Here is a 70,306-nt window from a genome sequence, read left to right as displayed (position 1 = left end):
GACGATCCTTAGCTTAAGTCAGGAATCAAACCCAGCCCATTTCGAAGACACGGTTTAGCAAACTTAGTGAATTTAGTTAGAATCGAATTCTCGTTCATATAAGATAAGAGATATTTAGCTAAAATTCTTATCTTTTAATCATTGCCAAGACACCTGTGTACCGTAGATCGTTTTCGCGTTGAATTGATCTTCACCGTTCGGGTCTCTTATAAGAAGGAAGCTAGGCAATGGGTTTTCTTAGACAACCACCCGAGAGCTACCCTTTTGCTGCTGAAACTCTCCTAAACGCCCTCTCTTCTTCAATGGTGCAACAACCAGAAGACCACCCTCTTCTCTTCTGCATCTCTACGGACCAAAACCAGAAAAGCCATCATTTTCTCCTCAATTATCGTTGAACCAGAAAAACAGAGCATCACGATCTCTCCCCATTCGGACTCGGTGTAGCTGAAGAGAAAACATCTTCTTCTTCCTCTCACGGGTTGCACTCCCTTAGCTTAGAGAAAAACTCTCGATCAGGCCTCTAACTCCCGGACAATTGCCTTCATCAAAGAGGAGAACATCCTCTGTTTTGCGCACCACGGTTCTAGACCAGTAAGTGTTTTACAAAAATAAATAGTGAACATGTGTGTGCTGTGGGACAGTGAACGTGTGTGTAAAACAAGTTGTGTGTGTGTGTGTGTGTGTTTAAACATGACGTGCGTGTGTGTTTTGCTAGACATGTGGGTGTGTGTTTTTAAAAAGAGTGCATGATGTGTGTGTGTTTTGGTTAGACAAGTGTGTTGGTTAAAAAAGATTCAAGACTTTGTGTGTTTTGTGTAACATGTATGTTATACGGGTTTGTGTGCTTGTTTTAACATATATATATATATATATATATATATATATATATATATATATATATATATATATATATATATATATATATATATATGTCTAAAAAGTACGTTAAAGGAAAATATATTTAATGGAAAAAATAATATTTTTGTAGCGCCATTATGCTGTTCAAATATTTTAAATACTATAGGCACTTGATATTATTGAAAATAAAATGTGACTTTAAATTTACCAAGTGTGTGATAGTGTGCAACAAAATATTTCAATTACGGAATTTAAAAGAGACAAATATTTTGTTGACGAAGTGAAAACTTTGTGAAGGAAAAAACCACTTTGGGGCAACCAAACTCAGGATATCCACTATTCAGAAGACAAAGTTAGTACATAAATTAACATTCACATACCACGATGCAGCTACCGTTCCTATGACTCTGACACGAAACTCATCGTGAACACTTTTTAACCAAGTCTCCTACTTAAAGGGGTTTTCAATGGAATTTTTTACCTTAGGGCCAACCCTTAAGATAAACTTCACACGTACAAATCACCACACACCAGCAACAGCTAGAGAGCTAGCAGATCTTTAATATCTCCCTAAACACCCTCTCTATGCTACAAGAAATTCACTACAGAATTCTGTACATAATACATGCCTAGAGCCTTCTTTATATAGGCTTTACAAATCCTATTTCAACTCAAATAAGGAGTCCTACACCAACACAGATTCAGACTTTGGGTGCACATCCGGACGTTTCTATTGGCCGTCTGGGTGGTCAAGTTGTATCATTTTTCGTTAGCTTTCCAATGACACCAATTTCATCCCAATTCGATATTTGAGCCGAAAGTTATGATCAAAATATTGGAAGGCGTCCAGACGGTCAACTGCAACTGCCTTTCTAAAATAGAGCTAAAAGCTTCCATAATAAGGCTACATCTGGACGGCTTGACCTAGCGTCTGAAATTGGGAGTTGGATTGTTGGTGCTCGTAATGTTTGAATCTTGAAGGGGTTAGTTTGTCTTTTAATTGTGGCCGAGTGAGTTGAAATGCTAGATTTGTGGAATGTTGTTAAAAGTGTTGGCTTGATGGTGTAGAGCTTGAAGTTTGAGTTTGTGGGGATTGTGGAAGAGTTCCTAAGTGGATGGTCGTATGATATTGTGTTAGATTGTTGATGGTTGTTTGTGTGTGGCTAATTAGAGATGCTTATGTGAGAATGATGTGGTTTTGGAATTGAATCTTTCGGTTCTTTTGCTAGAGGTTCATGGTCATTTAAAGAGAGTCAATTGGCTAGTTTTGATATGGAAGTACTTAAAATATTTAGATCCTTTCTGTAAATAGCAAATACAGTTAAAATAAAGAATAGATTATCATCGTGTCTAATAGAATAAAATGAATATGTAATAGTTAAAGAAAGAATGAGTAAAAGTAAAGTGTTAAACGTTAGGTTTTATAAGTTAGTTATAGAAATATTTACCTAACTATAAATAAATTAAGGGAATGAGTAAATAAAATAAATGTAAGAGTATAGCAAATAAATGGAAAGCATGAAGGTTATAATATGGAAATCATAGCTCAATATTTAGGAAATTACTAAACCAATATTTTCGTGTGCAAATCGTTAGGGTTCTATAAACTAAATACCTGGATGTTTAGTTAACTAAAAGATAAAGTATTAAATATAATGGTAAATATATTTAAAGGTCAAGAAACGAAATAAACACGAACCTAAAGTTAAGGTTAATCTAATAGTAGCCAATGGTGTCTAGTTGGCTTTAGAAGCAGGTAATGCGACGTGTGAGCACGCGGGTAATATTTGTGTCATAGAGTGCAGAGTTCAATAGCATAGTCTAACGTCGTAAATGTTTGTAGGCCCGTGTCCGAATTAGAGACTTTAATTGGTTCTCCAATGTAGAGTTCGAGTAACTAGAACACGGAAAAAATATTCAAGTTATGAGTTCAATGCAGCCAAGGTGAGTATTCTACTCACTGAGAAAACTATACTTTTATGTATTTAGTAGATTTACAAATGATATATGATTTTATTACCGAACCGACAATATGTTTTGGATGTTTTAAGTAGTTTCAATTATATTGAAATATCGATGATGTTTATGAAATGATGCATGAATGAAAGTGTGATTTGAATTGATTTGAAGAGTTTGATTGCCTGCTGTTGTTGGGATTTAAACTACGCAAATATTGATTGATGAATTGATGTGTTTAATTGTTTATGGATTTATATCAAAAACATGAGTTAAAGATATGATCCATGAAATGAAATGTATTGTTTAGGCATGAGGCATAAGCATATGAATACTAAACGTGCATCGAAATGAGGTTTACAGCCTATGGAAAACTATACGTGGGGTTAGTCCAATGATGTTCTTGGGGCAATTCCCATGAGGAAAAAAAATGAGCATGTATAGTGATGAGTACTAAATATTGTATATTTGAACCCCTTGAGTTACATTAGTTAGACCTTTAGCCTTGCTATTTTCTGATTTTTTGTTAGTTTTCTGTTTTTGTGATTTGTAGGTCAATAAGAGAGGAATGACAAAATTTCATGTGGAAATGCTTGGAAATTCAGAAGTCCCGGGAAGTTGATCGATCGAATTTTGACCGATGTCGATCGATCGAATTAAATTCGATCGATCGATTTTTCTCAGAACTGACTGATGTAGAAGTGCGCCAGAACGCCCAATCAGGAGCTTCTCCATGACAAAAAGCAGTTCTTCCTCTGATTTTCGCAGTAGAACACGCTGGTTTCATGACCTTGGTTGTCTCTAGCAAGAGAGGAACCATAGAGAGGGTAGATGAGTCATTTTACATGGGTTTTTAACCCTAATTTCTTTCTATAAAGCCATAGCCATGCCTCCTTGTTGAAGAGAGTTCTCAGAACAGTAGCTAGGTTTAATTTCGTGCATATTGTAGTTTATTTCAGTAGCTCTTTTCTTTAGGCATTTGTCTTTGTAAAGCTCTTCTTTTATTTTCATGTTTGTTCTTCAAGTTTTTGTGGTGTTCTTAGTCATGGGAGGCTAGAACTCTCAACTAAGGTTGAGAATGAAACCTCTTCATTGATGACACTCACACTCTTGTAGTACTACTTGAACATTTAATGTTATATCATTATGTTGTTCAAGTTCCATTCATTTAATGCTTTATCTTTTGCAATGAATGTTGTTGGTGGTAGAAATAGGACATTTAATGTGTTTCAACCGATGGATACATTGTTTTATCGGTTTGAAAGATGATATCCATTGTGATTTATTCTTTAAATGGATACAATGGATGATTTGATTTCAAATGGGTACTCTTTGTGATTTATCTTTGAGTTGGATTCATTTAATGGTTCTAAGGTTTATGGTTGAGAAACTTGAATGACACCCTAAGCTTAATGTTCTTTGGGTGTTCAAGTGGAAACCAAGAGTGTGAGTTGTTGAATTTGGTTTGGTGAATTCCTTAGCCTTAGTCCCTTTTTACATATTTCATTTCTTCCTCTTTAACTTAGCATTTTTGGTGCATGTTTAACCCTTAAACTCTTGGAACTAGGGTAGAATGAGGTTAATCAAGCAAAACACTAACTTTAGACCATTTCCCTATGAATTCGACCTCGCACTTGCACACACTATATTACAAATGATTCGTGTCACACTCCCGTTTTGGGATATAAGGGGAAATGCGAACTTGAGCCTAAAAAAAATACATTTACATAAAGCACGCCCCTAATAGATATAGATCTTAACCATCTATTTTATTTATATGTACATAAGAGTTGCTCTTCACAAAGCTATAAATTCCAAAAGGGAAACATACTATACAATATAAAGATTACATCAGTCCCCTAACGTTCTATTACCCTTAGCGAGGTCTATGCCATTACCAAAAAGTGACTCCAGCTTATTGTATCCTGAAAAGGTTGTAGGGGTAAGGGTGAGTTTGAAAACTCAGTAAGTAACACAACAGAACATATGGGTGTATAAAAATCACAGTTTGGTATTTTAGAATTTTCAAGAGTCCACATATAGAAATATCAGCATCAATAAGAAATGTGCATATGTAATCATCATTCATAATGTGTAAGTTTTGTCTATCATTGGCCCACTTCCGCATTTTTACCATGAGCGGTGCACGTTAGGCTCGTCCAAAGGACCGATCCCGAAGGACCCATAGGCTCATCTTGTCGTCACAGGGGAGAGCTGCCTGGTTAGGAAGCTCCCTAGGTGAGAACCCCCCGGCCGATAGCCCCACACTTTTGGTGTGGTTGCCCCGCTACCCATCATCATCATAAGATTCGAATCACAGCATTATGGTACCGTGGGACAAAACTTTGTGTGATGCATATAAAATATATATTCAACATAATTTCATCATCTTGTTCATATAGTGCACATGTAACATATATATATATTTTGAGAGTCATAATCTCATCATCATCCTCATTCATATGGTGCACATGTAACACATACATATTTTGAGAATCATAATCACATCATTATCTTCAGTCATATGGTGCACATGTAACATATAATCATCAGCTTCATACAACCATGTGATCCACAGGTAACATATTCATTATTTCCTACTTAAGATAATAGAACAAATAATATTTAAGTGAAAGAGTCTTTTGAAAATTCCCGACGTTTTTCTTTTGAAAAGGTTTTATTTAAAAATTTTGCCGGGGTTTAAAGTTGTGTTCCCTTACCTGATGCTTTTTGATTGCACTAGTACCTCCTTCGTAGATTGGATCACAAAAATAAAATAGGTTTTAGAGGATATCTTTAAGAAATGATCAAATTGGGTGCATATGACATTAAAGATTTAAGGTAGAGACATATACCCAAAAGTCTACTCATTCAGTTCTCAAAACACCCAAAATCAACATCCATTCGGTCTACAACAGAAAATCCAAAAGAAAATACCCAACCGGCTTCATCTCCAACAAACCCAGAAATTAACACAGAAAAAAATCAACCCGACAAACACGAAATCTCCAAATTGCCCAGTGCCCATTCGGTTTTTCCCTAAAAATTTCGGTACCCTCTAGGTGTTTTCTACCAAAATCCATAAAAAGGCCAACTAAGAATCAAAACTCAACTAGTGGGGAAGAAAAATTTACCTCGAAGGAGCCCGTTTGCTCATCAATCGGTCTCCTCTACTCCTTCTCGCCCGGATCGGCTCTCACTCTCTCTTGGTCTCCTCTTTTTTCGGTCTCTTCCGGGTTCTCTCAAGTCTCTTTATCTCTCTAAATTTCTCGGTGTGAGGACGGAAGAAAGGGAAAGAATAAGAAAAGGGAAGAGATAGAACAAAGAAGGAAGGAGGGTGCGTTCTTTCATATTTGGAGTGAGATTTTATAGAAGGGGAGAGATGGTTGCATTGCTGCCACATGTTGTAGGAGGGCTGAAACTTGGCAAGACGATCAGCAAGGTGGCAAGAAAACTTTTTGTGTCTTAGACACGTTTGAGAAGGAGCCCAATTATAAAGAGAGATCTGCCACTTTTTTTTTTTTAACCTAATATTATACAAAGAAAAATTCTGTACAAAAGTTATACAAAAAGTTCTATAAAATAAAAATTTTAATCTCTTTTAATAATACTCTATATTATAAAAGTTTTAATTCCTTTTAATCTACTATACAAAACTTTTCTTTGGGTTCTCTTTTAAAAAAAAAAAATGCTAAATTTTTCTGGGGTATTATAATTCGTGCGCTTGCGAGTACTCTTTTAAACTCACATCATATAGCATGGTTTTGATGAGTGATGTTTTTATGCTATGAGTATTTTTGTTAGACGTATTAGTATGCATAAGATTCTCAATGGGAAATAGCTTATGTATATTTCTATCGGATGGTTGCATGATTTAAATGTCATTGTTTCCAGCTTAAGGTCTTCGTGCATGCGAACATCCTCGTGTGTATGTAAGCCTAAGCCACCGAATCAAAAGTATTATAGTAGGTGAGAATGTATGTAGTTGTTCCCAACAACGGAGCTCCTATGTATAATCTCAGCTGCATAGTATGCTTTAAGTGTTTTCTATTAGTCGATGATCACTATACCACTTATGGAATTTTTCAAACAAAAGTTTACAAAGTTGGTAGCTGATATAGTGCTCACAAGACTAAAAATGAAAAGTTGGTTCTTTGCGAAAACTCAGTCAGTTTAATATCACTAAGGTTTCGGTATTATGTACTGAGACGGTGAACTCATCCTTTCACCTATACGGATCTAACAAACCCCCACAAACGTATAAATGATGTTCCTTTGGCTGCAGGTACTCCGGTATAGTTGATGGTTTGGTAGCAGTGTACTTGAGATGCCATAATTGGAGCACATCGCGACAGTGATAAGTCACAGACTCATGGGTAGTCCGCATTTTGAGTATTTTAATGTGGCTCGTATCTTGTTGACACATGTATTGTTGAGCCTGTATTTTGGTATGTAATTATTATTTTAATAAGCCTTAAACAGATAGACATTATAGCTCTTTTGTGTAATTATCAGTTGATGTTTATAGATGTGACTTCTGCTGTTTAGATTATGTTTTACGCTGTATAGATGTTATTAGATGTGTTACTCTAATTATCAAGTACATATTATGAGGTATGTACCATATGTTGGCTAAGTGACAAATAGTTTTGTCACTGTGATGACTTGTTTCATGTTTGTATAAAAAAATAAAAACCTGGATTGTCACAATGAGTGTTCGGACAAAACGTTGGCGTAGATCGATTGGTGAAGGACGTAGGGGCACCGGTCGTGGTGGCACAAGCTTCAGAGGATATGAGTGCGGTGGAGCTGGCCATATGGGTAATGTCTATGAAGGCGCTGGCTATCGAGATGCTTATGGAGAGTAACCCAGACGTCAGGATCACGGTATGAAGGAAACCCACGAATACCAAATGAAAATTGATCTCCCATCATTCAATGGACATCTTCAAATTGAAGATTTCTTAGATTGGGTGATGATGGTTGAGAGGTTCTTTGATTATAGGAGTATTCGCGAAGATCGCAAGGTAAAATTAGTGGCATACAAGTTTAAGGGAGTTTCTACCTAGTGGAAGAAATTACAAATTTCTCAAGCCCGACAAGGGAAGGGACCTGTAACTTCGTGGTTGAAGATGAAGCAGCTACTCAAAGCACGATTTTTACCACCAGAATTTGAGCAACGACCATTCCAGCAATATCAAGAGTGTCGACAAGGAGGTCGGACCATCCAGGTGTATGTTGATGATTTCTATAGTCTATCTACCCGGAATGATCTCATGGAGACAAAAGACCAACAAATTGCAAGGTTTATAGGTGGACTGCGTGTGGCAATACAAGATATGGTTTCTATGCATCCTAGCTTCATTACAAAAAAACATGGAAATACTAACCTGTAGAATTTTACACGTGAGTGATTACAGTAACGTGATAATTATTTGACGCATTACTGAAATCTATAGTAACGTGTAAAATTTACTTTGTAACTCCTTTGTAACGTGAACATTTTATGGATTACTGGACAGTAGCGTAAATATATACGCGCTAATATATATATATATCACGTTACAATTATAGTAACATGTAGTTTTATCACGTTACTGTCCATGTGTTAAAATTGAATATTTATATGCATATAAACCTCCATAATTAACTATATATACCCTATGTTTTGTAATAGAGATATCTTTAAGCAAGTTGTTTGTTGACACTTTATTACCTATTGCAAATGCAACAGTCTATCTCTTTTAAATAACATGTAATGTAGATATCTTGCGTTGACATATCTTCACAAAGACGCTAAATTATACAATGATTTCATCACACAATATGATACTGCAAGAAGGGGTACCAAAAAGCACTTCATGATTGAGCTACCAACAAGAACTTCATGATCAGCTATTCAATTAATAAAAGGGTAAATATATATTACATCTTCCACAAAATGGGAGTACCAAAATATATATACACTGTCAAGGGGTTTGTAGACCAAAACACAAAAAGTAACTAGCTACCATTGTAACATATTACACCGGCAATACATACAGTACGTAAACCTCTCATCATTTTCTTCTATATAGTCGCCAGAATTTCATTCGGACTGCCTTGCCACCAAAGAATTTGGTGTTTTTCTATTGCGGCATGTTTCTACATGGCAGTAGGGTTCTTAACCCCTAGCTATGCGATTGTTGATTTACCTGCTCTTTCAAATCGCATGTAAGATTGTGTTTTTTTAAAACGTAGAATTTTAAAGGATTTTGGGCCAGGAGGGGTCAAGATTTTTTTTTTTTTTTTTATGAATAAAAAAAATTAAAGTTGAAAAAAATTAATTAAAAAAAATAAAAAATATAACTAACGCAATAAATAAATAATTCAACAAAATTTAATTATTTTTTAAAACGTATAAATGTAACTTACAATTTATTTTCTCACTCCTTGCATTAATTAATTCAGTTGTCCTAAACCAGTCTTCATACCTTGAGATCGTTGCATGGTCCTTTCATTGCTGATAGTCTTGAATATATCATTATCAAATAATTACTATTATATATTTTATACAATTAAAATATTAAACAAAAATTATATATATTCACAAATAATTAAATATGAAAACAATTATAAAAAACAAAAGCAATCCAATTTTTGTTAAATAATAATAATAATAATAATAATAATAATAATAATAATAATAATTTAAAAGAGCAAATGAGAGAATTGAAGAACGAATTTTTTTTTTTTTTTTTTGGAATTCGGTGCCTTCACTGCCTTGTCACTTCTTTGTTAAAAAACAAAGAGTTAAACGGACGTGGCTCACCTAAGTTATACAGTGCGTTTTGAAAAGAAAAAAAAAATGATGGATCGTCTTCAACCTTGGTCTATCGTTCAACTTCTGTAATTTTTCTAACCTAATTACAGAAATGCATTGAAGGCTTGAGCTCTGAAAATAAAAGAAAATCATAGCAGATGGTGGGCAAATTTGCCCTTTAATAAGTTTTTGAGGGTGGGCAACCGGAGCATAGGTAGAAATTTTACCATGGGTAAGAAAACGAAAATTGGAGTTGAGGGAGGGCAAGTGACCCCCCTCGACCCCCTTCCCTCCGCCCCTGATGGGCAACTCCTTATTGGTGATATTTGAGATGACGTTTCGTTTCTTAAGGCTGTTGGATTCGAGACGTTGTTGAAATGATTGTGCCACTTATTAGTTGTGTGTGATCTTTGGTGCATTGATGGGCATTGCTTGGACTCTCGAATGGATGTAGCGTGTGGGCACATTCACTTGTCTTCTGAATTGACGATGTATTGATGTTATATCTTCTGTAAATACTTTCACCTTTTGGAAATCTTTCAAAGATGTGAGGTTTTCTTCAGATCTTCTGTTTTCGTTCAATTTCAACTTTCTGGTTTTCCTTGTTTTTGACCTCTGCAACAAATGAGATGGAATCTTTATTGTGATGGCCTTTTCATTTGTTGTATAGGTCTAAAACAAAGAATTCCGAAATATGCTGTGTTTAGGGTTGGCAATTTTTGACACGACCCGCGAACCCGACACGAACACGACACGGTAAAATAGGGTTAGGGTTTTCTGTAATCGGGTTCGGGTCATAATCGGGTCAACCCGATTATGACCCGCGGGTTGACCCGCCAGACACGAATGTGACCCGATTAGGATTATGAAAAAAAAAAAAAAAAACCGTAAGACTCTAAGTGTCTAACGCTAACCCGACTAACCCGGCTAACCCGACTAACCCGGCTAACCCGACTAACCCGAAAGTGAGAAAATCTTGGAAATCAAAAATTCAAAATCAGGTGATATTCTATTATTCTGATTTCTGAAATTAGACAATTAGTGAAATACTGAAATCTGAACTCTGAAGACTGAACTCGAAAGTTGAAACCCAAACCGACGAAGTCACGAAACGGAGGAACTGGAAGTCTGGAACCCTAGCCGGCCCGCACTCCGCCCGTCCGCCCACCGGCCACCGCACTCCGCACGCCCGACCGGCGCGACTGCCAAGTGCCAACCATCCGGGCCATCCGATTCCGGCCAGACCGGCCTTCTACGCCATCCCCACGGACCCCACCATCTCCGCCAACTGCCAAGTGCCAAGGTCTGGTTTCGGTTGCTTATATTGTGAATTTGTGGATCACTTAGGGTTTCGGTTGCTTATATTTTGACCATGGGTTTGTTGGGTTGCCTTGAGTCTTGATGACCACTGAAATTAATAGAACAAATAATGTCAAATATCCACATTTCCTTGATAAATATTACGGTTATTACCTCATGTAGAGCTGCTGATGCTTCGACCAGTTTGGGGTCAATGCTAATCGATTTGGTAATTTTGGTGGTACTCCGGGCGGCCAATGCCTTTCCTTCACTATCCCGAGCAATTGTCCCAAGCCCAATTCAGCCCAATTTCTTGTCTATCGCTACATCCTAATTCACTACAACAACTACAATTTTCATTTTCTGTCTGCAAAATTCAAGAATGGCCCCATTAAAATATAGAGCAATTCCTTTCAAAATAAATGGGCTATTATTATATTATATATGTCAATTGTATTATCTTCTCCTTTTAATATATCATTTTAAATATTTAGACATAATTAGACCAATGGGTGTTGGAGTTTAAATTTAATGGTGCTGCATTGATTTCCCAATGCTTATGATGGATTGTAATATACACTGTGCCTATTAAAAGACAGAGCAATTGCTGTCAAAGTAAATGGTTTTTAGTTTTTTACGTCAATGTCAGTATCTTATCTTTTCCTTTCAATTCATTTTCTGAGTATAAATTTCATTTTCAATTCAACATTGCTGAAAATGATTAGAAAGCAAGAAAAATGGGTTGAAAATGATCTAATGGAAAATGTCAACATTGCTGCTAAAGAACTTGTAGAAGGAGGAATTTGTATACTTTTATATATAAAACTCCAAGGTTTGTAGTTTCTGAAAGTAAATGCCGTTCGTTGATTGCCTTTGAATTTCTGGTCTTAAAATATTGTTTACTACAACAACTACAATTTTCAGTCTCTAGTACTGTTTGCTTTATGATTTTTTTTCTCTATGGTGCTGTTTTCTTCTAATTTATTTAAAACATCTCGCAGGACCTGTGTTCAATCATGAATCAAGATCAAGAGCAGCCTGAGCAGGTAAAATTATTAGTCTTTTAAGTTTCAAGTTGTCTTTGTGAGCTAGATTTTATATATTATCTAATTTGGATTGAAGAACTAATTTATTAATAATGATATTTGCAGATGAGTAATGAAGTATTTGGAGATGATGATATTGTTGGAGACTTTGAAGATGATGTGATTGAATTGACTACGAGAGAAGAAGAAAACGACTCTGTTTGTGTGGAGAAGGAGAAAGGGAAAAATTTGAAAAAAGGCCATAAGCGTAGAAAGACTTCAGCCGTTTGGGATCATTTTGATGCCATTCATGGTAAGGAGGGTGAGAAATTAAAGGCAAAATGCAAGTTGTGTGGTGCTGTGTACTTGGCTCCAAGTACTTATGGAACTGGAAATTTGAAGCGCCACATAGAAAATTGTCCGAGGAGAAGCACTCGTGATGTTGGGCAAATGCTCTTATCTAAAAGTCAGGGATCTCTGTCTGTAAGTAACTCTAAATTTTGTCCCAAAAAATTTAGAGAACTGTTGGTTGCTTTGGTTATTAAGCATGATTTGCCTTTTCGATTTGTTGAGTATGATGGTTGGAGAGAAATGATAAAATACTTGCATCCTGATGCACCTCTTATCTCTAGGAATACCCTTAAGGCTGATTTGAAAAGTTTGCATATGAGGGAGAAGCAAAAAGTTAAAGTTATGTTGAATGGTTGTCCTGGTAGGATTTGTTTAACATCTGATTTGTGGACTTCTTTGACTACTGATGGATATATGTGTCTCACAGCACATTTTATTGACAATAATTGGGTTTTAACTAAAAGGGTGTTAAACTTTTCATTCATGCCCCCACCACATAATGGAATATCTTTGTGTGAAAAGACGTATAATTTGCTAGAAGAGTGGGGGATTGAGACCAAGGTTTTCAGCATAACATTGGATAATGCTTCTTCTAATGATGTTTGTGTTGGTTTATTAAGAAATCAATTGAACATAAAGAAAGCCCTTGTTTGTGAAGGCGGGTTTTTTCACATTCGTTGTTGTGCACACATTCTTAATTTGATAGTTCAAGATGGTTTGAAAGAGATTAATAGTGCACTTCAAAAGATCCGTGACAGTGTGAAGTATGTTAGAGGATCACAAATTAGAAAACAAAATTTCCTTTTGGCTGTGAATAAAATGTCATTGGATAGTAGAAAGGGGCTAAAACAAGATGTGCCAACCAGATGGAATTCTACATATCTTATGCTTGAGACTGCTATTCATTATCGGAGTGCTTTTAGTTATTTAGAGATGATTGATTCAAACTATCAGCATTGCCCTACTGCACCTGAGTAGGAACAAGCTACTCATATATGTAGTTTTTTGGCTCCTTTTTATCATGCTACATGTGAGTTTTCTGGTACCAAGTATCCCACAGCCAACCTCTACTTTCCTGTGATCTTTGATATTTATGTAACCTTGAAGGAAGAAGTTGAGAGCGAAGATGAATATAAGAGATTAATGTCAGCACAAATGCTCTCTAAATTTGAGAAATATTGGTCAGAATTCAGTGTAGTATTGGCTATTGCAGTTGCGTTGGATCCTCGTTACAAGCTTGAACTTGTAAATTTCTGTTATACGAGGCTTTATGGAGCTAATAATAGTAGAGAGTATTGTCATGTTCGTGACAAAATGATCTATCTTTTTTTGGAGTACGGTGGTTCCTCATCTACATCTTCAAGCGCCATATCTTTTGATACAAGAAATGTTAATTCCCAAGCATCCCAACCACAAGTCAAGGCTGTCAAGCGGACTTCCGCAACGATGAAGGTAAAATTATATGTTTATGTTGTGATTTATGTGTTATTGTTAGTAACTTAGTATATAATATATAACTTATGTTCACGTTATCTTTTTTATTGTAGGCGTTTATTAATTCTGGCGGGAATGCTCATGCAAATAAGAGTCAATTAGAAGTTTATTTCGATGAACCCAGACTGATAATTGCTGAGGGTGGAGATTTTGACATTCTTTCCTATTGGAAAGGAAATGAATGTCGTTATCCTATTGTAGCTGCAATGGCTCGTGATATTTTGAGCATTCCTATTTCCACGGTTGCTTCAGAATCTACATTTAGTGTTGGTGGACGTGTAATTGATCAATATAGGAGTTTGCTCAAACCTGATATTGTTGAGGCACTGATATGCACTCGGGATTGGTTATTTGAAGAGGAAGGTAATATTTGTTATTTGTATATTTATTTTTTTCATTAACTTATATTATTATTTTTTATTACACTAATTCCTCTTATCTTTTGATGTAGAATTGACAAAAATGAATGTTGAAGAGCTTGAAGAAGATATTTTGACTTTGAATCTCAATTCCAATGATGTTTTGGTTCCAAGTTCATCAGGAACAGCTTCTATTAATATTCCTTGACATTGGCTTATATGTGGATGCGTTTTCTTTAATTATGGGTTTTGTTTTGCCCTTACGAACTGAAACTGAATTATGTAACTTATGTCTTGCCCTTAGTAGTTAATAGTTGTAAAAATTTTAGTTATGTTTAGTTAACTTAAGTTTAACTTGAGAGGAATGGCTTAGCATTTTTCTTTTTGTATTCCTCTTAAATTTTAACAGAATATAGATAATTAAATATTAAATATTTGATAAAGAAGCTTAAATATGGTTGATGAACTTGATGGGGATATAACCGATTATTAACTCAGAATTGGCCCCCCTAGTTGGTAGATTCACTACCTAATATTAGTAAAAGAAAATGCAATTAAGTAGAGTAGGTTTCAAATTTTTTTCATTTTTTGGTAGTTGGTCACTTTCACAAGGCATGCAGAAATTTGGTAAGATAAATAAGTATGACAACTTATGCGTTATATTTTGTATAAACCATATACTACAATTCTCGTAATATTCTAACACTATGGGTTGCTTAAAAAAATTGATTAATTTGTTGGACAATTGAAGTAATGGAAATAATGTTGATTTAATTTGCACTTACCAAGAGCCAATGTAATTGTCAAAAATTACTGCAATTTAACCAACAAGATGAATTTACTGCAATTAAATATGCTAACTATTTAATATTGTTATATTGTTATATACTAACTATTAATAACTTAATATGTTAATTTAACATACTAAATATTGTTATCAAAGTATTATAATTAATATGTAATACTATATATATTATACTATGTTTACTATTTACTAATATATTATACTATGTTTCAATGAGTGATCACAGCAGAATTCAAGCCCAAGTTTATGAACAACCTCTATGCGTTTATTAATAACATAAATATATAATATGTAAGTATATAAGGCATATTATAAAATATATTACATAACTATAGTTTATAAGTAACAAATTAATAATATGTTATTATATATAACTACAAAGTATAAACAATGGTATATGTATAATGTGAACAAATAGTAAGTCTAATATATTCTATATAACTAAGTAACTATAATATAAGTATAATATATAACTATTGTTAACCATGTGTGATGTGATATATGTGTTTATATATATATGCTAACTATTGAATTTAATATTGTTATATTGTTATATACTAACTATTAATAACTTAATATGTTAATTTAACATACTAAATATTGTTATTAAAGTATTATAATTAATATGTAATACTATATATATTATACTATGTTTACTATTTACTAATATATTATACTATGTTTCAATGAGTGATCACAGCAGAATTCAAGCCCAAGTTTATGAACAACCTCTATGCGTTTATTAATAACATAAATATATAATATGTAAGTATATAAGACATATTATAAAATATATTACATAACTATAGTTTATAAGTAACAAATTAATAATATGTTATTATATATAACTACAAAGTATAAACAATGGTATATGTATAATGTGAACAAATAGTAAGTCTAATATATTCTATATAACTAAGTAACTATAATATAAGTATAATATATACTAACTATTAATAACTTAATATGTTAATTTAACATACTAAATATTGTTATCAAAGTATTATAATTAATATGTAATACTATATATATTATACTATGTTTACTATTTACAAATTTACTAACATCCTCTCATATTTGTAGAATATAATCAATATATAGATAAACCGAAATAGATAAAATATTTGTAGAATTACTATAATATATATTATATAGGACCCTAAGTAACAAAGTATAAAATTGTAAATAATAAAAACATATTATTAGGAATTCAAGTGGTTTTTCATTTTTCTTAAATTTTCGATACATTAGTTAATTTAGTTCTAATCTATTCGGTTTAATACTTTAATTTTGCTTAAGTTAAATATTAGGAATTCTCGTGTCGGGTCGTGTCGGGTCATTTCGGGTCGTGTCGGGTAAACGGGTGACACGGTTAATAGTCGGGTTAGTCGGGTCGTGTTCGGGTCGCGTGTCACAACCCGATTAATAATCGGGTCGGGTTCGGTTGACACAGTAAAATAATCGGGTCAGTCGGGTTGACCCGAACCCGACCCGATTGCACGAATTGCCCACCCTAACTGTGTTGGAGGAATATGCTGGATCTACTTGGAGTTTTGCCCCAAAAGGATAAAATAACATTCTTTTTTTTTTTTTTTGGAAGGATTAGGAGTTGTGCGAACTTTTACTGAGAATTCTGAATCATCTAGGGATGGCCGGGGAAACCAGACGGCCACGAGGAAGAAGAAGACACTTTATACTTACCTGACAAATTATTACGTTATTAAAATAGTAACACAAGGAACTAAATAGTAACATGATTGTAAATATCACGTTACGATCAATAGTTACATGGAGAGTATGCCCACGTTACTATAAATTGCAATTATTATTTAAATATGCCCACGTTACTATAAATTGCAATTATTATTTAAAAAATGGCAAAGAACATATATCCCCCTCAAACTACCACTCAATTGTCAATGCACCCCCCGAATTACCAATTGTGTTAAGTCCCTCCCCCCCTTCTCAAACTACCAAAAAATGCCAATGTCTCCCCTAAAACTAACAAAGAGACAAAAATGATTCAATTTTTTTTAAAATAAGACAAAAAATAATTAATTAAAAAATAAAAAAGCTCATGTTTGTCATGTGAGTCGGGTTCTGCGTTACAACATTCACTAACCTAAAAATATTCACATTAAAAAATACAGTAACGTGAGGATGAGTTCTGCGTTACAACATACACTAACCTAACAATCTTCACGTTATGAATTACAGTAACGTGATAATTAATTCTACGTTACAACATTCACTAACCTAAAAATATTCACGTTGTAATAATTCAGTAACCTGAAAGTTAATTCTGCGTTACAACACTTCAGTAACCTGTTTTTGGCATGTTACAACAACTCAGTGACGTGCAGTTTCACGTAACTCGATCTCAGTAACCTGAGACATTTGTCGCGTTACTGGACAGTAACGCGATGTCAGAGTTTCACGTTACAATACACATTTTAGCAACCTAAGGGATACTAACCTGGGCTTTGCGTTACTGGGGCCATGTTACTGAGTTCCACTAACGTGAAAAACGCATTTTCACGTTGCTGACCTTAGGTTAGTATTCACAATTTTTTTTGTAGTGCATGTCTTTACTTTGAATGAGACAATTAGTTTGGCAACCCGAGCAGAGAAGCAACTGGAGAGGCCTAGAGCACCAACTTGGAAGCGAAACATGAGCGATTCACCTTAAAATCGGGCCAATGGTTATGCGCCACGTGATGGTGTTCAAGGGTACGTAGATTAGTCACTACGTTAATCTGTACGCACCAAACTAAAATAGTTGTTTGGCTTAGGGTGGAAAAAGACATGCGGTGGTTGGCAAATGAATGTGAGTGACAATACATGGAGGTGATGGGTAACTGATGATGACGACAACTGAAATTAGGACCGTTGAAGAGTCGACACATGTAGCTGTAAATTGTGGGAGGATTTTTTTTTTTTGCTTTTATTTTTATTTTTATTTTTAGAGAGACATGTGGGGCAAAACGGGTAGAATGGGTTAAAATAGTCACACATGTTTGTCACGTGAGTCGGGTTCTGTCATGTTTTAACACCAAAGCCTAACGGAATATTTTCTCACACCATATATATATATATATATATATATATATATAGAGGATGCCCAGTTGCCCTTATAATTAAATTATAACATTTATTTGGAATTGGAACCATTATGTGATGGCCTAGGCTAGCGCGTAGTTAACCATTCACGTGCGTTTGGCTCAACAAAGTTAATTGCAAGATCATGCGCATGATTAACAATCCCGAAAGTATTGAATACATGATCTCATTGCAAGAAAGAAATGTTCAACTTTGAATACATGATCTTCTTCGATCACTTACATCGAACGTCCGAATTAATTAAGTTGCTCGATCTACGGACGAACCATTTGAAGATCGAGGATTCACCTAGCTACTTTATTTATTTATAGACAATGGCGGAAGTTGTAATGGATCGGAGTTCAATCCGTCGTTGGGACTTGGGAGTACTGCTCCGGGCTGGGCACCATTATTGGACAAAGCTGTTGTAGCACCAGATTCACCTGCCCTCACTTCCTCCTCCTCACCAATATTATTCGGCAAAGCTGTGGTACTGGCCGATTCACCTACCCTCACTTCCTCTTCCTCTTCTTGAGTACGTGCTTTATTTATTTTCTTATACATCCTGCATAAGACCCAGTCATCTAACTGGATAATACAAAATTTAGTGATTGTTAGTTGTTTGAGAATGAAAGAACATAAATTACAAAGCTTAAACACAATTAACTGTTTTTTTTTATTATTATTATTATTTTGATGATTAAAGAATATATACAGTACTGCATACTATACGTACTCTCATGTCATTGTCACCCGTTGGAGGAGGAGGATTGTTGATCCTGTATTCATGCATCATCCAAATGGTCTTAACACCGTTGGAAGGTTCCTTTGTAGGACACCAATGACTTCTTAAATCCAATAACGGTGTTGGCCGTACCCGTATCTACAACTTTTTTGTCAACTCCCGTAGCCCTCCAATATCCATCATTAGCTACTCGATTTGGACGACTTCCTTTTCGATGCTTTCGCTCTCTTGGAGTAAAAAAGTACAACTCATTTTCTCCATATTTTTTGTATTTTTCTGCATGCAATAAACAAAAATTTTAATGTTATATTTATACTTGCACTTTAAAAGCTGTTTAACAAAAATTAGAAACAATTAATTAATAAGAAGAAGAAAGAAAAAACTTAACAAATAACTAAAAATAAAACATGCATATATGAAACAAATGGACGTACGTATGAGGCCCGTGCATGCAGCTAGGCTATTGAAATACAAATGCATGCATCCAGTACGTACCAGAAGCTGAAATCATTATGCAACGTAACCTTTATGAATCATGAAATATGTGACACTAAATTCAATGCAATCTTTATGCAACCTAAAAATCATATGAAAAAACGTTTTACTTTTGGAAGTTACACTGAATATATTGAAGAATAATGTCCTACATACTAGCTAATTCAAACTAATGTCATATATATATGTGCTTGTGTGAGAAAGCCAATTAAGGATGCAACAAATTAACCAGTACGTTCAATTCTTATATATTATCCATAGTCTGATGCTATTTTGCGACACTCGAAAAGATTTTTATTTTTAGTTTTATTTTTCCTGAGAAGATCGAGTAATGAAGATGTCCGATCATACTTATATGCATGCTTTGGTTAATTGGTCATATAGCTTAAATTAAAAAGAAATTGTCAGGAGCCGTAGCAGTCTGTTCCAGATGTTATGAATTCAGGGTAGCTAGGGATTATTTCTAATATAACTCTCCTGATTTGAAAAAGGAAACTCTACAAATCCAACAAGAAAAAAGACGACATGAATTTTATCCATCTTTGTTTCTTTCACACAAATCACTGGTTCTCCAAGTACTTGTAAGGAATGATGGCAGAGGGAGCAAGTACCCATCAATATATATTACATGGAACTTGAAGTTAATTGCAGTGAGGTGAGGACAGACTTGTATCCAAAGAAATTGATCGGGGTTGGGGGAGGAACTGGGGGATACATTAATTTGGATGATTAATCTTGAGTTTCTGGAGGATAGATACATTTGGATGATTCAGGGTAGGGATAATTTTTTCATGCTAGTAGAAGAGATCGAGCATCAATATATATAGTTCTGCCAATAACAGTTAATCTCCATCACAATTTCACCTTGACCAAAAAAAAGCTCAAGATTCAACTCATGAAAACACTTTTTTAAGCAAACAAAATCTTATATCTAACAAACAACGACCGAAAGAATCTTTACTAGAAAATTAATAAAGAAGGTCATAAAGATCGAAGAGAACAAGAACCAGCAAGAAAGTCGGGGTTGTGGAGATATATGTTAGCGTCGATGATCTGGTTTCGCGGCAACGGCTCGTTAAAAACCTTGGGCTTCAAGAAATACCGGACTAGGTCCTCGTCGTTGCAGCAGAACTTATACCCTAGTGGCAGACCTTTGAAGTACTCATCATCTTCTCGCCTTCGCTTCCTGGCTACGGCGCGTGAGGGATCATCATCATCAGAAGACAGAGGAGACTCTGCCAACGTTGACAAATGGGGGTCTCTTGGGTCATTGGCCACTGAATCTTTCATATTCGGCTTAACCTCCATGCTTGGACTCTCTGAAGGAATATACAATATATTGGCGCAAACGTAAGTTTCAGTCTCTCTCTCTAAGAATTCTATTGGGCGTAGTACTCGTAATTATATTTATACTCATAGGTTTATGGGGCTTGTAATTTGTAATGGGTATATTAGTAGTGTATGGGCTAGGCTACTAGTAGTTGTTTAAATGGGCTTGGCCCATTCCATTAGTGGAGTCTTTAGATAAGGGGATGCCTATATAAGGCCTAAGGTAGGATTATCGAAATTGATTGTAAAGTCTTTGGACTAATTAGAGGTTCATTGTCCCCTCGAAGTGCCAAGAACATGGAGAGTAGCGATCTCGAATTCTGCTATTTCAATATAGATTTACATTTCCTTTGATCTTCCATTCATCTCTCTTTCCATTTTCTTCTATAATTCTCATTAAACACCTAAACAGTCAATTTGACTATTACATAATTACTCAACCTAGACTTTGGATAACAAACTCTAGGTTCAATGGGAAGAACAAATTCTGATAGTGATGAAAGTAGCACTTAATTAGACCATTGAGAGGAATAATTTCTTATTAGTGCTAGTCCTGTAGAGAAAAGGAAAGGTTGAGTAAAACTCTTAATGAGTTCGCATAAAAAGTGTTTTAATCTACAGGAACACCTAGAAGAACTCTACCTATGTGAATGTAAAGTCAGGCCGCTTTTGTTAGGTCTTGGTAAGCTACCTAGAGCACTCATGAAGTCGGGATAACGTGTATGGCCATTAATGCGCGGCTAAAAATAATAATAGAAATGTTTAAAAATGTTGGTATGTGTTAACTCTCCGGGTTTGTCACTAAGTATGATAGTTCAAAGACATAAAGTCTACTATCACACTGATAAATCTTTGAAGGTTATACACTAAGTGGAAGTTCAAACCCTAAAGGTACTTTCATTTATGTATCAACATTTTAGAGTAACAGCAGATTCTGTTTTTTATTTTTTATAATATTGTTTTTCCTTAAAAAAAAAACTTATTTTCTTGAAATAAGTGGGGGATTGTTGAAAATTATTTCATGAAAATCTAAGTTTATCTCAAATTTGAATATATATGTAAATTTAAGTTTATCTTAAATTTGAATATTTAAATTTCTCTCTATTTCTTTTTATTATTCATTGTCCCACATTGAAAGGCTATGAATATTTTTTGTACTTTATAAGCATTTATCAAGCTTTTATACTAAATAAGATTTTGAGTATATATGTACTAGTTGTGCTAATTGCGTCGCACTAGTCGTTGCATGCATGTCGCTTAGTCGCTTTAGATACACTTAGCACTTTCGCATCGTCGCACACGAGATTATTATTTACGTGTGTATTTTTTCTTGATGTATACAACTACTTTTCTAACAGTAATATTTTCAAATACGTAACTAGCTGTCAGAAACTATATTTTCTAGTTGTGTTTTCAACAGTCTGAAATATTTGTCTAAGAGATAGATTTACATTCGCCTTACTGTCTAGTGTTCTTTCTATACAGTTTTTATTTTTCTTCCTTCTTCAATTTTTTGTAACTCCGCATCTTTAGTTTTCTAACACTTTATTTTATACAAACTTCTGGAGGCTTATGCTGCTGCATGTTGGGACTTGATTGACGTGAATTGGGTGTTGATGAGATTTGATTTGTTCTTCGTATTGATAAACATAATTATTATTTTAGTTCTTCGTATGGAATCTTTTAGTTGCAGTGGTTGTGTGTGTATATATATGTGCGTGTAATTTCTTTAGAGGGAAAAGAGAACATTGGGTTAACTCTTGATTTCCCCAAATAAGGATGCTACAATGGGTTGAACCAAATAATAGTCTGAAACCCCAAAAAGCTTGATATCTTAATTCATGTATGCAAATCCTAAGGGGTTGGCTCAAGTGGTAATTAAAGGCCTTGGCCTTGGGGGCATTTATATCAAGTCTAAGGTTCGAAAGCCCTTGAGTGCAAACAATTAATCCTTGAGGCCAGCCTGGCGGAGAGGATGAAGTCGAAGTATTACCTGATTCGTACAGAGAGGATTGTTTTGCACAGGAGGAGAAATTGTTGAGGGAAGATATGAATATGACATTTTCTTTATTGATTGTTCAGGCATTTTTTGGTGAAAAATGTAGAAGAAAATGTCAAGGTAACCCTTAAAAGAATATGATCTGACAGCCTTTCAGAGGCATACTATAGCCTGAGAGAGTATTATTACAACATTCCCTAATATTGATTAACATGGATCTATTTTTCATTTCTCTGTATTCATGTTATGAAAATTTTCCAGTTTTCTGTACAAATAAGGATCGAGGAGGAGATATGTTTTAGCCACAGAAAGCAGCAAGGAAAGGTACCTAACCCACTAAAAAAAGGTTTTGTGAGAATAAAATCATGGATCAACTTGCAACTTCAATAGTAGATGATAGATCTATGAAGAAACTATGGAAACCATAACCAAGGTCCATTTAGCTCCGGAGAAAGTTCCAAGGACCTGTTCCTGTTCCTATCCTGAAAATGGAGTGGCACAAGATTAATAAGAATCTTTATTTGATAAGTTGACAGGTAGTGTTCTAAAAAGAAAAACAGTAAGCTTGGATTTCAATTTAATGGCAAGAACCACACTTTTTTTCCTTGGTTGTAATATAAACTCATGGCCATGTGACAGGGAGGATCCTAATCAGGAAAATTACCTCCAAAAGCCAGCGAATGCTCGAAGACTCATGTAGATTGTCAGAGCAAGCCAGAGACCAATGAATCCATGACTGGAGGAGAGAATAAATAGACATAGAATGCTGATAATAGCCACAATTATCTGCAGAAAGAAGAATGTCAGGTTATTCATATCTTTCTTTCTTTTCTTTGTTTTCTTTTGTTTTGTTTGAATGGGAAGAATATGTTCTTTTCTTTTCAGCACTGACAACATATGCATCACCAGTCCACCATAATTCTTCATATCACAAAACAATTGTAATATGTTTTCTTAGTATGGGAAAGGACTATATATAGACTTGCCATGGAGTAAGCTGAATATGCAAAATCAGATGCTCCAAAGTTGACGCCATCAAAAACAAAGGCCAAGGCATTGATGGGTTGAGTAGCTGCAACAAACTGATATGAAAAAATAAAATAAAATTCTCCTGGATTATTTGGGATCAAACAGTTCAAAAATGCTATTACTGGTTTCTGACATAAGGAGTACCGGAATGCCTATACTAATGAGGTGGAGGACATCAACGTCGTGTGTAAATAACCGTGCTCCAAAACGCAGCCCCACTCCAAGTATCACTGCAAGTATCAAACCAAGAACCAATCCCAACTGCAGTAAAAGTGCATCACAGACTCTTAGCAGAACAATCATATTAGTAAGACATATATGATCTTCTGACATATGGCATGATGCATCACCTACATGGGAAGTAAAAAAGAAAAAGAAAAAAACATATAGATTATGACATAGCACCTGCAATACTCGGGATGCTGCCATTTCAGCCTTGTCATAATCTTTCTTTGCAAATGCAGTTGCAAGTATTGCCTGAAAGATAGAAAAGCAACTTGAGTTTAGCATATGCACAGGTGAATTCAGAGAAAAGAACCTAAAACAATGGAGAGATAAAGTATCAATTTTGATGGCAAAAAACAAAAACAGAAACTTACAATATCGAAGGGGTGATGTTAAAAACTATAGTTCTTTCCTTGATACTGAAAAAGATTTCAGCTAAGATCTATAGAAGGTTTTGGCCGCTTTAGATTCTTCAAACAACATAAGGCCTATCATTAGCCAGGATTACCATCCTTGTTGAAGGGGCAGAGAGATAAAAACACTATAGTTTTCTTTCCTTTCTAAAGTATAAGTGATGCTAATTTCTTAGTCGAAAAACTGGGCAAGTAACAATCTGGGATTAGATAGTCTTGCAAATGCTGGGGAAAAAGTGGATTTGGTAGACATGAAGTCATGTTGAGGAGATCTCAGAAAACCAAAGACAAAATTGCAAAACAGTATTTAGCTACTGCCTTAAAATAGTTAAGTTGTTATTACAGAACTCTACTAAAAATTGATTATACAACTTGATTAGCTTTATGGAAGTCCTTTGCTATGGAACACAAGAAAAAGAACATTGGAGATGCTAATGTTAATAGCTTCATTTATCTTCATCTCTTTAGGCCTTTCATAGTTTCTTGGCATATTGGCACTCTACTTCACCCAATGCTTTGAGAAGATAACAACAAAAATTAACTTTTCAGTAGATTCAGTCAATTAAGAAATCATCTCTAACCTGTCCAGCAACAGCCAAGCCATCTGCAAGAAGTGATGTTGCCAACCAAATCTGCAAGCAGACTTGAAATGCAGCCATGGATGTTGATCCGTGGCGTGCAGCCATTGATGCGGCCAGAGTCACACAGAATGTCACAGCAATGACCCTCAATAATAGTAGAAAACCTGGAGTTCAAGCACAAAAGAAGAAAACACTAATGGGGTATCAACTTTAAAATGTCAATCATTGTTTAATCATCTAATGGTGCAATCTATTAAAATAACCATATCTAATGTTAAAATAAAAATTCTCTCATTTGAAATGGGTGGAAAGCTTTAATGAAGAAGCAAAAATATTTTGAGACTCAAGTCTCAAGACATTTATAAAATATTAGAACTTTTCATTGAGCTTCCTGATTAAAATCTGTTGGTAGTATCATTCTCGAAAAAAATTTAACTTCTCTATTTTAAATACTAATCACAATGCCAATTGAAAAACAGGGACTAATAATTGGAGATGGTGGGACGAGACTGTACCAAATAAGCTATCAAGTAAAATTTCACATGGGATGGTGACACATTACTTGGGAACCAACTTTTGGAGAAAAAATTTGGGAAGTGTAGCATTTCTCATTACCTATTTTTCACTCAAATTTCCTACAGCTACTGCTCCATCTAACATGATGGAACACCTGTGGGATTGCATGGATTTCATACAATACCTTGAGCTTTACATCCGAATCTATCTAGACAAGAAGTACAGCTCGGAGAGTGAGGAACCTCAGTGGACAAATTTAAGAAATTTTAGGTTATAGATAATGTGTCTAGGTTTTTGATAAAGCATTTATTAAATCAAAATTAGATCCTTACCATTTTTAAGGAACCGACCGAATTGCAGATATTTGATACTTGGAGGTAAGAGATCAACTTTTGCCATTAATCTCCACAAGAGTATAAGTGAAATGAGGTACCTATAACAACCATTAAAATGTTAAACCATTAGAGACAAGTCCCCTATCAATTTTAAATGTGGACAAAGGTTAGAAAGGACCTACTGAGATATAACATGGGCAATGGCTGCCCCGCTGACACCCAGCCGAAAAACAAATATAAATAGTGGGTCTAGTATTATGTTTGTCACATCTCCTGCCACTACAGCAGACAAGATTAAAACAAATCAGAATGAAGCAAAGGCAGAATAATTATTTTATTTTTATATGTTGGAAAAAATCAAATCAAAGTCGAAGTATTCCAGTTTGTTAAGGTATACCAGTGGCATATAAAGGTGTTTTTGTATCCTTAAATCCGCGAAATACCCCTTGCATGGCCAATGAGAGAAGAACAGCAGGGGCACCAAGTGACCTCAATGTCAAGTACTGGTGTGCAGGGGTTAGCATAGGTGAATCCTATAAACAAAAAATATTGCAATGCTGTTATAACTATCACATGGTAATAAAAATCCAGGTACTTGATATTTAAGGAAACACAAAGAAACTGGTAAGACAATTTAGCACAAGAGCAAGCGCTATTTGTTACTTGAACTGAAAGAACTTACAGAACCGACTCCCATGAAGTTTAACAGAGGCTTTGCTCCAGATATGAGGAATATGGCTTGTATGAGGCCAAGCATGCTGCCAATGATCAATGCTGATGAGGCAGATGGAATATGCCTTCTTTCACTTCCATTCTTAACTATATTGAAGCTACCAACACTTGACTTGTATGCATTTTCATATGTACCTGACAAAGAAAATCGAAAGGACTATACGTGTTTACTACATCAACTTACATAGGTAGCTTATGAAACCAATAAAAGGATCCAATGTACAAAAAGAGAAAACCAATGTATAACGTTAAGAATAAAACAATAGAAAATGGAAAGCACACCTTTTTTTGGTATCAACTCTTTGTGCTCACTGTCTGTATTTGAACCTGTTTCCAAGTATTCACAATCTTGACCTTCAGGGCTCACTCTTCCAATTGCATCTTCCTCTGCAACAAAAGAGGTTGTGACACTGACAAGCGGGAATATTGCAATCCTTGATGCTTGATTGAATAGAGCAATAGAAACGCCTACAGCAGCAAGTTCCACTGGACCTGTATGGGTTAAGGCAACTTCATTACTCAGTTTCTTCAATAAAAATGGTCTCTAAAACACAAGTATAATAATATCTAGAATGATATCCGGATTTTTCGGTCCATCTGTATGTGACTCAAAATATGTCCACGACTATGACAAGGCAATTTAATCTTATAATAACACCATTCATTGCTAGTCTATTATTGTCATGTTAGCACACGTATATAAGAACATGAGAAAGCTATGGTGCTTTCAATACAAAAGAATGCACTGAATCAATCGCAAATTTTACAAGCTGCTCTGTCAACTGTTACAGCATCTGTCCTCATGGGCCAATCCTACTGCCATGTAATGTGTTGGGCTATTTGTCCAAATGAATGCATAACAGTTAACAGAAATGGAAATACCTATTTGTCCAATGAATGCTGTGTCAACTAGAGACGCAACAGGGTCAGCTGTCAAAGCCAGTGCAGCTGGCAATGCAATCTGTGCTATTTCTGAACCAAGTTCGTCCAGTTTAAAAATGTGTCTGCTCACAAAATAGAGACACGAGCATTAGCTCAATTTACATACAAAGAATAGGAAAACCCTAATGATATTTTCTAAAACAAGTCAACCCATTCTCCCCTGTGAAACCCAAATTGCCAACAAAACAAGAATGCTTAGCATCAATTAGAGCCTGCTTTATCTGAAAGAGCGAGCTCCTACTTGCAGCCGTGGGGCATGCATGACTCATATATACCATTTCCTATCATCTTAAACTTTTGGGATAACTGGTAATTTAACCGTATGCGTTATTGATTTAAAAGAATACAAAAGACCAAGCTTAAGGGGAATTTTTATTTTTAAAAAAAGAAAGAACTTTAAGTTGTTTTCAAGACCACTTATATGAATATTGATAGGTAAACACCTGCAAACATGAGATAGTAATGTATTGCCCTTTGAATTTCTGCTGGACTTCCCATCTTAGGAGGGGGAGGGAGAAAAATTACTGGGAAAATTGAAATAATATGTATATATATACATGCATAGATAAAAATACATAAAAGAGAATTTTTCCTTCAAGGCTAGCTGGTCTAGCAGTCATGTTCATAAACAAGAAGAAGTGTGTGGCCACATGCCCACATCCAAATGATTGAAAAAATACCTGGCGTTTTTAAAGAAAATGGACATTGGAATTCTCCTTTTGTCCCTGGATGGATACAGATCATCTTCTTCAGCCATCATCAGAAGATCAGTTCACCAAAGCTGCCCTTGTAGCAAGACAACGACTCCGGCGAACAAGTCCTTCGGAGCAAGCAGACTTAAATCAAAGCCTATGTCGCCACAATAAAAACAAAAGGTCATAAATTGAGCACCAGACCCTGTAGATTCTTTCTTTCTTCAACTAGTCAATATAATTAGTTTCCAATTCAAAACACTCTATTGAAAACCCAGTAAACCTTTGGAGAACCACCAAAGCAGAACAACGTATAAAATGGGTTCAAATTATGTCAGCTTTGGAAAATTCAACACCCATTAAAACATAAGCTTCATTTTCTTGTTTTCTGTCTCTCTCCGTCATGAATCACGAATCAGGATACAATTCAAAGTCCATAGAGAAAAAAGAACCTTTCACTTTTACAGGAAGTCCAAAGAACTTTCCTCCGAAAGTTCCTAACGCAGAAACTTGTAACTCACAGAACTTTCACCTTTGAAACCTCAGAAGTCAGAACCCATTAATTCCAAGCCAATAAGGAAAAACAAGAGTGTCTCGCTCGATCACTTTCACACAACAACCATAACAAGAAGAATGGAACATGTTTAATTGTGTGTCTGTGTGTGAGAGGGAGAAGAAGACACGCCTCTATTGATGGCCGGAAGGAGAAGCGGGTGTGATTGTATCATGGTGGGCACGCCATGGCATAGTGCTGTCGGAGTCCCCCACAAACAAGAAGGACATGTGGCGGTATCAGATTCAACTGAAACGCCTATTTTGCATCAAAATCTTCAACTGCATGTGGCTGCGCATGGCTCTAAAAGAGGCTGCCAAGTGTGTGTTTCCTCTCAACCTTCCATGCACAAACTTGAGCGAGTGAAGAAAAACCAAGCAAACTACCAATGACGAACAAAACTAAAGTGAAGGAAATAAATACCCCATAATTAATAGTTTGTTGTAATGGTGTTAGTAATTAATGTTATCAAATAAATATTTCAGTAATATTTGTGAATATACTGACCAACAAATTAAGAGCCTTTCTTTCTAGGCTTGGCAAGAAAAATGAACAATTTTCACTTTGCTCTATATTTGTATTTTTTTGAAATTTGGAGCTACCGAAAATAATAGTTAAACTAGAAATATTTTTTACGGTTTGACCAGAAAAACTTGTTTAATTTCTGTAAAATAATTTTCATTTTTAAAAATCGTAAACCATTTTTAGAGTTTGAGTTTCTTATTCTCAAATTACCAAAATTTGCCGGCCGTTTTCCGTTGCACTCATTTTTTGTACAAGACAAACGCTGAAAAATTCAAGAAAATTATTTTATTCAAAATATTTTCTGACAAAAAACATTTTACGTTAAAACAAATGGGAAATTTTTGTTATATTAGTTAAATAATTAAATTCTTCATTTTTTTTTTTAATTTTTTAGATAAGTGATAATTTTAATGTAAAATTAGAGCAAACTGCTTTGACTTCAGAACTTGTTTCAATACTTCACCTCTTGTTTTAATTGAATAGTTCAAGTGTAGGGCCTTACTTATTGAAGAGAAGTTTGAACTCATACGTGAAGGGAAATGTTAGAATATTAATTAAATGATTAAATTTATCTATTTTTTAGTTAATTTTAAATTTCGAAGAAATGATCATTTAATACATATAATTTTCTTCTCAGTAAAAATTATTGTGTAAGCTGAAGAGTTATCATTTGAAAAAAAAAAAAAAAATTGTTTACAAATTATAACTTTTGGCGTTAAGCAATGGACATTAATTAGTTTTAAAGTGGCTCTGGACCAACTCATATTTCGTACCTAGTTTTTAACACTTTTCAAGAGCTACTATTTTGTTCTTAAGGGGTAGCTCAATTGGCTGGAGACCATACCTCAGAAAACGAAGGCTATTAGTTCAAATCCAGGCCCCCCCAAGCCAAAGAGTTTCCCCAAAAAAAAAAAAAAAATCTGAAAAAAAAAATAATAATTTAAATTTTACCCCCTATTTTTTTTATTTTCTTAGTTTTGGCCCCCCCAAAATTTTTTTTCTCAATTTGGCCCCTCCAATGTTTGAAATCTCGCTCCACCCCTGCCTTCTTGTTTGGACATGTTAAGAAAAAAAAAAAAAAAAAAAAAAAAAAAAAAGAGATAATGTTTTTGTTTTTGTTTCTGTGTCCTTTCGTAAATGGATTAGAATATAAGTTAATTCCAGCTGGTCATTTGCCTTCTTAACACCCTAGAAGGCTAGAAGCCCTTCCTTTTCTTTCTTTTTTTTGTTTTTTTAGATTTTTTAATAGACAAATTTAGTGACTAAACATATTTGGTTGTAATCATAAAGTTTAGGATTGAGTCGGAATCAAATTAATTACAAACAAATCAGCATATAATAATAATAATAATAATAATAAATCAAAGTTGTGAATGGGCTCGGTCGATTCCTCGGCCTTGCTCGATCGACCGAGTAATGTACATCATTCACACTCGATAAATGACTTGGAAGAACCTCGGTCAACCGAATGCATAATTAAGATCGCAAAAATCAAAATGAAACCCTAAATATTCAATTCTGTCTCCCAACTCTGTAATCCCTTCCTGTCCAAGTATAGACAAAATTCAATTCTAAATCACTTATCACTCACAAGAAATTCTAGTTTGCACCGGAAAGTAAAGTCAACATAATTTTGAATCATTCCACACGTTCATACCCAAAAAGTAAAGAAGTAATTGGTCATCCACTATTCTCTTTTTTTGTAGTATTTTTCTTGTTCCACTTTGAACCAATATATAGTTCCCCTTCGTAGCAAGTTAGCAACGTTTTTATGGTGGAGATTGATGCACGTAAAAGTGAAAAAGTGGGCCTGAATCCAAAAATCTAGAGCATGTGAATTTAAAATTCAGCCATAAAAAATTAATCCTAGCTATTTGAAGCAAAGAGTAAAAAGAAAAAAATCTCCTTGCTCGGGTAACTTTAGTTTAACCGCTTTTACTTAGGGTGCGTTTGGAATTGTGATTTCGTAGATAATGAGTGCGATTTCAAACTAAATAGTTTGGAAACTGCGTTTTTCAAAATTGTTGATTTGAAAACGCATAAAATCTGTTTTTTCAAATTGCAAGTAATAGTATTTTTATTTTTAAAACACAGAATTTTAAAGGTTAATTTGTGATTTTAAAAACGAAACTGCGATTTTGTCAAACGCTTAACTGCATTTTAAATCGCAAACCTAAACGGACCTTTAGTAATCTTCCTCCATATAATTTCTAGTTTCTAAGAATTAAATGCTCTAAGAACACATGGGATTCAAATCTCCAACAATTTGTTGTTTGGATTACTAACAATGCTGATAACAAATATGAGAAAGAGTTTCTATAAGACATGTCCAAACAGATTGGTGGATTACTCGAGACCTGCTCAAACAGGTCTGTCATCGATCTCATGTGAACTCTTTCATATTTACTGCTCGAATTACTTACAATTCGGACATCAAAATTGCTAAAATTTTATCCAAACATATGCCAATTTATTAGACCGATTCGAAGAAAATTCTTGAAACCTACTTTCACCACTATGGTCGAAGGAAATTGTTTACATTGACGGATTCCCTACGCCAACCTTTGTTGCCTTTCTAGGTTGGTAAGGCTCATGAGTTACCCAAGTCAAAAAGTAGAAGATTCTGTTCAACTGCAACTCGATCTGCAATTGGCCTTGTTTTTAATATCTGTGGCCAAGGCTTTCCATGAAAAGGTTTTCCCAACCACATGCTGATGGTACTCATATTCCCTATAATTGAATAATGGGGAATTGATGCACATGGATCCAACAAAAGGAGAATATGGCTTGTTCATGATAAAAGGCAAAATATAAAGTAGAAAATAAATTAAAGTTACATTATTCCTACAATATTTTTGTGATAAATCATTGACTTTTGACGTTTAGAATATAAAAAGTGAGCTTTATGAATAAATAATTGTTGGTCCAATTGCGCTTTTAAGACTATTCATGTCACATCCACACACGTACGTACATACATAATTAAACAGAATTTAATTTCCCACATGACATGTCACATATGAAAATTTATTAGACAGTTTCCTATTGAATAAACATTTATTTTGACGGGAAATGGAGTTATAACTGAATAAGGAAACCGACCTTATAAATATACACAATTTTTATCGGTTTGGTGTAACTTAATATGGTTAAGTGAGAGAAACCATTTTCTAGTGCTTAGGCTTACACAGGGCCGGTTCAATACATTTTGAAGTCTAAGACGATAAAGTTAAGTGGAGCTTTTTTTTTTAAAAAAAAAAAAAAACATTATATATATAATTTAAAAATTAATTTTCTCACTTTTTGCAAAATTCTTGTCTCTTTAAATTCTGATTTGAATTTTGACTGCTCAATTCTTATCACAAGGCCTAAAAAATCTCTACCCACAACATAATTGAATATTATTATTATTATTTTGATTCTCTCCATTATTTTTAATAATAGAATGTTTAAAGTTAGAAAATAGGTTTTATTTCGGGATGTCTTTAAAATTATTTGATTCTCTTATTTCATGCTATCAATTTTTTAAGACTTATTTAAAGAATGGAATTATAGCTGTCATGATTTTTCATCAAGAGATACGTATATTCATACGTTATTTTATACGTCACATACGTATAGTCCTTCTAAAATCTGTTATGGCGTGACGTTTTGAATTCGTCACTGAGCCGATCGATGCTCGTAATTGGCGTTAGAATTTGTTTGTAGTGGAAAGAAAGGAGGATTCCTGCTTTCAATGATTGTCAAATGTTTTGTTCTTTCTTAAGCAATAATAGAGAAAAGGGGAGGAGACGATTACACCAAAAACAAACCACAGGAAAAAGGTTAGGCAACTCAACAATAAACGTCAATACAACTACATTAAGTGCGAATAAACCTAAAATAAAAGGGAATGTGTCAGATGAATGACACTGCTCTACGGAACCAGATATCCAAAGGTAACGGACGTATCAAATTACGGATGTATTATTAATTACTCATGTTGGGGTACGGTGAATGTCAATAACAAAAACATAGTAGAGATTATCTGCACTCCTTTGTACAAATTAAATAGTCAATCTAGCATCAAAATATCAACTCACCAAAAACAATGTAAAAAAAATAAATCATACGTCCCACAAGTAAGACACCGAGATTTTTTATGTGGAAAACCTTCCGGTGTGAAGTGAAAAACCACGAGACTTTGTCTAGTTAAAACTTCCACTATCAACAATAATGGGCTTACAAATGTCTTCTCTAGAACAATATTTAGAGGTTATCACCACATCAACAATACATACATTCTTGGATTACAAAATAAATTCATCACTTCAAGAATGGATTTCAACAAAAACAAAGAAAGGTCTCCCCAAGTGGGGATGAAAAACCAAGCAACTGGGGGGGGGGGGGGGAGTCCAATGATCGACACCAGTCAATGCGTAGCTCTCGTAGTCAAAAACAACATTCTAAAATTTCATCTAGATCAGACTATAAATGATTCTTCAATCTCTGAGAAAAATGACTATGTAGAAAACTCTATTTTCTTCTCTTCTCTCATTGTTTTGCTCGAAGCTCTCTCTCAAAAACTGATTTCCTGTCTCTCCGTCTCATGCTAGAAAACTGCATGCCTTTCTTTTTCTTCTTTTCTTTTTTGGTCTTGGTCGCAAGTCATGCATTGACCTGCTCATTGCCAACAGAAATAGAGGTTGTCTCCTCTATTTTTTTTGGCTCATATGGGTGGATCCTCCGGAGGGACCATCCAACAATTCCTAATAGGTGAAAGAGAATTATTATAATCATAATGACCATATTTGTAGTATGTCATAATTTCCACCCAAAGATTCATAGTCATCAGTTTTACAGTTAATATGCTAGGCAGATACCAAAGCAATCCTAGATTGGATCATTGAAAAGCTACAAGTAAAGTGATGAGATACTTGTGAGGAACAAAATGTTATATGCTAACTTTTAAGATGTTTGATCATTTAGAGATGATTTGTTACTCCGATTCAGGCTTTGTCAGATGTGTTGATAGTAAAAATCAACTTTTGATTATCTATTTTTGTTATGTAGAGGAGCAATCTCGTAGAAAAGTCCAAAACAGGCCATCATTGTTGCATCCACAATGGAAGCTAAGTTTGTGACATGCTTTGAGGCCACAATGCATGGTTTATGGTTGCAAAACTTCATTTCAAAACTTAGAATTGTCGATACTACTACCAAGCCGGTGAGAATTTATTATGATAATTCTGCAGCTGTGTTTTATTCCAAGAACGATAGATATTCTAATGGTCCTAAGCATATAAAGCTCAAATATTTTACTCTTAATGAGGAAGTTCAGAAACAATGAGTGCCTTTATTTAAACATCGAGCTTAAATATTTTGTTAACCGGTAATTTAACAAAAAGAAGGGATTACCATCTTTTAAGTACATTATAATGAAGACAGCCTATAAAATGCTGAGGAAGCCATGGTTTTAAAGAAAGATAGCAAAAGAGAGAAAAGATCTGCAACTTCCTCTTCGTTTTTAATGTTGTTCCTATAACATGTGTGTCCCATCAAAGCCATTCTGTGAAGCTCCACTTCAACTTGTCTATCTTATCTTCCATCTTCCCACCTCCAGAAATTTCTTTCATATTCGATAGAAGTGACATTCCACTATCCAAGTGTTCTAAATTTCTCAATTTTGGCATGAGTTTAGAGATGCAAGTAGCATGATTAGATGTAATACTATTATACACGCATATTTATCACACTTATTTTATATTAATTGACGTGACATATTTTAAGTAACTTCTCGTGTCCGTCATTAAATATGAGGGGAATTTTTTTTTGAGTAGTTGTAAAAAATGATTGATGTGATATAAAATATAAAAAATTTATATGAAAAAGTAAAAGAAATTTGTATTGTAGTGGGGTTTTTTTTTATTTAAATAGTAATAAAAAATTGTTGATATCATATAAAAAGTGAAAAAAGTCGAGAATGTTTTGAAGTTAATGTTTTTTAAGATAAGTGAAAAGAAAGAAAGAGGGAGGGGAGGGGGTTGCCAAACGGGGCTAATTGGTGGGTTCCATGCATGTAGGTCTCATATATGTGGGTCCTATATGCTTAAGTCTTACACCCAATATGTCTTGATGTAAGATTGATGTAGGATAATAACACATCCCATCTCTGTGGGGCTGCCCCTAAGGGCAGACAGAGGATCTAATTCCCATAGCTCTTTGTACTTCGCACCCTAAGAGCCCAACATCAAAGCAAGCTGATTTTAAGCCCAAGACACAGTGGACTGATTTAACTTCCATTTCGACGTGGTCCTGTTTGATTTACAGGAGATCCTCAACCATTCAATCCTGAAATGGTACAATCAGTTGTGCCCTGCCCGCAGCCATATACATCACCAAAAGAAATATTCATGGAGGAATAAGCACACCTTCCACTGCTTTTGTTTCATATTAATGCTTAAGTTGAAGGCATCAGATTTCTAATTAGTGGCATGCAAGCTCTTCGCCATCACAAGAAGCAGGTGGACACTGCTTTTGCTTCTATCTGTAAACTATTTCATTGAAATCTCCTTAAGACAGTAGGACAGATTCGACTTTCACTTTCTCCACACCACAGGAAAAACAAAAACACAATGAAAGCTTTGCAGGAAGAGAGATTTATTCTATGATGATCCAAGTAATCACTTGTTCATAAATTGCAGGCAATTGCATGCCACATCAAAATTTTCAGATACAGATTCTAATTTCTAAATGGACCTCGTCTGTATACCATTTTCCCCCCTAAGGTCTGTCCGCCAAAGCAACCAAAAGATTATTTCTAAGATATGCAATCAAAAATGAAAATCAACATCAAAGTGGGAAAATTGCACCTGAGGGTGAACAAAAAATCAGAAATTACTAGGGTTGGGGTCGGCAAATTCTGACGACCGGCTCCTTTACCACAAGCCAATGAACTTCCACCAAATCCCTCCAACTCCGAGCCAGATGATAATATTGACAACAGAAATGAGGAATCCGTAGCCCCACCATTTGGCAAGAGGGACATAGTTGGCACCATAGAAAACTGGAGCTGACCCAATGCCATAGTGGGTAAGGCCACCCATGAGGTTTGAGAGGAAGGCGAGCACCATGGCTCCAAAGTATGGTGGAGTGCCAAGGGCACTGGCAACAGATAGGAAGGCTGTAAACATGGCACCAATGTGAGCAGCTCCGCTTGCAAAGAAGTAGTGAGAGTAGAAATAGAGAAGGACCAGAATGCCAAAAGATAGCTGCCATGAAAGACCCAATCCACCAACAAACTGTACAAAAAGATAAATGGTGTTAGGAATATTTTTATAAGGTTAGATGCAGAGTCAATTGTTACTAACGTAATGGCATCCTTATCTTTTTATCTATGCCCAAGATAAAAGGCACTGACCTTTCTATGCAAAGAACAAAATGCAATGATCTTGGAAAATATGTAGATAAATAAATTAAATCATGTAGATTATTGATCATAGTTTTAGATTAATTACCATGCAAATCTCAAGGCAGCATTTTCCAAGCAAAAGTACAAATGATGTAAGTTTTTAGGGTAACACCCATATGATATAGAATAAAAATCATTCTAGATTCCATTATGGAAAAAATAAATGATTTCGTGACATCCTTTGCTAGAGTGGATAGTCTTTATGTGTGGCTAACAGTAAGACTGCTCCTATGAATAAAAGAGCTCAAGTAATCTATTGAACCCAATAATGAAACTTTTATACTATCAATCACAGGATTAAAAATCAAATAATGCATTTAGCATTATTCTTAGGAAAAAGAGAAGGGCCAGAGTGCACAATATTTCAACCAACTTCCAGTATTGTTTCCAATCTCAGACACGTGAAGATATATTACAGAATGGCAGGCCTCAATTTAAAATAAGCGTTTTAATGATGAATCTCTTACAGAAGTTGGGATGTGGAATATAAAATCTAGACACTTGCTTGACGTATGGATTACTTTCGCAGCATCAAAACCAGCACAAGAGTTAGTCTTGTCCGGTTACACAGAATCAAACTCATAACATAAATAGCAAAATCAGAAATAGAGATGTCCAGGACACATCACAACAGATGGTAAGCAAAACTGACTCACCTGAAAGTTATAAATCAACCAAGAACAGTAAAATTTCAAGTGCTTCAATGTCAGCAACCTATCTTTGCATTATTGAGAGAAAGAACACACAAGGAGATACCAGTAAGAAAAAAGAAAGACAAACCTTGACTACAGATTGGCTGAACCAGGAGATGAGACCATATTTGTTGAGATACCCAGCCATTGCAATGAGGGCAGCAAACCACGTAAGGGTATCCCAGGCAACTGATTCGGCTAAGCACTCCTTCCATGTCACAACCCCACTCACCAGGAGGATCGATAGTCCAAGAATGGCAGCAGTGACGGCATCCACATTCAGCTTCCCGCCAAAAATCCAGAGTCCCACCTGATATAGTAGAGAACAGAGGAGAGGAGTATTACTGTAAAGAACGTATGGATACGTTAAATACACATATAGTACTGCATACGTATTGACAACAGCATGAGGTTGATGGTGCATTTGTCTAAATGCAATATAAGGGCATGAACTCAACACATATGTCAAATTGCATTAACAAGGGAAGCAGTAATACAAATTCAAGTTGATAATTAAGTTGGTAACACCCAACAGGCAAAACCATGACCCAAAAGGTTTTACCCTGTAACTTACTACGGTGATGATCAATCCACAACCACATTCAATCATCCATTGAAAGCCAGATTTAGGTTCAAATTCCCTTGCTGAAGGCAAAAGCATGAGTACCAGCATCCTCTGTAACCCACTGATCACTTTAAGTAAGAAAGCCCATACTTTGGAAGCATCACCCCACTTCAATAACCTTCAATTTCAACACTAAAACCCCAATGCCACATCACTGAAAAGGATTTACCGTAATTTACTAGAAATCTAACCCCAAGCCAATAGTGTTTGTCGGAAAACACTTCATTCCTCCAACTCCATTTATTGTAATTCACTAGGATGGTGACTTAGAACAATTACTTTAAAGCAATGTGATTGTATCCCCATTTTATAGTACTACCCTTAACAGGTAGACAATCTCATCCAAAGAAACACTGATACTAGATACCCAATAACAAGACTTGGAGATCTCTAACCGGGAAGCTTCAAGTAGATAGCTGACAAGTGTTCCCACTTCAAACCCCGAATTGGCTGTCACTCCATTAAGATTCAACACTTGCCATAAGAAAAATGATTCACTTTCCCATATTAATTTTCAGGAAAAGTAACCATAATACTCACCATCCATGAAAATAAACAGACTGACAAAGAGATGCCAAAGGAACATATATAGTGAAACCCTCAAGATCTCCAAAAATTAGCTTCTTTTGTATTATCCCACTCAAAGGACCCCAACAACAATCAGTGAAAAAGAAGATGAATTACCCCGCCCAAAATCAGACTTACTTTCAAAGCCCCAGACACTAGCACGTTGTTGACACAAAAAAGAACAGACGAGATAAAGCACAGCATCCATCCCCACCATTTTAGCCCAAATAGCATTCTCCTCAATCAGGAGAGAGATCCTTATTGAATTGATACACTTGAATGCAACAAAAAGATCAATTCCGATATGATCTCCTCCTAAGTAGATAGACTTGTTACCAAAAAGAACACCGTCCAAAATTTAAATGCACTTCCAGTTGAAACGAGGAAATCACTTGAAGAAGAACCCATTTCAACTTACTGGCAAGGACTACTGCAAATATGCATATAGGCAATGGGTATAGAGCTAATGACATGATAATTAAAAGTTGCAAACTGAAGTTAAAGAGAAGCAACAATAGAATAAAAATTTGAGGTAACAAACTAATAAAAAACAAAAAACAAAACAAATGAATAAAGCATCAGTAACCCAAAAACCAATAAATTTGAGTATAAAAGAAAGATTTAATACCGTAAGAAGCAGAGTCCCAGCCATAATAATCTCGTTCTTAGACATCGGACCCATCTGCGCCAGCTTCTCCCTTGCCAATTTCGGCGCGTCAGGGCTGCTCTTCACCGTCGGCGGGTAAATCACGTAGAGAAGAAACGGCACCACAATCAACGACACCAAGCCGGGCACGATCGCCGCCTTGGCCCAATCGGTCCACCCGATCGTCTGCTTGATCGTGTTGAATGTGAGGTTCGCGGCCAGCGGGTTCGCTGCCATTGCCGTCAGGAACATTGCCGACGAGATCACCGAGGTCTGGAAGCACGTGAGCATCAGCCACGACCCCAGCCGCTCCTCGGTCCCGTCGCCGACGTTGCTACCGCACGCGACGCACAGCGACTTCACGAGCGGGAGGAAGATCCCGCCGGCCCTCGCCGAAACAGACGGAATCGCCGGCGCCAAGAGCGCCTCGCTGAACACCAAGCTGTACCCTAACCCCAACGACGAGCTCCCAAACAAGGACACGAACTGGTACGCGATTCGGTTCCCCAACCCGGTCTTGATGAACCCGCGCGCGAAGAAGAAAGCGAGCGCGATGAGCCAGGGGATCGGGTCGCCGAAGGCCGAGAATGCAGCGGAGAAGGTGAGCGTCTTGGTCAGCACCGAAGCGCCCAGGCCCATCAGAGCCACGGCGCCGAGCGGCAAGGGCTGCGTGATGATCCCGACGATGGTGGCGAGGAAGACAGCGAGCAACTGCCAGGCGTTGCGCGATACTCCCGACGGAACCGGCACGAGCCAGAGGATAACTCCCGTCGCAATCGAAGCCAGCAGCGGCTTAATAGCGGCGCCTTGCCACGGCGGAGACGGAGGCTTCGCAGCCACGGACGCGCCACCACTAGCGGCGGATCTGACGGTAAATTTAGTGTCATTGGATTGGTTACGGTTAGGGTTAGGGCGTGTTTGGAATAGGGAAGTGGAAGCGGATTTGGATAGAGAAAGGGAATTGGGTTGCCGTGAGAAATGGAAAGGGGTGGAGATGGAGCGGAATTGAGCGGCGAAGCGAGTGGGTTTGCGGGAGCGGAGGGAAGGGAGGGAGGGAGGAGCTAAGGAGAGTGAGGAGGTGAGAGCGATCGACGCCATGTGGTGTTGGAGGCGGAGATCTGTCTGTGAGTGACTGTGAGTGTGACTCTGCGTGTGCGTGGGGTTATAGAAGTTTGTTTGTGGAGGAGGCGGGGTCTGTTAGAGACAGAACGCGGGCCGTCGGATGATGATCGGAGGGTGGGAGTCGCGTGGGGAATCTACGGGGTTTTGACTTTTTTCGGTTGGGTTTTGGAGCTTTCTTGTCTCGTGAATGACGTCGTGAGGTTGAAATCTCCGCCACAGATCCTCCGTGTCACCGGCCAGCTTGGAGGTTTCAGTTCTGCGGGAGACAGATAGTCATTTGCCACGCGTCGGATTTCTATTGAGCCTCTACTTGAGTTTTTCAGCAAGCTTTTTGGTGACGTGGACGGTATGACGGACTCAGTAAGAGGTATGTGATGTTACGTGGCGTTCTGGGAGTGGAGGGGGATCTCTACAGCTGGCGTAGGCTTATTTGGCGGTTTGGTTTGGTGACCCAGAAGTGGATTTTGGATTTTGTAAAGGGACGGGCCACAGAAAGCAAGAGGGCTGAGTCTGAGGCCAGTGTTGGTTCGGAACTTCGGATATGTGACAGAAAATGGCGAAATTGGCCCTGAGAAGTAAGAACAGTGAAGGGACGTGGGGGATTTTGGTGACGAACAGTGAAGGGACGAGGTGTGTCCCAGCAAAGTTGTCCCCCTGGTGGGCCACGCTGTCCGTTAGGCGTTAACCTTCGTCCTTTCCGAACGGGAAAATGCTCTAATTTTTTATTTTTTTTTTCTCAAAAATAATTTTTAAATGATATGTCGACACGTTTAGCAAAATTGTAAATTTTATTTATGATTAATACATTATTTGAGAAAAAAATTTTGAAAATAAAAATAAAAATAGTTAGTAAAACAATTCTCTTGTAAATGACCTAGAGGCTTCACAACTTGGACTTAATTACTAGCATGCTCAACCCACGTGGTAAAAGAAGGCCCAATTTTGATTATTGTTATTATTATTTTATAAGATTCCAACCGTTCTTCAAATTTGTGATACTAGCTGCTAGCCTAGGTGGTGCTTACCTTTAGATGGTAGAATCAAATTATCTGACAATCAGAATTGTACGAGTGCTTTTTTTCTTTTCTGTTTTTATGGATAAAATCTTTATAAACTAATCAAAGCTCTCACTTTAACCTCCCAACGAATCTTAGATAAAATTTCATCTTCAGCCTTGGGGTCCAGCCATGCAGTAGAGCATTTCTATTCAACCACAGATTATATATTGCACTAGCAAAGCAAAATTTCATAGCAGTAGCTTGCATCTGCTTACCTTTCATGCCACTATATTTTATTGAACAATCGAATCCCAAGAGACTGGGGAATCAATCATCTGACAATCGACTATAAGAGACCTCCAAATTTTTCTATTAAAATTACAATTAAAGAATAAATAATCACGAGTCTCATGGCTAACATAACAAGAGAGGCTCAAACTGTCCCCACTATAATCCCACCCGCAAAGTTTCTCCTTAGTAGACAGAGCATTAATTATGAAAAGCAAGCCATAGAATAAATGTATGCCTAGGAATAGCAGCAGAAAACCAGACAATTTCATGCCAATCTACCATCAGTTTCTTATTCCTAAGCTTCTCACAAGTTTTGGCACTAGAAAAAAATACCACTCTTGATATTTCAAACCGGTTGATCTGTCTCACCAATTTCAATTTCAGACAATCGGATTTGAATATTGACAATAGTTTCCGATCTAGCATGAGGCCAGAACCAATCCCTTATCTGAATAATAGATGAAAGCATAAGATCAATAGAGTGTCCAGCATCATACACAATTCTATAGCCAAAGGTATCAATTAAACTATATGCCGAATGCCAATTATCATGCCAAAGGGAAATGTTACTCCTATCTCCAAAGACAATGCTGGAGATGGGAACCTCTTAAAAGCTCCGCCCTTTCAGCCTATTATACGAGCGCTTTGCAGGTCCTATAAACCTGACATATACTTTATATTATTATTATCATACAACTAACGTTTCTCTATTTAGAAAGAGACTCTTCATATGAGTGGGGTGGGGTGGGGTGGGGTGGGGTTGGGTGAAGTTGATGAGGCCTTGGGCTTAGTGCATTGGCGGCCCAATTTAGAGCATAGAGAGATGCATGCATGGGGGAATATAGGATCAATCAATTCCGTGTACAGCTTCACGACAAAAGCAATTGAAATGTCCAAATCCAAGACGTTAGATTTGTCAAAAATGTCAACCACAAGAAAAATCAGACGTGATCATCGGTCAGCATTTCGCTTTCAAAAAAAACAAGCAACGTACCTTTCAATTTCCCAAGTTGAATAATTAATCCTCGCATATAATGTTAGTTATCGCTCATCAAAAATCTAAAGGCAAATCATTTACAACGCCACTTCGCTTCACTTCACTTCACTTGCTTCATCTCCCAATAATATTCTACCCAAAATCCTCGCCTTGTCTTTTTCCTTCATTTTTTCTTCTTTTTATTCAGACTTTTTCCTTAAGTTGATATCTAAAAAGTCCTACGCTTACGTGCGGACGTGCTCAAAACAATTAATTAAATTTAGGAGAAATTTTCATTTACCTCTTAATTATATATTAACCATTTTTTAATGCTTTTCTTAAACTTTTAAAAATTTTCAATTTGGGGGTTTTGATCTTTCTGCCCATTATTTCAAATTTTCAATCACCCATCTAATCTGTTATGATTTTCCATTAATTCATATGGAAGGAAACAAAAAAATAACTAAAATGACCTTTTATTAGATAAAAAGGAAAAAGAAAAGAGAAGAGGTTGTTCCTTTTTTTCTTATTCTTTTATTTTTTTTAAACTAAGGGCATCGTTGTATTTTTAGAAATTTTATAAGGGTACTTACGTAGAAACGAATTAATATTTTACATTCTAGCGGTTTAAATCAACAAAAAAAAAAAAAAAATTGAAAATTTTTAAAGCATAGGAGAACATTGAAAATTAATTATTAGTTGTTCAGAGAGTAATTAATTAAGTGAGGCTGTACGTAATAAAAGCTTTAATATATACTTTAAATATTTTTTGTCCTAACTATATATATATTGATCGAGGCCGGTCATTTTCCAAGATTGCTTTATATTCACTTAATGAGCAAGGTTTTCATTAGCATGGCCTATAATTTCTCATTGCACGCTTATTTTTCAAATAGAATAATGGAGGCTGGTGACAACATATTTGGAATCTTTAGGCATATATATATATATATATAGCAATGAAAGGCTTAGAGTTTTAGTTACTGCCTAATTCCAACCACATGGCCTAACTAACTAATAAAATAATGGGTGGGGAATTAAAGATCTTGCAATGAGAGCAAGCTGACTAAATGTTCTTTAATGGTGAATTGGGTTCCAAGTGGACGTCTCAACTAAATGATTAAACCCCATTAGAAGAAAAATGATCCCACATGCACTCTGCTTGGAGAGAGAGAAAGAGAGAGATCGAAAGAAATGAGAGGCTGAGACAAAGACAGAGAATCTTCCCATTTTCATCAATTTGTAGTACATCCTACTTATCTTCCACTCATAACAACTTTCTCAGTCCCCCCCCACATATATATTTCTCTACATCGATCATAATACTACGTACGTACGTCTTATATATATATACCAACTTTGACCCAAAAAGCACCAAAATCTACTTTTAGTATGGATTGGGATTTTGTTAATTAGTTCCATGTCCCAAACTCACAGAAATTTTTAAGAAAATGGGTTGTCTGCTTGGTGGGTTTCGTATATATATATATATTAGCTGTGCTGATCATCTGCAACCACATCTCTGTAAATGACCCCAAAGAGAGAGGAATATTATTACAGATACCCAAATGCTCAGAAAATGACCAAATTCGTAGCTAACAGCACAATTATATAAGGTACATATATATGTACAAGATCGAATTCATGGTCATGAATATATACGTACATACATCTTAAAGTGTGCCCTTTATTTCAGACCCTTCCATTATACAGTACAGCAAAAGGCCAGGAACTCATTTGTAAAGGCCAGGCAAACAAAAGCTATAGGGTAGTTTGTTACATATAAACAATGATTTTTTTTTTACTTTTCCTAAGAAGACTTTGGATATTGGGGAGTTAACTCTATGAAAGGAACGTACGGCTAGGGGTTTCACATAAAAAAAAAATATACAAATATCAAAAGAGAAAAAGGAAAATGTTGTGGGGGTCTCAGTTGATGACTGAACTTGGAAATCCAAGTAAAGGAAAGGAGGGAACATCGTTCATCAACTCCTCCAAATCCCATTCCCCCATTCTAAGCTCTTCTACTTCCCAATAATTTCCAACCCGAGCTAAGTTTTCTGTCGATCTGTTATTATTGATCATTGCCTTCTTGTATGCGTTTTCAGTACTTTTTGCTTCTTCTTCAATGCACACACTCTCTAAAGGAGGAACAAACAGGTCCCCGTCTAAGCCAAACACACCATTTCCCCCATGAAAACTATCTCCGCATACACCAATTTGGTGAGTCATGTATTGGGGTACTGCATTAAGATATCCGCTTGGCATGTTCAGGCCATGCTCGAGCACATGCGATGGATATTCGATCATGTGGTGGTTGTTCAGGGTCATATTCTGCATGGAAGATGATGAATCCATGTACATGGGCATGATGCTGCTGCCATGTTCTTGGATGGAAATGAGTCCCCCCATAACATCTTTAGGCGATGATGAGACGTCGCTTGTGTTTGGCGAGGGTGTGGATGACAAGTTCTTTATCCTTTTCTTTATTGTTGAGTTCCAGAAGTTCTTTATCTCGTTGTCCGTGCGTCCTGGCAAGCGTGATGCAATTTGAGACCACCTTCGAAATAGAAACACAACGAAGTGTCAATTTTACATGCTAAAGTGATGTGGATGCATGCGTTCTATATGGGGATGAATCTTTTCTGTATGCATAATTTGTATGCCAATTTAATAAAACAAAAGGGTGAGAGGAGTGTTTTCAAGGCAGATATGGACACCAAGGGTGCCGGTTTTCTTTTAAGTCAATTATATTGTTGTCCTTGATCACAAGGAGTATTTAAAAAGCAAAGTACGTTATATTTATTATATATATGAAGACTACTTGTCATGTAGGTAGGAAGATTTGATTAATTATATTGTCCATATATGTTTTCTAAATGCATGTTTTTCATGAAAGCTTGAATATTCCTAAAACATGTTAGATAGGTTTTGGAGTATCTTCAACTCAAAGAGCAGCTGTAGACATCGGAGGACCAATGTCATTTTCAGCTTTAATTAATTCTCCAAAAGTAATGTTTTATTATCCAAACTATCACCCCTTGAAAAAGCAGAAAAGCTGAAATATCAGCCCTTGAATCAAATACATCCGTACAGAAAAAATGAACAAATATTATACGTGTGTACATCCACACAAGTAAATATATAGACCGAACGCGGAACTAGAATTTTAGGTGTGGGGTTAGAAAAAATAAATAAAAGTATAATTTTTTTTAAAAAAAAAAAAGAGCTTGAAGAACACATCGAGGCTTGGGGGTATATATAGTTTCACCCCGATGTTATTTATATATGTGTGTATGTATGTACATGGTATGTGCAAGTGTATGCATATATAAATCTTAAGCTTTCATCAAGAGAATGTACAAATTAATTACATTGGTCATAGTCGATGGCTAATATCAACTTCTGGGTCAGGTTGGATGATGATATCTAGAACATAGAGTGGTTATGAGCTTTTTTGTCTGCTTGTTTGTACTTTCCTTTCCTTGAACTAATGATATTTTTTTGTCAGGTTTAAGAAGTTTTCATGATAAGAATGATTCGGTTAAGTGGCATTAAGCAATATGCGCTTGTATTTTTACATACCAGTAAAATAATTGCCATGTTAATTATATTTATACCATGCATATGCATATAGCACAGAAAGAAGCTAGGCTCATAATGCCATCACATGTTCAGCAGTACTATAAGCTTGTATTTTTCTCCACCTCTTGCATACAAAAGGTTAGAAAATTGATATAAATAAATTGTTTAGAAACCAGTTGGTCAATATTAAAAGTTATAAAAAATTGTGTTTTTTTTTTTTTTTTTTGTCATATAAAACTTCATTAATACAAAGAGGGGTGGAAGCCCCGACATCAATTGCTTCTATAACCATATTTTTATCCTACAATACTTATGTGAGAGTTTCAATAAAGCTGTAAATGTTTTGGCTTAAAGGCTAAGAAAAGGGCCGTTAAAAATGATGGTTTTTGAAGCAGTACTCTACCGATGAGAGAAATGGTTGAAGAGATGGATGGAGAAAGAACCTGTTGCCAAGAAGGGAGTGCAAATGGATGATGAGGGCTTCTTCTTGGGGCGAGAAGGCACCTCGCTTGAGGTCAGGCCTCAAGTAATTAATCCAACGAAGGCGACAGCTCTTCCCACACCTCTGCAAGCCGGCATTTCTAGCGACATCACTCCAACAACCTTGTCCATTGTTGAGCATGTAACTCATGAGCTTGTCGTCCTCTTCTGGCGACCACAAGCCCTTCCGAAGCTTGTTGTTGGTCCCGGCTGCTGCCGAGGGCTCAGCTGGCTTCCTCATTTTGAGAGGCTGTGGATGAGATATCCTTGGTATGGGTAGTGGCAGTACTTTAATTTATCTCCCAACTGGGTTGGTGTAGGTCAGTGAATACTTTATAGAGAAAGAGCGCTACAGAGGGAGAGAGGAGAGGAGGAGGCTTCATGAAGTGGGAAAAATGATCATGATGACATTGATGGTTGTGGGGTTTGCTTAGAATATAGGGAAGAGAGAGAGAGAGAGAGAGAGACAGAGGGATTGGTTGATGGGTCTGAGTAGAAAACGGTTTGGAGGGGGACCTGTGAGAGAGAGAGAGAGAGAGAGACAGAGTGTGTGTTTGTGTGTGTGTGTGTGTGTGAGAGAGAGAGAGAGAGAGAGAGAGAGAGGTTGTCGTCTTGTCTTTGACTCCATGACACCGTAAGCTTTGTCTTTTTCTATTACAAATCTCTTCGATCGCTCACATGGTACTCATCAAAAAAAATATATACGAAAACTTTGTTTTCTAACCAAGCCAAGGTATTTGCTTCAACTTCACATAATCTCTCTCTCTCTCTCTCTCTCATTCATGCAAGCCACACGTGTATCTTAAGGTATAAAAATAAAAAATAATGATGGCAAAATTGCACGTGGCGCATGCTCAGTCGGTCCAAATCATCCATAGTCTCGATTGCTGATTGGCCGAAAATTTATTCAAAGCTTTCAATTCATAAGGAAAAGTAGAAATTACTCCAATATATACAACATAAGACCTTTTTAAAAGATTTTGAAAACTTAATGCTATATACAGGATTAATAAACCCGTTTGGTCATGGGTCAAATCTTTTAGCATTTGGATCGTATGAATTGAAAATCTCTAAATATTTTTGATATTTTTATATAATCTAAGAAGCTGCGAGAAAAAGAGAGACGACAAAGAGAAATAGCAGAAGAAGCTAGAAATTGTGTGAGAACGGAGTTAGGACCTTCGAGTGTCAATTGCTGGCCCATATTACTTGCAATTTGAGCAGGTAATTGAGAAAGTACGTACCCTTGTAGAGTTGTAGGGCTTACTTCCTCGAGCAAGTGTTCAGGCAGCCAAAGACTAACTCAGATAGGTAGCTAGTCTCCTTATGGGACGTCCTTCTCACGTACAATTGTCTACTTGGGAAAGCGGCGAAAAATGGTTTACAAAGATGAAAAATGTAAAACATTTTACACATGTGTTGTGAATGTCAACTAAAAACATTTTCGGTGTAACAATTAATTAGAAAAAGTGTCAGTCACATTTAGCGTTATTACTACAAAATGATTAATTAAGTTACAATTACAGTTCACTAGAATTACTTATAATATATATATATAAAAACTTAACACTCATGAGTATCTTTATACATAATTTACTTACTTAACGTGGACAATTCAAACTCTTAAGGTAAGACTATCTTTTTGGAGTGTCACCATTAGAATTTCTTATATTAAGATTAATGTCACATTTATATTACTCTTTTGCAATTCAAATCCCACACAAAACCTGGAGTACTCCTAGTCCTACTACAAAAACTTTTATGCTGAGGTGATGTATAACTATAAAAACAATTATTTAATTAATTTGATCTTTTGTGCAATTGAAGTCACAGATAAATTACCTATAAAATAATCAAAAAGCAGGACACATAATTAATCTTCTAGAATGTAATTACCAAATTCATGACCGAAATAGATTTCTACATATCGGCCGCCTGCCGGCTGCCGAACAGATCGATCGATCCCTGTGGTGGGTTAAAGTGGTGACGAGACAGTCGAAAAACTTCTCAAAATTATATACTGCCAAAAGAATATAAAGCCACCTCATCAAGTGGATCGGGGCATGCATTATGTATATATATCAACATCAAAGGTCTCTAACTAGCTAAATGATGACAGAATGTTCCTCAGAGAAGTATACGTACCCTAAAATGACTCTAATGGCTGGTGGCAAGAAACAGAAATTCATTGTACGTTTTTGTTGGTCCCTTGAAAGAATATGGATGCATGTGTTGTTCCTGCGAGGAATAATGGAAATCCCATGGACAAAATCTGTCTGGTCTGGTGGTAAAAGGGCAAAGAACTCGATAATTTTGACCAATGCCCCCTTATAGTTTTTTTTTTTTTTTTTTTTTTTTTTACTTTTTAATTTTTTTTATTTATAGGGTTTGATACTCCTATTTATGCGAGTTGTTTCCTTTATATATGAAGAGTTAATTGCTACAACTCAGACAGATTTTGTCATGAAGTTATTACCTTTCAAGGAAGTACAATAAAATATGTTTCTCTCTCTCTCCATAAACTTTTCTTTTGAGATTCTGTTTTTTACTTTAGTGAGCCGACTGGGGAGGAATTCCTTTTTCTTTCTTTTCTTTTTTTTTTTTCCAAAACTTTAAACTTGAAAGCCAAATTCACTGTGTTCTCATTTTCTTTGCCCGGGGCATGCCTTCTTCCCCCACCTTCCTCCGCCTTGAATCCATCTGTCATCTACCCCCACCACCGGGTAACGTACACGCCGTCATGACGCGTGTCGCCTCTATGTTTTGCCTTCCACAGCAGATTCCTAGCTCTCCTAAAATTCCTAGCCTCTATGTGGAGTTGTTTCCTAGACCTCCACATCCAAATGTGGTGTTCCCTAGGCCTCTTCATGATCGACCACCTCAAATTCCAAACATCGTGGCGGTGCTTCGCTTCAGCAGCTCCGATCCAATCATTTCCAATGCTCTCTCTCCCACTGTGGTTTCCAATTAAGCTTGCTTGATGCTGCAGTTGGTCGGCGTTCCTAGTTATAGGATGTTCTGTCTTTGGACTGCTACACCAAACTGCTTTTGTCATGGCTATTGAGTCAAAATTCAACTGGGTCAAGCCAATCTTCTGGCCTGCCCTATTCACAATAGTCTTTAATTATGTTTTATTTTTACTGTGATGTTTATTTTAAGGGCATTTGTTAGGTTGCCCCGCCCATATTTTCTTTGTTTTTCTTTTGATATAATATATTCTCATTCTTCCTTTATATTGCTTGAAAAAAACAATTACCATTCAAGAAAATAATAGTGTGGGAGTGTCCATCTTAATTATGGGGTAATCACCCTAGATCCCATAAGTTATAATATATTGCATATATGGTCCTATATGTACTGTATGTGTTCATCCCAAATATATATACTCTCCATCATTGTTCTCTCTCACCGCAATTAATTTCTTCACCAGCTACTCTCTTGAATACCAAAAAGTTGAAAGGTAAGTCTATAAAGTTTCAAGGCAGTACAAGGAATGTGAAGGAGTAGTATTGATCGATGTCATTGCTAGATTGGAAGCATGGGGACCAAAATTGCAAACATCCCATCAAGTTTGTAGGAGCCGGGAGGAACAAAGAGGTTCAATCATCAAATTAAGTATTTCTGGAGCCAGGGTATGTGTCAATCTGGGATTTGTCTGTGATCATTAAGTTGGAGATTAACAAATCTTGACATCTAAACTTATGCAGTCATGTCAGCATTATGTTTCAAATTAATTATTTCGTTGGTAACACGTCATTATATTGATCGAGTTCAATTAATGGCTTCATGATTTATCAAAGTATAAGCAAATGGCAATCTGCCATGCAAAAGAGATATTGTCACTTCAAAAGGATTAAAGTTACACGATTGATTTAAAATTAAAAAGGTGTTGTTTCACCTAGCTAGTAGAAAATTAATATGATCGAGATTTAACGTTAATAAATACTTTTATAATTGTTATGATTATAAATGTCACATATGATTTAAATGCAATGTTAACTATGAGTATAACCTCTTGAACACCTTCTCCCGACAAGTCGGTTTTGAACGGTGAATTCTACTTGAAGTTTATGTTTGGTATCAGAGCTAATTATCACCACGTCTGAATAGAATTATTCCCAACATTAATATTTATGAATACAAGGTCTTAGATTTGGCGTGTCGATTCCATGCATGTCCAAGTTTTGTCATTTGAGTCAACAGATGGTTTCAGATTCAAGACCTCATTGAATCACACCAAAAGGGCTAGACAATGATACCAAGCGTGGAAGCTTCAATATTGTAACTTGTAAAGAGGGCGCTTCGATTCCATTCCGTTTTATCTTTTTCCATTTTCAACAGTGATGATTGGGTTTTTGGCGGATGAGAGGGAGGTGGCATTAGAATTGAGGGGATGAGAATTTTGGAGTTTAGAAGACGACTGTTAGAGCAAATTGAAAATAATATGATGTTTTCATTTTTTTTAATTTTTGTATTCTACGCTGATGTGTCATTCTTTTATTGAAAGGCACAAAAAACTTACTTTATGGTCCTTATAAAAATTATTCTCTAAAATAAAACCCCACAAATAATTCATATAGCATAAAATATACTTCCTTAAAGTTGCTTCCAAATGCCTATTTTATGCAAATTAACAAAAATATACTCAATCAACAAAACTTATAAACAACAAAAAAAAACTTAATGTCCAAAAATAGAAAGGGGTAATAATTTGATATATTTTTTAAACTTCACCCCTCAAATAATAGATCTGAGAGGAGGAGGGAGCAAATCTACTTCCTCCTCCCATCTCTTTTACTTATTTCTACTCCCCGCTCCTACCCTCCTCCTCCCATTATGTTTTTTTTCTTTTGTTTGTAGGGGTTCTCAAACCAGATCAACAATTTTTACCTTTCCATTATACATCCATCCATCTACCTTCGTGTTGTGCCGTTCATCTTCTCAGTAGCCTCTGCTTCTGTTTGCTGATTGTGTTTTTTCTTTGAAAAAGAGTTTTTTTTCTTTTTGTCTTTTTGTCTTTTTTTTCTTTTTTTCTCTCTCTCTCTCTCTCTCTCTCTCTCTCTTTCTCTCTTTAGATCTGCCCTCATGGCGATCTATAGTATGAAGATTAGTCGGGTGTAAAGAGCTATCTCTTACGGCCTAGATAATTTGGTGTAAGGGATTATCTCTCATAGCTGGTTTAAATAAATTTTTAAGATATTTGGCTACATTTATCTTAGATTTAGTTTGCTCGGAGCAAATCTACTCTTTAACTATTTTTGTAAATGGGTTAGTGGAAGATGAAAGCCATAGATAACACTTAATTGTAAGAATTTTGTTTTGTATCTATGACTATGAAACTCATAGCATGCGGTTATAATTTTGCAAAGCTTTACGCTTTGTGATGAAAGAACTTTATACTCATAATCTTTGATCAATAAAGTACTCAAATCTTTTATTAAAAAAAATAATAAAATAAACAAAAAAAAAAAAGTAAGCATAGAGGGAAAACGTGAGAGGTACTAATTAAAAAGACTTCCAATTTGATTATAATAATTAAGGATAACTTCACAAAAGAGTACTGAATAATCACGTGTTTTGACGGAAGGATATCAAACTACCATTTCTCTCGAACCGGGGTATTCCATCAACTTTGGGCGTTAAATCCTGACAGAATATCCATCTTCTTTTTATAAAATAAAAGGAGAAAAAGATACTAGGATTTAAGTGTTGGTCAGAATTTAACAAAATTTACAAAAACACATATGCCTGAATCTTTGAAAATTTTTATAAAAAAAATTTAAAAAAATAAACGTATGGGTATTTTGAAGATTTTGGCATGATTTAATGCCCAAAGCTGAGGGAATACCTTTATTTAAGAGTTTTTGATAGTTTAATATCCCGGTTTGAGAGAAATAATAATCTGATATCTTTCCGTTAAAACACGTGATAGTTCAATACCATTTTGTAAAGTTATTTCTAATAATTAAAATGCCTTTATTTTGAATGTCTTCAGTTTCAAACCTAGTAAAAAGGAATCCTGACCAATTATCATCATCAAATGCAGGGCCATAGGATCAAGAATATTCCATTAGGATATTTATATATCACTCAAGCCGCAAAAGAGCCATTGAAAAGGCAGGGATTTTATAGCATCTAGTAGCTACGTACATCATATATATATATAGGAAATGAATACGAAAAATCTGCAATATTTGTCCCTCCTTTAACTTTTATTTTGAGTTAGTGAGGATCACCTTTCACTATGAAAGGGATGTGCATATCTTTTAATTTTGCAGCTTCTCTGAAAGAAGAAACCTGAAAAGAAAGGGGCTTATTGCTTCTTTTATGGAAGTCCTCACTCCTCAATGTTCATGGGTCCCTAAGGAAGAAGAACATGTTATTTAAATTATTTAAAAGACATGTTAATATTGATATTATATGTGTCTTTCTTTTTTTCGAATAACCTCTTTTTCCATGTGTAACAATAAATAGATTGGAAAGACTAAATTTTGGTTTTACAAAAGTAGAATATTAATTGCAACTCAAAGCATTTCATTTCAATTGAGTTGAGTTTTCGGTGTTTAGGGGTCCCTAACTAAGGAACAAGAAGACAAATGATGTAGATTATGCTACGTTATTTAAATTTTTTAAAAGGCGTGTCACTATTAACATTATATACGTTTTTTTTCCGAGGAACCTCATTTTCTACACGTAACAATAAATAGATCGGAAAGACTAAATTTTGGTTTTAAAGAAGTAGAATATTAATTGCAACTCAAAACATTTCATTTCTATTGATCAGTTGAGCTTTCAGTGTTTATGGGTCCCTAATTAAGGAAGGAGAAGACAAGCGGTGTACATTATGCTACGTTATTTAATTTTTTTTTTTAAAAAAAAACGTGTTAATATTAATATTATATATGTCTTTTTTCCGAAGAATCTCTTTTTCTACGCGTAACATTAAATAGATCGAAAAAACTACATTTTGTTTTTACAAAAGTAGAATATAGCTCAAAACATTTAATTTCAACTGAGTTGAGCTTTGTAATATAGCCTAATTAGGAGGCCTAGATCTTTTGCTAATACTTATAATTAAAATTAATCACAATATTCCCCGAGCGTGAAAGTTAAGTACTCCTAAACTGAATGAATTTAAGATATAGCGTAAAGATGTAGCTAGCATTTTTCTTGTATTGTGTCATATCATATATTTTCCATCACAAGTTAATTGATTGGATTGAACCTTTTGGATAATTAAATGTGTGGAACATGCATGTCTCAGAACTGCTGAAAGAGTCAAGAGACAACGTAGATGAAATGAAAAGCATGTCCATTCCTATCTTGTAGCTCACCTAATTACAAACATATCCCCCATGATATAGTTGAATTTTGCAACTTAATTAATTAGACAGTTCATTGAAGACTAATCATTTTGGTTGCATAGATAATCATCATTTTACAATTTAAATGTATAGATTACATCAGACAGGTATGATTACATCATAAATAAACGATTAATTAATGCTACTAGCTCCGCTCTTATTCCACGTAATTAATGTGTCAGTGTCCATTAACTATTGGATAAGCTTTTGATAAAAATAAAATAAATAAGTTCAAGAGTCAATAGGAAATGTCAAATCAGCCAATTAATGAGATGGTCGGAAATTCTGGTTTCCATCTCGTGGACATTATCAACTCAACCGAAATGGAAGCCAGAATGGAAATAAACATTTCTCTTTAGGATTACTCGACACAAATGTCATATCAACCAATTAATGAGATGGTCGGGATTTCTAGTTTCCGTCTCATGTACATCCATCATCAACTCAACCGAAATGGAAGCCATAATGAAAATAAACATTTCTCTCTAGAATTACTCAAAACAATTACAAATTGTTATCTTGTCAGGTGTTTATATATCTTGGGTTAGTTGTAGAGTTCTTAAGTAGGAGTGTTTGAGTCAAGGAATAATCGTTATCTTTAGGGCTGCTGAGATATCCTTATCGTTGTCATTCAAATGCAGTTGAACATTATCTGCCACCGCTAATTTATTCTCCAAGATTGAATTATGACTCCTAACTATATTTTTCATTAAAGCTTCAAAACCTAAAACTCTCTAAGAACTACTTACAAAAATAAAAAATAAAACTCTCTAAGAACCACACATTGACAGCAATCCTCCAATATTTGTAAAAAAATATGTCTGACAACCTCGTAAAAGAAACTTCCAATTGTAAAAGTATGCCAATAACGGACGATTACTTAAAAGAAACTTCTCTCTAACGTTTTATTTTTTATTTTTTTTACATGTCCACGTAAAAGGAGGACGAATGCGAACTAGTGACCTCATTTTCATGAGGCGTGATCTTTAGCCGGTTGAGCTATCCCTTGGAGACAACTTCCCTCTAAGTACTACTAAAAAAAAAAAAAAAAAACTTCAAGATCAATACCATGAGGAATGATAGGCAGGAGCAAACCAACCGGCCACTGCCCCCCTTTTCATTAAAAAAGAGTTTTTATAATCAAAAACAACTTCTGATGTCCCATCAAAAATTGTTTTTGATTAAAAAATATATATATATATATTTTTAATAAAAGGGCCTGTTGGGGGCCGGTTGGTTTGCCCCCAACTATCATTTCCCCAATACCATACCATCGGCCTTAAAATTGGGGATTCATTAGAAATGTTAAAATATTTTTTGAAAAACGTTTTTCGCTTTTTTGATGTTTTTGGTATGATTGAAAATCGTGATCAAATTGAAAACATTTTCGGTTGATCAAGAAAACATTATTTAATTTTAGTAAAATATTTCTCTTTTTTAAAGTCACAAATCATTTTTCAAGTTTAAACTTCTCGTCAAACAATTGTCGGAGAAAATACATTTTACCCCTCATTCTCCAAAGTATCACTACTTTAATTAGTATTTTTACCTCAAAAGTTTAAAAAATGACACTTAAACCCCCCACATACTATCAAAATGACACTTCATGCACTGAAGAGTTACTCCATCTATACATTTATCTTTTGCAATTTTTACTGAGCGGGTCATAATCGAACTCAACCCGACCCAGAACCGCCCACTTCATTATTTTATTTGTTTTTTTTTAGATTTCAAACATTTTTTTCCGCCCAAACTAAAATTTGCTTTCGTCCCCAATTTCAAATATGGTTTTGGTTCCGAAGAAAACAGAGTAAGCAAGAACTTCCCTTTGCGGACCCTCCGACCAAGCCGACCGCCGACCGGTAACCGCCGGAGCCCTTCTTGAACCTTTTCAATTGCACTTATGGATTACTTCTTATAACTTTGGTGCTTAAAAATCAGGGTTTCGTTTTGGCTTTGCAGCAAATTAACATGGCAAGACGAAGAGCCAAGAAAACTGTTAAGAAATCTCCGCCGTCTCTTGTGAATGATGTAAACGGTGCCGTTGAGAAAGAGGCCCAAATTGACAAGGAACAAGCTGCTTTTACGGATCAGGAAGGTATTTTTTCTTTTCTTTTTTTCAATATATATATATATATATATTTTTAATTTAAGTAATACATGGAAGAAATGGTAGAATTATTTCTCAATTTGCTATCTTCTTTGTTTCTGAATTTGATTTTTGAACAGTTGAGCGACAGAGTGCTGCGATTAGGGCTATTCGTGATGTGGAGATTGAACACTTGCTGACCGAATTGCGTTTGCTTCGCTCGTATTTCAGCAAGGAACAACTACGAACTCCTGCGCTGAAATTTTTCAAAGAAAACCTTCCGAACCTTTCGGTTGTTGGAGATGAAGGAAACAAACAATTCGAAGTGCAATGGAACGATGAAAACGGTAATTTGTCCATGAACCAAGGTGATGGAGGAGACATACACACGTCTCTTCTGCGCCGGTTGTCCATGGCTTATCCGGACTGCTCTGCTGCTATTGCATCTTTGGGTGGCTTTCAATTTTCGAGCGAAGCGGGTATTGGTAAATTTACGGTCTTTTGATGAATAAAGCCGAAATTTGATTCCTTTGATTGATTGTATATCTCACAAGGGTGCTTGATTGGTGGCAGTGAAGACAAGCCTTTTAGGTGCCGGTAATCTGCAAATAAGTGACTTTGTATGTTCTCTTGCTATCTCTATATTTGATGTGGTCAAATTAAAGGGCTTCTGGATGCATATATTAACCAAAACAAAGGATGGTTTCTTTTGATTTTGTCTCAACTTTAAATGCAATTGAAATTGTGTTTATTTTGCACTTCATGCTATAAACTTATTAAAGCATGTTTCAAAGCCCAATCCCAAGACTTCTTGATATCACCAAAAAAAATGCCATGTTTTCTTTCTTTTTATCTTACTGAAATTTCTGTTTTGTAGGTTTTGGAGGAGCCATCTGATACTCAGATGCTTGGGATGCAAGATGGTCTACGAACTCCTGGGGTTTGTCTCTTCTTGGTCACTTCAATTGAATTGAATAACTGGCTCCTTCAATGAAAGTACATACAAAACCTTTATGGATGTTAATAGAACGTAAACACATGAATTGAATAACCGACTCCTTCAATGAGATTATGAGTGCTGTTCTGTATTTATATTATTTAAAACCTTATCAGTTATCATAAAAGCCCTTATCACATACAAGTACATATCAGTTACAGGTGATTATCATAACATATGCTCATCACACGTCTTGGGTATATCAGATTGTTGCTGCTCTTTATCTGTTGTACGTTGATCTTCTTGAAGTTGTTGAGATGTTCCCTTATCTTCTAAGATCTCTGTTCCAATAGTTGCTGTGTCAGTTATCACTAGTTGGAGCTTGTGTTGCAAGTCCATCTAGTACTGAAGTAGTATTCTAGGAAGCTCTCGAATGCACAGTTGGTGTCGGTGCTTGAGATTTTATCCCAATGTAAGCTATGATTTACAAATAACAAAAGCAGTTCAATTTTAAAAGCAGAAGTATATAAGGATAGGTAGCTAGTGACTGCAATTGAGTGAGAAAAATAAAGCTTGCTAAGGGCTGAGTTTGTTTCTAGAGTATTTATCAGCTACGTTTCTTTTTTCTTTTAGTTTTGGTGGATGGCTATCAAATTAGCATGAGATGCAAGTTAAATATTTACTTTTGATCATTTTTGTAGGTGAGTAGCCAAAGGCTGTCTGTTGGGATGACACCGAAAACACGGAGGCTGCCCAAGCCTGGTGAGATGCTTTTATCTGTCCATGGCTCACCCCTTGGTGTCTACAAGGAAGATAACATGGAAGCCATACATGGTATGAAGAGAGTATCTATATCTGCACTTATTCATGATCTCATCACTGCATCGAGCATACATGCTTGCTATATATATCATCAAGAAATTTGATAGTCTAAGAAATACCAAATTCACATAGCTTTTTTTTTTTTGTTCTGACGTGTGAGCTGCTGTGCAGAGTCAGAAGAGGGCTGACCAGCTTCAATTCATTTGGTCAATCATTGTTCAAGAATATGCAAATACTTACAAACCCAAGACCGCTTGAATGTAATTCTGTCATTGTACCAATGCTATTTCAATAGCTGAAAATGTTCTTTTATTTCAATGCACAGTTATCTCTGTATTGAGATTTTGAGTAAAGAGCAGTCTTGCATTTCTTATTTGTCTTTGGAGAGCGCAAAGTACCTGTTTGTGAATATGCCTAAGAGAGATATGGTTTCCTGGACTACAATGAAATCCAAAAAATGCATGCAATATCTAATATCATGTGAGGCAACTGCTTCCAAAATATTTGTTGGTTCACGGATATGACCAAAATACATACTTTACAGTGCTTGCAATCAATCCTTATATATTGACAGCAATCCTCCAATTGTAAGAGTATGCCAATAACTGACAACCTCGTAAAGAAACTTCCCTGGAAGACATGTGCTTCTACAAAAGAAAAGAAAAAGTGAGAAACACTCTCAATACCATACCACAAAAGAAACTAAAAAAACACTATAGGAGGGAGTAAAGTGTATTTTCCCACCAAAAAAAAAAAAAAAAGCTTGGGTATACCTATAATATATAGGCTATACCCAAAGAAAACCCTCGGCTTTAAACCACTTTACTTACCCAAAGAAGCATAATAGGCTATACCCATAAATAAGAGACTGCCTCTTTATTTGACACCCCCTATGAATATCAAATTGATAGCAGTAAGGCACAAAGCATAGCATGCCAGTAAAACCTCTCATACCTACCTTGACTCCAAAGCAACTAAACCAAATCCATGCTCAACTCCTTAAAAACCCAAAGCCCTACGCTCTGAACCAATTGTTAGGAATTCTCACAAACTCTGCCACCCCACAAAATGCCTTTCTTCTCTACAACCAAATGCTTCAACACCCAACCTTCCACAACCATTACACCTTCACCCATGCCCTCAAGGCATCAACCTTATTGCATGAGCGCCAAAAGGGTCTTGAAATCCATGCACACGTCCTAAAATCCGGTCACTGTTTTGATATCTTCATCCATAACTCCTTGCTTCATTTCTACGTTGTTGGGAATGACAACTTATCCGCTTGCCGGATTTTTGACTCGATGCCTTCCCCGGATGTCGTTTCGTGGACTTCGATCATTTCGGGGCTTTCTAAGTGCGGTTTTGAAGAGGAAGCCATTGTTAAGTTCTCGTCCATGGATGTAAAGCCTAATGCTAATACTCTTGTTAGTGTTATGTCTGCCTGTGCTAGTCTAAGAGCTCTGAAGCTCGGGAAAGCCATTCATGGATATAGCTTGAGGAATTTGGATGGCAATAACGCTATATTGGGTAATGTAATGGTGGATTTTTATGTGAGATGTGGGTCTTTGGAGAGCGCAAAGTACCTGTTTGTGAATATACCTAAGAGAGATGTGGTTTCCTGGACTACAATGATAGGTGGTTATGCACAAAGAGGATTTTGTGAAGAGGCAGTGAGGGTATTCCAGGAAATGGTGGAACGAGGGGAAGCTCATCCTAATGAGGTCACTATTGTTAATGTATTGTCAGCATGTTCTTCCATGGGTGCATTGAATTTGGGTCAATGGGTGCACTCCTACATTGATACGCAAAGTGATCTTACGGAGGAGACTAACGTGGGAAACGCCTTGATCAACATGTATGTTAAATGCGGGGATGTGGGTATGGCAATTCAGGTTTTTAACATGCTTATGCGCAAGGACATCATATCATGGAGTACCGTTATCAGCGGCATGGCCATGAATGGTCATGGCATGAACACATTGCATCTCTTCTCGCTGATGCTAATTCTTGGGGTTCCTCCAGATGATGTAACCTTCATTGGCTTGTTATCTGCCTGCAGCCATGCAGGGCTTGTAGCTAAAGGGTTGATGTTCTTTGAAGCCATGAAGAATGTTTACGGGATAATCCCCCAAGTACAGCATTATGCTTGCATGGTAGATATGTATGGACGTGCTGGGCTGTTGGAGGAAGCAGAGGATTTTATTAGGCAGATGCCTGTGGAAGCCGAGGGACCAATTTGGGGAGCTTTACTTAATGCTTGCAGAGTTCATCGGGATGAGAAGATGTTTGAAAGGATCAGGCAATGCCTGCTTGATACAAGGGGTGTGAGTGTCGGGACTTTTGCTTTATTGTCAAACGCATATGCTGGTTCTGATAGATGGGAAGATGCTAATAAGGTTCGTGATGCAATGAGATGCATGGGGTTGAAGAAAATGGCAGGATGTAGCTGGCTAGAGGTCGATCCCTCCACCCATAATCAGGAAAAACCCGCATACGCAGGAAAATAAGCTGTCATTGTTCTTAATCTTTGTTATTGATCAAAATCTGTCCGAAAATCAATTTGCAAGACATTCTGGGATACTAGAATTGGCATTATATTGCTAGATGGGTGAAAGATTTTCAACAGGCAGCCTATAAAACTGAAGCCAATACAGAAGATATTTGAAGTATTATATAATTTAATGACATTTTTTCTCATGTATAGCTTACCATTACAAATTTACAATCGTTGCCTCTTCTTCTTCTTTTTTTAGTGTATATTACTTTGTGCATTGGTGTCTGATAACAAACGACTTGCTTTTTTCTAAAAAAAAATCTTTATCTTGTGAAAGCAAAAAGAAGACATTGCAAACCACAATATTAAATCGTGGGGACATTGCGAAAATTGAAACATTACGTTACAAATGATGTAACCTTTTGTTTTCTTTATGGTGAAATTCAAGGATAGTTGATCAAGGTTTGATCTTCATTGAAGCCATGAGAAATATTTATGGATCATGCCCCAAATGCAGCTTTTTCTGCTTGCATGGTTGATGTGTAGAAGGGCTCTTGGAGGAAGCAGAGGAGTCAACATGTAAATTTTGGTTTTTGCAAAATGTATGAAAATCTGCAGTTGTTTAAAGGATTAGGACTTAGGAGGTTCTTTTTACACACTAGAGTGAGCAAAAGCTTGCACTAGTCTAAACAAAGAAAGTGACGCAGATAATAGTGTGCGTTATGCTTCATGGTGGGACGCAGAGATGTGGATGAGAGCAGGATTAAGTTGGATTCCTATGACAGATTCTTTGTTATTGGTCAAATTATAAAACAAAAACAGTAGAACAATCATAACAATTTTGAGAAAAAGTATTGGCTTAAACTACCATGACAAGGTTATAAATCTTACTACACTAATATTACAGTTCCATACTCTTAACCGTTGATTGATTAGATAGAGATTCTCGCAATTTTATTGTCCGAATTACTAATAATTTAACAGCAAATATGAAAGAGCTAATATAAGACTTTCATGCCCATACAAAATTTGAACTGCTCACCTACTTGAATAGTTGAATAGGTAGATCTCATGTTATCTCTCACATTTACTACTCGAATTACTAGCAATCCGAACATCAAATTGCTGAAAATCAGAATCCCGATTGAATATTACCTTTCTCACATATGCCAAATGCAGGTAAAGAAAGTCACTAACCCCTATTACCATTGAGGGTCTAGGTCCCAAGATCGAATCCTACAATTCAAAGCGCTTGGAATTATTGGCTTGGGTGTTGCTACATTCCTTAATGGGGCAAGTGTAAACCTATGGCCTGTTTCCATCATATCCCCTCTTGAGCAATGCCCAACAGGCAAAAACTATTATGGTCATACATAGGTAGAGTTGTCACTCCGGTTGCCCACTCTTTCCCTTTTTTACCCCCCCAAAAAAAAAAAATTCCCTGTTACTCATTGTCCTAAGCCCCCCAAAATAATAATAATAATAACATAATTGATTTTGGAGTCAAAGAGTATTAAATAAACAGTGAACGTCAAATTCGTTTTTGAGCTTAAATATTACAATCTTAGGAGCAACAAACCAAAATTCTGGTACAATATCCGGCTCAACCCCATGTACGGAAATTACAACTTAAAACATATCTCAAACTCAAAAATTGTGTTAACAAAAACATGCTACTAAACCAATTAAAAAAAGAACTATGCTGCCAGTCATTCGGGCTGCAAAAACTACAACCAAACCAGAAAATTGATTAAGACCATAGTTCTTTCTCAACAGCAAGTAACCCAAAGGTTCAGAATAACTTCTCCGTAAAGAACAAACAACTTTCCCTGTGATTAGGGAACCCAAGGTTCAGAATACCGTCTCCGCAAAGCATAAACAACCTTCCCTGTGAGAAAAAAGCATATTTGATTACTAGAAGAATTATTTTCATGTATATAAACCTAAACATAACATATAGGAAAAACTACAGAGTAGTTTTGACAATTGTTACATTCTCACCCTAATATCACCAATATCATGATGCGGATTTCAAAGCCTAGCATGGGAGAGAAATTCAATCAACATAACCTCTTCACTCTTTCGAATACATTTCTTATAGTTAAATAAATAGCTCACACAAGCATGTGAGCAAAATGAGATCTATTGCACATGGGATTATGGCTTTATGGTATGCCAATGCAAGAAAAATGTCTAATGAAGGGTATAAACTGATGTGCAAGTGAAGAAAATAAAAGTATTTCTAGATCCCAGAAAAAGCTTGATGGAGATGGAAGAAAACATATGTGCAGCTAGTGATAATGGATAGTACCATTAATAAAGTGAAGGTAAATCAACATAATGGACTTAAAACAATAGCCACAAGGTATAAATATTTTTTAAAAATAACAAAATTTATGAAGATTGCAGTTGATTTTCCCAAATACATAATAATCAAGCATCAGCCAAACTTCCAGATACAAACTTTACCCAGTAATCCCTGATATGTTAACGTGGATCTAAGACCCAAACTGGAGATCAATTTCAAAATTTATGTTTTAGCAACTTTATATAATGGGTTTGAGTAAAATGTATCAATGTGTAATCCCGTAGCAAGAGAGTTGAGCACCATGCCCAATAGACACTCTCTCAAGAACAAAGAAAAATCCTTCATGCTGCTTACAGCATTGGTGTCTTCCTCATATTTCCTCATTATCCAAAAGAAGAAATGATAGAAGTAACTCATGTGCATCCAAAACTTAAAACAGATGCATCTGATACAAAAAATTGCAGGGGCGAATAAACATAAATACACCTAATGCCTATGGATAACAGCATGCAACAAAACCATGAATAGACAATATACAGAGTACTGAAAAAGGAAAAGCATCTAAGAGATCAATATAGAACGCAACCTTTATATGCATTGAGGGTAACTTCAAGTGTGGTAAAATAAATAGACTAGCTTAAGTAAAAATAAACAGGCAATGCCGTTGATGTACCTCAAGTATTTCAGCGTCTGTCTGTTTTGCCAGTAGAGCGCTTCCCTGAGAACAAATGCTTTGGCTTCAAAGTAGGAATTACTCTATCCGCCTCACCACGACGAGCGTCCTTGTTCCTCTTCTTGGCAGATTTCTTGGCAAGTTTTACTGCCTTAATCTTTTGAATAGAGTCCTTGAAGCCCTCTCCAGGGATGACTTCACCTGGAGGCCGTGATGTCGCCCTTGATCGGGATCTAGATATAATTCGCAGCTTCTTGTTAGGTGTGTCCACATCCACATCCATAACATCATCAGCTCCCCTGTCAGGCGATCTTGCCCTCTTCCGGCCCCTCGACTGACTGCGGGCTCGGTTAATGGCCAAACTTGGATCCAGCCCCAAATAGGATAGCTGCCTTCCCATTCTATCTGTTGTGAACCGCCTGTCCTTGTCAAATTTCCTTGGTACGATAGGTCGGCTCTCTGCAGTGCTTTTCTTGATCCTATGCTGTTGTATGAGTAAGCTTTTCTTTTTCCGGATCTCAGCCAATGCTTGTTGCTCTTCTGGGGTCAATTCCTTGCCATCGATCTCAAAATCATCATCCTCCTCCTCTGCCTGCCGTAGCCCATCTTCTTGTTCCAATTCTTCAAGCCTATGTAAAATATCAGGATCAATGAAGTCATATACATTGTGCCCATCCATAATTTCAGGCATTATATCTTCTTTCCATTCATCATTGCCCAAGATATAATGCTTCTTCAAACTAGCAGAGTATACACCTGCACCACCATTCTCATTCTCCAGATCCCTTTCAGTCGTCCTCTTTTCCTTCTCTGCTGCTTGCTTAGCTTTAGCTTCTAAAACTGCCTGAGGTATACAAGGTGGCCTTTCCTTCTGGTCCCGTGGCTTTGGAATTGCAACATGAAAACGATTTAAGCAGTCATTTATCTTTTTTGATTTCATCTTTAATTCCACCCTCTGATCCAATAACCTCTCACAAGCCGTGTTTTTCACAGCAATTACCCCCTCCTCAGTCAAAGTGCTCATGGTCAACAGAACCCCCTGGTCATCTGTAGGCTCGCCTCCTTGGCCAATCAGAGTCTTCATAGCTTGAGATTTCATCTCCATGACCAACTTCATGTCTTCCTCTGATATACCTTCTAGTGGTTGTAAATCAGTCTTGTTGCAAACTATAATCAACGGTTTGTTCATAAATAGAGACTTAATACTGTGAAAGAGAGCAGCCTGTTGAGCAATGGTATATCCACAAGACCCTGAGATGTCTAAGAAGAACAACACAGCAGCTCGCAGATGAGCCAGAGCTGTTATGCTGCACATCTCAATAATGTTGCGATCTTCAAATGGTCGGTCCAAAATTCCGGGTGTATCAATGACTTGGTACCTCAGGTATTTATAATCTGTATGACCAACAAAGAGTGACTTCGTGGTGAAAGCATAGGGCTGGACATCTACATCAGCCCTAGTGATCTTGTTAATGAATGAACTCTTGCCGACATTGGGGTATCCACAAATCAAGATCGTCCGAGTATTAGGGTCAATTGAAGGTAGCCTCGCCATGTGTTGTCTGATCTGTTCCAAGTAAGCCAAACTAGGAGCAATCCTCTTTATCACAGTACACATGCGGCCAAGAGCAGCAACCTTCAGACACTTGCATCGGTACAGTGAGTCACCATACTTCAACAATTTCACATAGTCTTTTGCAATTTTACTTATAAGGTTCCTTGCAGTATTGATTTGGCCAAGGGCAAGCTTGTAGTGATCTTTGTTGTAGAGAACATGAAGAAGGTCCCCATAAAAAGGATGGATATCATCCAGTCGAGGAAACTCATCAATGATTGCAGAGAGCTTCTCATGAAAGTTCTGCTGGGTATACTTCACTTTGCGCATGTAAAACTGACGGAGGCGGGATATAGCATACCCCTTGTGGACAACAGTCGGTGTTTTTCGTTGGGTGCGAGAGAGAATAATGTCAACGAAGTCCTTCCCATTTGGCACCACCGTAATCTTCTTAAAATTATACTGCACCATCTTGAAAATTCAACTTCTACCCTGTGACACAGTAGTGAAGTAAAATTAAAGGTCATTCAATCGATCAAAACATAACCCACAACTGAGCTTTACATCAACCTATTCCAGTTTAACATTAAAAAAGAAGAAGCATATGCTAAGAAAATTGATCATCTGTTTTCTTTACTAAAACAAAATCATACAAGAAAGCATATAAATAACTTATCTACAGGTATAACATGAACAAGCCGAAAAAGAAGACAAAAAAAAAAAAAGAAGAAAAAAAAGAAAGAAAGAAGAGAGAGACTTGCATATGCTTAATGCTTATAATAAAAGGTGCAGCTAAAAGTAATTTTTTCCCAACATTTCAACAAAGGTTTTCATGAGAAAATTACTTGAAACCCTATAAACGAATCCCAGAAAATCCTAACCCCCCAAAGAAAAGAGCGTATTTTTTCAATTTATAGTGTTTAGGGAAAGTCCTACAAAAATTTCATATTGCAGCGTCCAAAAAACGTCCCACACAATGCAACCTTAGGGAAACCTAAAACCCAAAATCTTTTCTTCGACCCAAAGGAAACCTAGAACCCCAACCCATGCCCAAAAAATCACTACAGTTCCATAAAACCAATCTCTAGCTTCAAAAGAAAGAAGAAGACAAAAACAAAAAACAAAAAACAAAAAACAAAAAACAAAACAGAAGAAGAAGAAGATAAACAACAAAGATTACACCACAAAGACAGTATCAGATCCAACTAAGTAAACAAACACATGCAAGCCCATTCAAGCTCAACCCAACAAATTCAAATCCCACGCATAAGTCACACCACGAACAAAACATATTTTACAATTAAATAAAGAAATCCATGATTCTGGTTCATCAAAGTCCAGGATAGCGAACTTCAAATACTGAGCTATGATCGAATCGCATCGAAAAAAGCTACAATTTAAGCTTAACAAACTGTGAAATTGAAATACCAGAAATGGAATTAACAAAAAAAAAAAAACTAAGACGAAAGAGAACCGTCACAACTAATCCACCTGAGATTCAATTAAAACAGAGCACGTCTAGGGAGAGAGTGACAGAGTTAGAGAGGTCTAGGGTAAGAGTTTAGACGTACCTGTGGGCGTCGCGGCGGGGAAGATTGAAGAGAAGGGTTTAACGAGAACCCTTTTAGAAGAGAGAGAGAGAGAGAGAGAGAGAGCTTACAGACCGATTCTTATAAGGCCCAAGTAGAGGCCCAGGCTTGTTAGCAACACGGCTTGGGCTTAGGGCGGTTTTTTTGAGAGTCAATAAAAGGCCCTCTATTGGGCTTGGCACTTCCTAACTTCATCCTTTTAATTTTCTTTTGTTAAAAAAAAAAAAAAAAAATCAAAATTTTACCATATAAATAAATAAAATTATACGTGAAAATTACATGTATTTTTAACACATGTCAATTTAATAAACTGATCTTTTTTCTATTATGTTTGGGACGATACGTGTATTTGGTGTAGTGGAAAGATGCTCATATATTAAGCTTCAATGAAAAATAATTGAAGTTTTCTTTCTATCATCCAATTTTCACCGTTTATATTTTCACATGAGATTTACTAATGACAAACTAAACTCTATACAAGTAGGATTTTGAACTATGAACGATTTAGGTTATCACTTGAACTTTACAAATTTTCTCCCATTCTTTCTCCTCTATCAAACAAATACAATTAAATATTTCTTGTTATAATGAATAATAATGAGAGCATCTCACACCTCCATTTGACTTATCTACCATTTCCTTTGATTTGTTGCTTAGATTTTGTCACGTTAGTTAAATAAAATTTAAATGTGCAAAATGGATATGTGTTGTAAAATTAATGAAAATAACAAGACAAGATAAAGAGATTGTAAATATGAAATTAGTTCTTCAGGAACTATGTATGATTCTTCTCTATAATTGTGTATTTTACAAAGTATCCAATACTCCCTTTTATAGACATAGAATCATAGTGGGAGGTTAAGGAATAGGAAAGGATAGGACATGAATTAAAAGGCTACATCAATGTATTACATGAATGTTATGGAATTCTAAAAGATGACATGAATGTGTAGAATTCCAATAGATGAAACTAAATTGTCATCCACCAAATGCATGAATGCATTCATAACACTCCCCCTTGGATGACCATACACTAAGAATATGCCTCGTTAAAACCTTGCCAAGGAAAACCCAGTGGGAAAAAACCTGTGGCAAAGGAAAAAGAGTACACTATTCTTGTGTGTCATCGTATGCTTTAGGATTGCCTCATTAAAACCTTGCAAAGGAAAACCCAGTGGGAAAAACCTTAGCGAAGGAAAAAGAGTACAATCAGCATAATCATTTTACTCCCCCTCATCAGGATGAAGAGCTTCAATTGTTTATGATGAAAGATCCTTGAGTCGGCGCATTCCAATGTTATTCACCAACTTCTTAAATGTTGCAGTTGGTAATGTTTTGGTAAATAAATCTGCTAAATTGTCACTTGATCGTATCTGCTTCACATCAATATCACCACTCTTCTGGAGCTCATGTGTATAAAAGAATTTTGGTGAAATATGTTTTGTTCTATCACCTTTAATGTATCCTCCTCTGATCTGTGTGATACAAGCAGCATTATCTTCATATAATATTGTCGGGCTATCTTTGATTGTGGATAAACCACACTTTTCTCGAATGTGTTGAATTACTGATCTTAGCCATATGCATTCCCGACTTGCTTCATGAATTGCTATAATTTCTGAGTGATTTGAAGAAGTAGCAACAAGTGTTTGCTTGACAGATCTCCATGAAATAGCAGTACTTCCACATGTAAATAGATATCCTGTTTGAGATCTACCTTTATGCGGATCAGAAAGAAAACCCGCATCTGCATATCCAACTAACTGTGAATTTGAACCTTTTGGATAAAATAATCCCATGTCAGTTGTTCCACGAAGATAGCGTAGAACATGTTTAACCCCATTCCAATGCCTTCGAGTTGGTGCAGAACTGTATCTTGCTAGTAAATTAACTGAAAATGCTATATCAGGTCGTGTGCAATTTGCAAGATACATGAGTGCGCCAATTGCACTAAGATATGGTACTTCAGGACCAAGAATTTCTTCGTCATCTTCTCGAGGGCGAAAATGGTCTTTTTTCACATCAAGCGAACGAACAACCATTGGAGTGCTCAAAGGATGAGCTTTCTCCATGTAAAAGTGCTTCAGGACTTTTTCTGTGTATGTTGATTGATGAACAAGAATTCCATTTTGAAAATGTTCAATCTGTAAGCCAAGACAAAATTTTGTCTTCCCAAGATCTTTCATCTCAAACTCATTTTTTAGATAAGTGGCAGTTTTTGTGAGCTCTTCTGGAGTCCCGACAAGATTTAAATCATCTACATAAACTGCAATGATAGCAAATCCAGATTCTGATTTCTTAATGAAAACGCATGGACAAATTGGATTATTCTCAAATCCTTCTTTCAATAGATATTGACTAAGACGATTGTACCACATGCGTCCGGATTGCTTTAACCCGTATAAAGATCTTTGTAGCTTGATAGAATAAATACTTCGGGATTTTGAATTACATGCTTCAGGCATTTTGTATCCTTCAGGGATTTTCATGTATATATCATTATCAAGTGATCCATATAAATATGCTGTAACCACATCCATTAAACGCATATCCAAACTTTCTGTAACTACCAAGCTAATCAAAAATCTAAATGTAATTGCATCCACTACAGGGGAATATGTTTCTTCATAATCAATACCTGGTTTCTGCAGGAAACCTTGTGCAACAAGTCTTGCTTTATATCTCACAATTTCATTTTTCTCATTACGTTTTCGTACAAATACCCACTTGTATCCAACAGGCGACACACCTTCTGGTGTTTGGACTACAGGTCCAAATACTTCACGTTTTGCTAGTGAGTTCAATTCTGCATGAATTGCTTCCTTCCACATTGGCCAATCATTTCTACGTCGACATTCTTCGACGGATTGTGGTTCAATATCATCATTACTTCTGGTAATGTCAAATGCAACTTTAAATGAAAATATGTTGTCGACAACAATTTTATTTCTATCAAATATTTCTCCTGTACTTATATAATTTATTGAGATCTCATTATTTTCAGGTACCTGTTCCTCTTCAGGGGGTAACTCTTCAGGAGATTCCTCTTCAAGAGGTTCCTCTTCAGGGGATTTCTTTCCAGGAGAATTTTGTACAGAAAGTTTGGATGGATCAATTTCCGTTGCCTGTTTTGTGGGTAAGGCCTCTTCAGGAGCGCCGATTTCATTTCCTTGTGCTTTTCTCTTCCGGGGAATCTTATCCTTTGCACCAATAGGTCTTCCACGCTTCAGGCGTGCCTTAGACTCATTTGCTGCTGTATTAGTTAATTGTCCTACAGGGACTTCTATCTTTGTTGGAGTATTAGCAGCTGGAATGTGAGACTTAATTATTTTCTTATTGTCAGTAAATGCATCCGGCAATTGATTTGCAATACTCTGCAAATGAATGATCCTCTGAACTTCTAGTTCACACTGATTTGTACGAGGATCAAAATGAGATAACGTCGAATTATTCCAAGTGATTTCTTGTCGTGCTTCTGGCAACGACTTTTCTTTCCCTAGTGATGGAAATATATTTTCATCAAAATGACAATCTTCAAAACGTGCTTTAAAAATATCACCAGTTAAAGGTTCAAGATATCTAATAATAGATGGAGAATCAAAACCAATATAAATCCCAAGTCTACGTTGAGGTCCCATCTTAGTGCGCTGAGGTGGAGCAATTGGAACATATACAGCACAACCAAAAATGCGAAAATGAAAAATATTTGGTGGTTGACCAAATACAAGTTGTAAAGGAGAATATTTTTGGTAAGATGTTGGTCTGATCCGAACTAATGATGCAGCATGTAATATTGCATGTCCCCAAGCAGAAATAGGTAGTTTTGATTTCATAAGCAAAGGTCGAGCAATTAACTGAAGTCGTTTAATAAACGATTCAGCTAA

General features: G+C 36.1%; 9 protein-coding genes across 11 annotated transcripts; 3 read left to right on the top strand and 6 right to left on the bottom strand.

Moving 5' to 3' along the window:
• Positions 1-18,313: 18,313 nt before the first annotated feature.
• On the bottom strand, positions 18,314-20,846 carry LOC133877146 (NAC domain-containing protein 10-like). Its single transcript, XM_062315393.1, has 3 exons — positions 20,296-20,846; positions 18,785-19,069; positions 18,314-18,636 (listed from the first exon to the last, which is right to left on the bottom strand). The coding sequence occupies exons 1-2, from the start codon at positions 20,594-20,596 to the stop codon at positions 18,855-18,857; spliced, it is 516 nt and encodes a 171-aa protein (XP_062171377.1). The 5' UTR covers positions 20,597-20,846; the 3' UTR covers positions 18,314-18,636; positions 18,785-18,854.
• LOC133877705 (NAC transcription factor NAM-2-like) lies at positions 18,367-18,841 on the bottom strand. The gene is made up of 2 exons (XM_062316086.1): positions 18,785-18,841; positions 18,367-18,636 (listed from the first exon to the last, which is right to left on the bottom strand). Exons 1-2 carry the CDS (start codon positions 18,839-18,841, stop codon positions 18,367-18,369), a joined length of 327 nt encoding a protein of 108 aa, XP_062172070.1.
• Positions 20,847-22,729: 1,883 nt separating the features above from the next.
• LOC133878507 (protein DETOXIFICATION 42) lies at positions 22,730-29,103 on the bottom strand. 2 transcript variants are annotated; one of them, XM_062317062.1, is made up of 14 exons: positions 28,365-29,103; positions 28,070-28,238; positions 27,330-27,451; positions 26,730-26,939; positions 26,398-26,582; positions 26,113-26,248; positions 25,898-25,994; positions 25,713-25,813; positions 24,865-25,028; positions 24,051-24,122; positions 23,790-23,906; positions 23,603-23,698; positions 23,281-23,402; positions 22,730-23,098 (listed from the first exon to the last, which is right to left on the bottom strand). In XM_062317062.1, the coding sequence occupies exons 2-14, from the start codon at positions 28,147-28,149 to the stop codon at positions 23,056-23,058; spliced, it is 1,545 nt and encodes a 514-aa protein (XP_062173046.1). In that variant the 5' UTR covers positions 28,150-28,238; positions 28,365-29,103; the 3' UTR covers positions 22,730-23,055. The 2 variants fall into 2 exon arrangements, with proteins under 2 accessions (XP_062173046.1, XP_062173047.1); XM_062317063.1 differs by having other exon boundaries at positions 28,767-29,103.
• A 6,678-nt stretch (positions 29,104-35,781) lies between these two features.
• Positions 35,782-40,497, bottom strand: LOC133877702 (dicarboxylate transporter 1, chloroplastic). Its single transcript, XM_062316082.1, has 3 exons — positions 39,122-40,497; positions 37,390-37,611; positions 35,782-36,439 (listed from the first exon to the last, which is right to left on the bottom strand). Exons 1-3 carry the CDS (start codon positions 40,235-40,237, stop codon positions 36,077-36,079), a joined length of 1,701 nt encoding a protein of 566 aa, XP_062172066.1. The 5' UTR covers positions 40,238-40,497; the 3' UTR covers positions 35,782-36,076.
• Positions 40,498-44,193: 3,696 nt separating this feature from the next.
• LOC133877993 (transcription factor MYB46-like) lies at positions 44,194-47,081 on the bottom strand. The gene is made up of 2 exons (XM_062316471.1): positions 46,555-47,081; positions 44,194-45,086 (listed from the first exon to the last, which is right to left on the bottom strand). The coding sequence occupies exons 1-2, from the start codon at positions 46,830-46,832 to the stop codon at positions 44,456-44,458; spliced, it is 909 nt and encodes a 302-aa protein (XP_062172455.1). The 5' UTR covers positions 46,833-47,081; the 3' UTR covers positions 44,194-44,455.
• Positions 47,082-55,708: 8,627 nt separating this feature from the next.
• Positions 55,709-58,181, top strand: LOC133878430 (uncharacterized). Of its 2 annotated transcripts, none has more exons than XM_062316985.1 (7): positions 55,709-55,817; positions 55,918-56,053; positions 56,185-56,523; positions 56,618-56,664; positions 56,922-56,984; positions 57,683-57,815; positions 57,975-58,181. In XM_062316985.1, exons 2-7 carry the CDS (start codon positions 55,927-55,929, stop codon positions 57,989-57,991), a joined length of 726 nt encoding a protein of 241 aa, XP_062172969.1. In that variant the 5' UTR covers positions 55,709-55,817; positions 55,918-55,926; the 3' UTR covers positions 57,992-58,181. The 2 variants fall into 2 exon arrangements, with proteins under 2 accessions (XP_062172969.1, XP_062172968.1); XM_062316984.1 differs by having other exon boundaries at positions 56,185-56,529.
• A 439-nt stretch (positions 58,182-58,620) lies between these two features.
• LOC133878377 (pentatricopeptide repeat-containing protein At1g08070, chloroplastic-like) lies at positions 58,621-60,500 on the top strand. The gene has a single exon (XM_062316927.1). It carries the CDS (start codon positions 58,736-58,738, stop codon positions 60,308-60,310), a length of 1,575 nt encoding a protein of 524 aa, XP_062172911.1. The 5' UTR covers positions 58,621-58,735; the 3' UTR covers positions 60,311-60,500.
• A 1,292-nt stretch (positions 60,501-61,792) lies between these two features.
• Positions 61,793-66,476, bottom strand: LOC133877480 (nucleolar GTP-binding protein 1-like). The gene is made up of 3 exons (XM_062315797.1): positions 66,405-66,476; positions 63,279-65,325; positions 61,793-62,185 (listed from the first exon to the last, which is right to left on the bottom strand). Exon 2 carries the CDS (start codon positions 65,302-65,304, stop codon positions 63,289-63,291), a length of 2,016 nt encoding a protein of 671 aa, XP_062171781.1. The 5' UTR covers positions 65,305-65,325; positions 66,405-66,476; the 3' UTR covers positions 61,793-62,185; positions 63,279-63,288.
• A 2,473-nt stretch (positions 66,477-68,949) lies between these two features.
• LOC133877074 (uncharacterized) lies at positions 68,950-69,878 on the top strand. The gene is made up of 2 exons (XM_062315308.1): positions 68,950-69,317; positions 69,427-69,878. The coding sequence occupies exons 1-2, from the start codon at positions 69,233-69,235 to the stop codon at positions 69,738-69,740; spliced, it is 399 nt and encodes a 132-aa protein (XP_062171292.1). The 5' UTR covers positions 68,950-69,232; the 3' UTR covers positions 69,741-69,878.
• The last annotated feature ends 428 nt before the right edge of the window (positions 69,879-70,306 follow it).

Source organism: Alnus glutinosa, chromosome 9 (assembly GCF_958979055.1).
Source record: "Alnus glutinosa chromosome 9, dhAlnGlut1.1, whole genome shotgun sequence".
Lineage (NCBI taxonomy): Eukaryota > Viridiplantae > Streptophyta > Magnoliopsida > Fagales > Betulaceae > Alnus > Alnus glutinosa.
Note: the sequence above shows the minus strand (reverse complement) of the source record. Positions and strands in the feature narration are given on the sequence as shown.

Excerpts from the sequence above, each read along its gene's own strand:
- LOC133877146 (XM_062315393.1), bottom strand. The coding sequence starts at position 20,596 with ATGGAGGTTAAGCCGAATATGAAAGATTCAGTGGCCAATGACCCAAGA. Across the intron at positions 19,070-20,295 it reads CAACCCCGACTTTCTTGCTG|AAAAATACAAAAAATATGGA; the intron begins GTTCTTGTTCTC and ends TATTGCATGCAG.
- LOC133877705 (XM_062316086.1), bottom strand. The coding sequence starts at position 18,841 with ATGCATGAATACAGGATCAACAATCCTCCTCCTCCAACGGGTGACAAT. Across the intron at positions 18,637-18,784 it reads CGGGTGACAATGACATGAGA|TTAGATGACTGGGTCTTATG; the intron begins GTACGTATAGTA and ends TGTATTATCCAG.
- LOC133877480 (XM_062315797.1), bottom strand. The coding sequence starts at position 65,304 with ATGGTGCAGTATAATTTTAAGAAGATTACGGTGGTGCCAAATGGGAAG.
- LOC133877993 (XM_062316471.1), bottom strand. The coding sequence starts at position 46,832 with ATGAGGAAGCCAGCTGAGCCCTCGGCAGCAGCCGGGACCAACAACAAG. Across the intron at positions 45,087-46,554 it reads CACTCCCTTCTTGGCAACAG|GTGGTCTCAAATTGCATCAC; the intron begins GTTCTTTCTCCA and ends TCTATTTCGAAG.
- LOC133878377 (XM_062316927.1), top strand. The coding sequence starts at position 58,736 with ATGCCAGTAAAACCTCTCATACCTACCTTGACTCCAAAGCAACTAAAC.
- LOC133878507 (XM_062317062.1), bottom strand. The coding sequence starts at position 28,149 with ATGATGGCTGAAGAAGATGATCTGTATCCATCCAGGGACAAAAGGAGA. Across the intron at positions 23,699-23,789 it reads TCATTAGTATAGGCATTCCG|TTTGTTGCAGCTACTCAACC; the intron begins GTACTCCTTATG and ends TTTTCATATCAG. Across the intron at positions 23,403-23,602 it reads CATATTCAGCTTACTCCATG|ATAATTGTGGCTATTATCAG; the intron begins GCAAGTCTATAT and ends TTCTTTCTGCAG.
- LOC133877074 (XM_062315308.1), top strand. The coding sequence starts at position 69,233 with ATGAATTGCTTCCTTCCACATTGGCCAATCATTTCTACGTCGACATTC. Across the intron at positions 69,318-69,426 it reads CAATATCATCATTACTTCTG|GTACCTGTTCCTCTTCAGGG; the intron begins GTAATGTCAAAT and ends CATTATTTTCAG.
- LOC133878430 (XM_062316984.1), top strand. The coding sequence starts at position 55,927 with ATGGCAAGACGAAGAGCCAAGAAAACTGTTAAGAAATCTCCGCCGTCT. Across the intron at positions 56,665-56,921 it reads ATCTGCAAATAAGTGACTTT|GTTTTGGAGGAGCCATCTGA; the intron begins GTATGTTCTCTT and ends TCTGTTTTGTAG. Across the intron at positions 56,985-57,682 it reads ATGGTCTACGAACTCCTGGG|GTGAGTAGCCAAAGGCTGTC; the intron begins GTTTGTCTCTTC and ends TCATTTTTGTAG.
- LOC133877702 (XM_062316082.1), bottom strand. The coding sequence starts at position 40,237 with ATGGCGTCGATCGCTCTCACCTCCTCACTCTCCTTAGCTCCTCCCTCC. Across the intron at positions 37,612-39,121 it reads CTGGGACTCTGCTTCTTACG|GTGGGACTCTGGATTTTTGG; the intron begins GTATTAAATCTT and ends CTACTATATCAG. Across the intron at positions 36,440-37,389 it reads TCAGCCAATCTGTAGTCAAG|TTTGTTGGTGGATTGGGTCT; the intron begins GTTTGTCTTTCT and ends CTTTTTGTACAG.